Here is a 72,089-nt window from a genome sequence, read left to right as displayed (position 1 = left end):
GGAAGTAGAGATACATATATCTCGTATGGTCATCAATAAAAGATATGAAATATCTTTGACCATTGAGGCAAGGAGTAGAAAAAGGTCCACAGATGTCTGTGTGTATGATTTCTAGAATCTCAGAACTCCTTCTGGCACCTTTAGTGGTCTTGTTGGTTTGCTTTCCCTTTATGCAATCCACACAAGTACCAAAATTAGTAAAATCAAGAGTTTGTAAAACTCCATCGCTTACTAATCTTTTGATTCTCTCTATGGAGATATGTCCCAATCTCCTGTGCCATAGCCAAGCGGAGTTCTCATCTACAAGGTTTCTCTTTATGCCAATATCAGTATGCAACGATAAATAATTGTTCTCAAAGTTGGGATCTAAAGAAAGTTTGTATAGACCATCAATTTTTATTCCACCACCAACAAAATTATTATTTCTAAAAATACTGAAAATTGAGTTAATAAACCAAAAACCGTATCCAAATACATCAAGTTTTGAAATGGAAATTAAATTTCTAGAAAATGATGGAATATAAAAAACATTCTCAAGGTCTAGTACATATCCAGTTTTCAAAATAAGTCTGTAAGTCCCAACTGCTACGACCGGTGAGAACAATTTATTTCCTGAGTAAACACGTTGCTCACTTCTTATCGGCTTCCTTGTTTTGAGAAATCCCTGCAATGTATTCACAATGTGGATTGTAGAACCAGAATCAATCCACCATGTATTGCAAGGAGCCTCAACAAAAAAAGATTCATGGCATACAAAAGAGATGAGATTACCTTTCTTTTCCAGCCATTTAATGTATTTCTGGCATTCTTTCTTCATGTGCCCCTCCTTCTTGCAAAAGTAACAAGCATCCTTATTGCCTTTGACTGACAACTTGTTTCCTTTCTTAGAGTGGTGGGCAGCCTTGCCTTTCTTAGTCCTTGCCTTAGCACGAGCAACCAAGTGAACACTTTCCGGTTTCTCGTGTTTCAATCTCTCTTCCTCTTGAACACACATGGTCAAGAGTTCATTAATTGACCAGTTATCCTTATGTGTGTTGTATGAAATCTTAAAGGGACCATACTGAGGAGGAAGAGAGTTGAGAACCAAATGGACCAAGAAGGATTCGGAAATCTCAACCTCAAGGGACTTTAATTGAGCTGCTATATCCCTCATTTCCATGATGTGCTCACGCACACCTTTGGAACTGTCGAAGGCTTGACTTGATAGTCTCTTCATTAGAGTGCTGGCCATGGCTTTAGTTGAACTCACAAACTGTGCTTCAACGGCTTTCAAAAATTCCTTAGCCTTAGAACATTCGGGGATAGAACCCCGAATGCCTTTGGCAATGTGAGATTTCATAAACATTAAGCTGAGGCGATTGGATCGCTCCCACCTTTCATGTTTAGCCATCTCTAGTGTAGTACTAGTATCCGTTAAAGCGGGTGGTTCATCCGTCCGGAGTGCCATGTCTAATTCCAAACACCCTAATGTAAAGAGTAAGTTCTCTTTCCATTCAGCAAAATTATTGCCATTGAGTTTCGGAACATGAAAAGTACCGTCAAATAATCCAGCAGGTATAGCTGCAAGAACCAAGGAAAAAACAAAACTACTTAAGTGCTATGAAGTTACTTTAATTTAAATCAGCCAATGCTAATTTAAATAGTAAATTTCAACCTACCTTTGGGCAAAGGTTGCATCACGCATGAAATTTACTCCTTATTAATAAGACCAATAAATTTAAAATATTAATAAATAAAAATTCCCCGTACCTTTGGGCAACCGAGATAATTTTTATTTTTAATACTAAATTTATTATCTTATTCTAATTAAGTCATAAAAATAAAAACCATCCCTTTGGGGATAGGTAATTAAATTTATGAGTTAATTACAATACGATGTTAATTTTTCCATATGAAGTTCATATAATTAAACTTGATGCAATTATTATTCAAAATTGAGATGCTTTGGCTCTCTCAAATTATCATAATAATTGCGACTTCATTAACATCTAATAACTTTATAGATGCCCACAAATGACCCTAGGAACAAAACAAACCAACATGTAAATGAGGTAAACAACATTCTCCAAGGTGCAAGCAGATGAGCTCCCAGGAAAGTGAGGGGGGTCACACCGGACACACTTAAATCCCAAGACTTTCCTTGCCAGAACTTTCCCCGACACTGCATTCTCAGATAGCGTCATAAACCCACACTAACATATTAGGTTTTGTTAATTATCCATTAGGTCTAGGCATCAAACAATTTATAAATATACAATTATGTATTAAACAAATTATTTCAATACATAATAATTTAAACCTCAACCCTAATAAAAGATATTAAGATAACACACTAAGCTTATAGCCTAGCCTAATGGTTTAGAATGTGGCTTTAGGCCCTTTTACACTAAGTGAACCCAAGTTCTAAACCCCACAAAGCCCCTTTTTTTTTCTTTTTTTTTGAACAGGCCCAATTCTGGATTGGGCTGACCCACGGGTCAGCCCACTTAATGTCAGTTTGGGTTTCTGGATTGGGCTGACCCGTATGAGTCAGCCCACTTGATGTGGGATTGGGTTTAAAACCCTACCCAAAAAATAACCCGACCCGACCCGACCCATCATTTTCTTTTTGGGTTGAAACCCTAGAAACCCTAGCCACCACCCTTGCCGCCGCCAAGCCTACCGCCGCCACCCTTTACTCTTGATGCGGCGGCCAAGATAGGCCGCCGCTGTGACGAATCCGGCGACCCATATGGGTCGCCGTTTGCTGGAGAAGCAGCGGCCATAAGGCCGCTGCCTGGAGCACCGTCGGCGACCCATGGGTCGCCGACTTCTGGAGAAGCAGCGGCCTAAAGGCCGCTGCTTGCAGCGCTGTCGGCGACCCAAGGGTCGCCGATTGCTGGAGAAGCAGCGGCCGAAGGGCCGCTGCTTTAGCGCTGTCGGCGACCCTGATGGGTCGCCGATTGCTGGAGTAGCGGCGGCCTTTCGGCCGCTGCTTGCAGTGCTCTCGGCGACCCAAAGGTCGCCGATTACTGGAGGTGCAGCGGCCTTTCGGCCGCTGCTCGCGGCGTTGTCGGCGACCCTTGGGTCGCCGACTACTGGAGGTGCACGTTGACAGGGGAAGTTTTCGGGGTTTTTCCAACAAGGGCAAAGAGCAATTTTTTTTTAATGAACATCAAATATATAGCATAAACGATGCGTTTCATTTATCACAGTATACACAATATTCTGAATTGCAATATTGTGTGAACAAAAAAATTGATGAACAATGACAAATAAAAATAAACCTCATTCAATATTGACAACAAAAAAAAATATTGGATTCAATATTGATAACGCATAGAAAAAATTGTATGCTAAGCAAAATAGCACAGAGGTTGGCTCTGATACCACATGTTAGAAATAATTTAGACATGAAAATTATTTTAACCTAACATGCGCAGCGGAAAAATACATAGAAGAGTTTCGGCATACCTCCGGCCATTGTTGCTCAAGCACTTTCTTCAGAACTTCTAGGAACAAGTATGAGAGATCTTCTAACCTATGCCTATTGCTTGATGGCTGTACTGATGGTGTACACAGGCACTCTATTTATAGGCTAGGTCAGGGACCCTCAAAATGGTAAACACCTTAATTGTCTCCTTCCATCAAGGAAACAATATCGTTAATTGATTTTAAAATCAATTAACCGATTCCATATTTACGGTAATCTAAATAAATAGAATTAACCATAATACCGATTCTATATTTACGGTAATCTTAATTAATAGAAATATCTTTAATACCGTATATGTTTATTATTAAAATAATAAACATAATAGACACCGTAAATGTGATATAAAGGCCACAACCAAAAAGGAATAATAATATATACTACATAAATATAATATATATTACACCTTAGAGTTAATGCGCTGCTATTAATTTGTTGTTGCTTTTATACCATTTTGTTGTGAAGATGCTTTGAAGGTTGGAAATGGCAGTGAATTTAAAGTGCATGTCTTCTCATCATCATCTGAGGTGAGGACTCTGGAAATGACCAATATCTGATCGATTTGAAATGTATCTCTAACTTTTTATATGCTAAGTTTCAACCTAATCCATCTTGTTTTGCATGTCACAAATTAATATGCTTTTCCATTGATATTATTGCATCAATCAGTTGATTGAAAAGCTGCACGAGAAGTGGAGTTCAGTGAAAAAGCAACCATATCCGGCAATGTATTCCAGCATATTTGGTGGGATTATTCTTGATCCAGCCATGATGGTAATTCCAATAGATGATCACATGGTTCATCGGGGCCATGGTGTATTTGACACAGCTGTTATAGTAGACGGGTAAGCATGATATAGTCCTCTTCTACATTTACATCGACTTCTAATGCCCTTCTTTTAACGACTCACTCTCAACGACACAATATTGTTCGCTTTTGGTTTCTCCAAACCAAAAACTCTCGTCACTCGCATTAACTATGGAGTTCTGATAAGTTCATGGCCATCACGACTTTAAAACGTGTTCTGTCAAGAAAAGCGCAAATATATATATGTTAATAAAGTTTCCAATATGGCGTGAACATCGCACCTTCCTTAGGCCCCTCAATATCTCTGCAAAAGAACAAATACTAAGAGACCCTTCTGGAGGTCTTGTTCCGATGTTTAAGTTAGCTTCTGCTAGAAAAAGTCTGCTTTATTCTCAAAAGTTCAGTCGTTGTTTTATACTTGGGGTACGACCTATTTATAGGCTGCTTTATGAGCATTGGGAGCGTAGCTAGAGTTTGACTCAAACTCGGGCTCCTCTCTCAATCCCTTAATCTCGGGATTCCTACCTCATTATCCTCCAAGTGAGATCCTCTCCTGAAAATCCGGGCTTTATCTCAATCCTGAATTTTCAGGGACTAGGCACTATCTCTGAACTGTAATCTCTATCCTTAGATCGTGGCTTCTCATCCGGATTCCCTGGAATGCAGTTAATGTCTGAGTTCTCAGGACAGGCTTGTCCCGATCCTTTGCTAGTTAATTGACTAAACCTCTTGTCAACTATCCTTGGGAATAGCTCCCTAGTATCTACCTCCCGGGATTGGGCTATTTCGAGAGTCCTGCTATCTTGGCTGCTTAACATCTACCTCCCGGGATGAAACTTTTCTGGGAGTTCTGCTGTCTCTTCTTCTTGGGCTGATGTTAACTCGAAAGCCTATGATTCTTTGGGCCGGTCTGAATGGAATTATTTTCAACAAAATATAAGCACATTCTTATTCTCATACCCAAGAGGCGATGTGTGACGTCACACTCCTAGCTTAATAAACTTTAGTCATCTCTTTTATTCCCATGTGTGTACAGTTGGGGCTGTAATTGATGATTTATTTGATTCCGGCAGATACCTTTATGAGCTGGATGTTCACTTGGACCGTTTCCTCAGATCAGCTTCAAAAGCAAAGATCTCCTCTCCATTCCCTCGCTCAGCTCTTCGAAGCGTTCTTGTTCAGCTGAGTGCAGCATCTCAGTGCAAGAAAGGATCTCTGAGATACTGGTTAAGTACGGGCCCTGGGGATTTCTTGCTCTCACCTACGGCATGCCCAACATCAGCATTCTATGCTGTAGTCATAGATGACAACTTCTCTCAGTGCAAAGAAGGGGTTAAAGTGATAACATCCACTGTCCCCATGAAGCCGCCTCAATTTGCAACAATGAAGAATGTAAACTACCTTCCAAATGTGCTTGCAAAGATGGAAGCTGAGGAGAAGGGAGCATCTGCTTCCATTTGGGTTGATGAGGAAGGTTATATTGCTGAAGGTCCAAATATGAATGTTGCTTTTATAAACCATGATAAGGAGCTTCTTTTGCCTTTCTTTGATAAGATCCTCACTGGGTGCACTGTGAAAAGGCTCATAGAACTTGTCCCCAAGTTGGTTGATCAAGGGCGTCTAAAAGGCATGAGAACTGCAAATTTAACAGTGGAGGAAGCCAAAGGTGCTGCTGAAATGATGTTTGTTGGAAGCTCACGGCCTATATTGCCAATCATCATGTGGGATGAACAACCCATTGGAGACGGTAAGAAATTATGAAGGATAGCTAATGGGTGTAAGATCAACTATTAAGAATAGAATCAAACAAAAAGAAAATTGAAAAAAAGTTAGCTGTTGTTGTGTTTGATCAACAATGTTACTGATGACTGAGACGTTATCTAAGGAATTCTGATATATTTTTGGTATTTCCTAACAGGGAAGGTGGGGGAATTGACAATGGAGTTCTCGAATCTGCTTTGGGAAGATATGGTAGCAGGCCCTGAAACGCAGAGGATACCTGTTCCCTACGTGTAGATCACAAACCCAAGAAGATCGATCAAATTCGGTGGCTGAAAGAGTGGTTTCATCTTGCTTTAAGATGCTTCATTATTCTTGTTGTTGCTTGTTTGCAAAGGCCTGATCATCATTGTCTTTGCCTGTTTTTTGTTCTGTTTTTTGAACTTGTATGAAGAAGTGAAACAGTACTGAATAAAACGATTTAGAGCTTTCTCAAATGGAACTTATTAAGCAGATGTACATATTGATGCCAAAAGACACATGCAGGAGATTTTGCCTCCTTGGAAATGGCAATGGGAAGCAATTATCATGGGAAAAGAGTAGATTTCATGCGAGACACACCTCAGAATTAAATGTGAAAGTGGAAACAGTTCGAAATTTTTTGAGCGATTAAATAAAACAGTACACACACACAAATATATATATATATATATGCAAATTCTAAATGTGAAAATCCTTAATAAGAAAGTTTTCGATGTTGCTTTGTTGCTACTAAAATGGCTAGGAATCCTTAAAAGCATACTAAATCATGTACCATATAAGAATATGTATGCTTTTGGATAGAGTAGTAGACTGCTATACAACTTGGATGACGTGGCAGTAAAAATCAACATCTAATATATATATATATATATATATATATATATATATATTACATTTGCTAATCCAATGATTAATTTTTACTATTCACAACAAGTTATATGACAATCGTATGACAATGTATTAATATAGCATTACTCTTTCTTTTCTTTTCTTTTTTATAAGTTCTTCGCACTTTATACTTTCCCCCCCAAAAAAAGTTGTACATTTCACCCACTGCATTTCTATTTTATGATACTGTCCCAAATGAATGATAAAAATGCTTCCCTGCTTTCCCTCGACAAGATCATCTAGTTCAGTGAGTTTGTGCTTGTAACGTATATAAAGCTGAGATTTAAGCTCTCAATTTTCAAATTTCGTTTATTCCATGGCACATCTGCAAAACAAATACACACTTAAAAGAAAAAACCCGTCTTTAGTTTTTTTGTTTTTTTTTTTTTTTTGTGTCGTTTGTAAAAATGACGATAGATGGCGTTGTTTATTATTCAAACGACACTAATTTTTTTAAAAATAGATATTACAAAGATGAAGATTCATATACAAACTCCCTCATGACTCATTTATAAAAATGGACTCATCCTTTCTTTTTCTTCACACCTCTCTTCTTGCAAATGGACAAAGCACACAGCCCGAGAAATGATATTGAGGGGATACTTGACTATCCCATCTCTCCCTCTTTTCATTAAAAAAATGAATTTTAATGAAAAGAGGGGAAGATAAGACAGTCAAGTATCCTATTTGTATCATTTCTTCACAGCCCCAGTTCCCCTAAATTTCTGAAACGAAAAGGAAAGGGGATCATTGAGCAAAGGTGTTAAAATTTGAGAAAAGTACATATAACCCCCTCAAATTACTACATCATTGTCAATGTACCCCTCAAACTACCAATTGTGTCAATCCCCCCTTAAACTACCAGAAAATGTCAATGTCCCCCTAATAACAAAAATGCCCTTCATAAAATTATTAAAATAAAATAAAAACTAAAAAAAATTATTAAAAACATATAAAATAACAAAAATTTATTCCAAAAAAAAATAAATTAAAACTGTTTTTTACGTTTTTTTTTTTCAAAAAAAAAAATAATAATAATTTTCAGCTTTTTTTTTCGTTTTTTTTTCTTTTAAAAAAAATTGTTCTTTTTCGTTTTTTTAATTTAATAAAAACAGGTTTTTTTTTTAAATAAATAAATTTCAGTTATTTTTTGTTTTTTCGTTTTTTTTTCTTTAAAAAATTTTCGTTTTTTAATTTAATAAAAACTGGTTTTTCTTTTTATTTTTTTTTTTAAAATAAATAAATTTCAGTTATTTTTTGTTTTTTCGTTTTTTTTCTTTAAAAAAAAAATTCTTCTTTTTTGTTTTTTAATTTAATAAAAACTGGTTTTTCTTTTTTCTTTTTTTTTTTCATTTGTTTTTTTTAAAAAAAAAAATTAAAATAAATTTCAGTTATTTTTTGTTTGCTTTTTTTAATTTGTTCTTTTTTTAAAAAAAAAAAAATCGTTTTTTATTTAATTTTTTTAAAATATTTCTTTTTTAGTTTTTTTATTTCTTTTTTATTATTTTTTAAGTTTTTTGTTTTAGTTTTAATTTTTTTAATTTACGAGGATATTTTTGTCTTATTCAAAAAAAAAATTAGGGTCATTTTTGTCTTTTTGTTGGTCTTAGAGGGAACATTGACATTTTTTGGTAGTTTAGGGGGGATCTTGACACAATTGGTAGTTTATGGAGTACATTAATAATTGAGTGGTAGTTTGAGAGGGTTATGTGTACTTTTCCCTAAAAATTTATACCCCTTAATTTCTTTCTTTACTATAAATCCTTCAATTACTTATTTATTTCCCTTTATTTTTCTTTTTCTATTTATTTATTTTTTCTTTTCCGTTTACATTTCTCCCTAGCTTCTTCGATCTCTCTCTCTCTCTCTCTCTCTCTCTCTCTCCCCCCTCCTCCTTTTTTTTATTTTTAATTTTTAATTTTCTTCTTCTTTCTTTTTTCTCTCTCTTCTTCTTCGTCTCCACACCTCATTTCTGCTCCTGCAACCTCACCCTTCTCTCAACCTCACTCTCCTACTCAGCTCATTTCTCTCTCTCTAAACCCATTTTCTCACTCTAAGATTTCTATCGACTAATCACTATCAAATTACCCAATTACACTCATCACAACTCAACCGGTCAATCACCCAAACAAAAACAAACCAACCCAAAATCAAAACTTAAATGGGATTTAGTATATTTAATTTAATTAAGGAGTTAGGTTTTAGAATTTTTTTTTTATTTTTTTTTATTTTTTTTAAATTATAGTATAGTGTCTCAAACAAAATTTTAGTGTCGTTTGAATAGAAAACGACACTAATAGAATGTTTAGGTGTTGAATCCGAATATTATTCGAATTTACTGCGCGAATTACAAGGTTTGACTTTGTGAGATAAAATTTGAAAAAATTTAAAAAAATTTGAAAAAGTTGAATAAAATATAATTTATTTTTGAAAAAAGTAGAATATTATTCTGAATATCATTCCAACCAAACATTAGAGACGTTCAAACGTCACTAACTAAACGTCATAAAACGGTTGGTGACTCTTTTTTTTTTTAAGCTTTAAACGCCACTAAAAGACTTTTTTTTTTTTTTTTTCTTTTTAAATTGTGACATTAAAACATGCATCAGATCAAAAACATAACTCCTTGGCTAAGTGATGCGGGATGAGACAAGAAGTGATTGGGTCATGTAGTTTTATTATTAATTGAATTATTAGTGTTTTGTTTTATATATGATTTGTTTAAATTCAAGAGCCAAGGCCGACTCATCAAGGGTCTTGTTTTTGTAATTCACTAAATGATTTTGTACTCCATTGGAGACAAAGAGATTTCAATGAATGAACACATTGTTTATGGTGTGCCTCATTTAATTTTCTTTAAGTGTTGAGACTCTACCATACTCTATTCTTAGCCGGTGAGACTCTAGTTTTACTTGGAGTCCCATCATTATCCGGCCAATAAGACTCTGGTTTAACGTGGGTTTTCTTTGTGGTAAAACCTTCATAGTCATTAATTTTCTTTACTGTTTTTTGTTCTTTGTTGATATCCAGCCTGCATGATCACGAAGGTTGTGAAGTTGGGGTTAGATTAAATTAAAGAATGAATTTACTGATTGATCTCCACATAATACAGGCAAAATTGTGCTATATATACAAAATCATTTGGTGTCCTGGTCCTACAGAGAGATGATCAATGTGGCATAGATAACTCTTTCATTAATAGATCATGATTTATGAAGTTTTTCTTGTGAAATCCAAAATCATTTGGTGTCTTGGTCCTACAGAAAGAAATATAATTAACACAATATATATATATATATATATATATAAACAGCATATATATGCGGCAAAAAAAAAAAAATCACAGCAAAGGAACTGATCTAGTGGATAGATAAATAAATAAAATAGAAGATTAATTCATCTGATAGATTATCGTACGCCAACACACTTTTCAAATGCAATCAATCTCCCTGGAGGGCTTATTCTACATTCTTTGTCTCATTTACAGAGAAAAAGACAAAGAAAGACTTGCGTAAAAGCCTACAGCGTTAAGATTATTAACTTATATAGTCTTATATCTATGTCATAGATAATTAGCGAGAAACAAGAGAAGAGAGGTCGTCGTTGCAGAACAACTTCCAGCTCTCTTCTCTATCGTAGAGAACAGAGAACAGTTTTCCCAACACCGCCCATTCCAAAGGTTGCGCATCTCGTGATGTTATATGCCTCATTTTGAGGTGGTTGCCGGACATCCATCACTGTCGTTTCTTCCTCCCAACTGGTACGATATTAATTTGCAGTTTCATGCACAAAGTAGAAAAACTCGTATGGAGAGAATTAAACAGAGGGAGAATTGGAAGCTCCTGAATGGGACTTCATTTCTTATAGTACTATATATGATGGTGCCGTCCAGATGAAACTTTGCTTTTCTTTAACATGAGCAAAATACACACCGGCCATTCGAAAAGCATCTTTCGCTTTCCTTTATCCTTTGCATGGTTTAGTCAGCATCTTGGCATATATGGCTTTTTGCAGTAGCCGGAGCACAAGCCGTTGATGCCATTTGCCTTGCCGGCCATCTTTTGTGCTTTTTAGCCACGTGGATGCCCACAAAGAAAAGTTCGTACTTTCTTTTTTCTTTTTCTTTTTTAAACTTTACTTAATCTCTCTTTATCTTTTGCAATCACACTTATAAAATTCAAATTCAATTTACAAAATTTTAAAAAGTTTACAATGTTACCTATTTCGTTAGAGCTTGTTGTTAAATTAAACAACAAATAAATAAAATGACCTTTTATAGTTTATACGCCTGTGAAATTTATGAAGTTACAAAATTACTTTAAAAAAAAAAATCTTCCACAATATGTGGGTTTGGTGACCCACCGTGGGGTCTAATGGTGACCCATGAGCCATAGGACCGACTCTTCTTCAGTTGAAAATCAATTGGAGAGGATCTGATGCGATTTAAGGTGGGTCACCAGACCCAACACTGGCAATTTTTTTATTTTTTTTTTATTAAAAAAAATGAGTATTTAGAAAATTTCAAGTCTCCGTTAGTATTTAATAGAAAATTCCAACGAATGTGTGACATTATAAACTTTTTAAAGTTGGATACGCTAAATTGAGAGTTTTTGAACTTAAAGAGAGTAATTGTAAAAGCGATGAAAGTTTAGGAGAGTTATGTAAAGTTTTTCTTACTTCTTTTAAAAAATTACGTGTTTATTGATAGGAATGATGACATACTTTTTTTCTTTTTCCTCCAACGGGTTAATTGTATTAAAAAAAATGCATCATACGCTAATTGCTATTAAAAAAAGCACACGATTCTCACATGTTAAATGACAAATAATAATAATAATAATAATAATAATAATAATAATAATAATAAACTTTGTTCCAAGCGTATAACATGTTGCATGTATCTCATTTATTTTAATGGGCTATTAATTGTAGCAGCAAGTGTTGGCCATATGGTATTTGACAACCATATTTATTAGGTTTTTTTTGTATTAGAGTATTAGCAGCAGCTTCTCTTTAAACTTTTTCTCAATTTAGGAAATTAAATCATTTTTTTCTTCCATATTTAAATGCACTCCATAATAACTTCCTTTATCTTTTTCCTATATTATTTAAATATCCTTTAAATTAAATGCTAGAAGAAAGAGAGACGAAATATAAATCATTTAAATATTGTTTCAAATAAATGTTAGAAGAATGAGAGAGGAAAGAAAAAGTTTTTTATATTAAAATAATGTTAAGGAAACTACTTTTACTTCCCTAGATCTAGGGTACAACTTTTAGTTCCGTTGTTGTTCTATAATCCTTAGTGTTTCCTTAATTTAGGGAACAATAATGAAATCTGATTTAAGAGTTTTTTTTTTCATAAGTTTTCCATAGATTTAGATAAATGAATGAAATTAAAAGAAACTGATGCCACTTCTCTAATAAGAAGACAGTTCATCCAAACAACTCTAAAGCCCATTCCATATTAGGATGCACATGCCCATATTGGTTCAAGAGGAAACAACAAAGAAGCATGAAACCAAAAGGAATCCAAAGATTAGGGTATGACTTACATTACAATCACACGTCCAATTGTGATTTTAAAAGTCATCTCATTATTTGATGGACCCTTGATGAACATTTATATGACATGGAGAATTACTCATAAATAGATGTTGGGCGCTATTATTAGAGATTATTAGGGCTTGATTTGGTGGCAGAGTTAGAATTTTATTTTTGGGGCAGACTTATAATAATATTGATCAAAACAAAGTTCAAATATATATAAAATAAAAGGTCGTAACTAAGATTTGTTCTGTATTAAAATTTCATTTGAATAAAATAGGAGCATACGAAAGTATATCTTGTCAATTTGGACATGAATATATATATATATATATATATATATATATATATATATAGAAAAAATTCACAAATTTCATATAACGATAGAACTAGCGATTAATCAGAATTGAAATTTGAAAGCATTTTTACTTGATCTCCCATTATCTTTTCCATCTGAATCAAGAGTGAGAAAGATCTCTTGTAATCATTTTTTTCCCATTTAATTAGAAAGAAAGAAAAAAATCACATTTGAAACAATCCTTTCAATAAGCACTTGTTTCAAAGAAAAAGTTGTGAATTTGATCCTCATGTCTTGAATTCATATACTAGTCACATGTTCAAATTCTCTTGAATATTTTTTTTAGGAGAAATGTTATTTTGCATTCTCCTAGCATACTCAACCTAAATGACATGTTCAATTTACCTTTTAGATCAATCTTAATTAAAAATAAGAAGAAAAATAATTCAATGATAAATTGAACATGACATGTCAGTTTTTTTTTTTTTTTGAATTACATGACATGTCAGTTGAGTATGCATGAAGAATGCAAAATACCATTTCTCTTTATTCAATAGAATCTATCACTTTAAATACTCTTCCCGAAAAGTTTTCTAGGCTTTCCACGTGGGACAACCAACAACTTATCTAAGACACAAACCCATTTTGATATCACAATCTAAAAAAAAAAATAAAAAAATTTAACACTCCACATGGCATGTGAGTAGCTTTTTAGCCTTTAACAGCGTACTTTAAAAGAAGTAAGATCTTTTCCATTCCAAATGAAATAAAGAATATTCATCTTATAATTAAGATTTTAAATTGGTATATCCAACGATGTGTATGAAGTGAATGTTATCACGTTTTTTAAAAAATTTAAATAATATGAAAATATATATACAGTTAAATATACTAACTTTAAATCTTGATTATAAAATAAATAATCCAAAAGAGAGAAGATCCTTGTCCGTACACTAAAAACCAGATATAAAGTCTCCAGCATATCACACGTGCTATAGCTTTGCTTTTCAGATCTTTATACAATAACACATAACCGACAACAAAAGTAGTTTGTAGACAACAACGTTGTGGAAAAAGTAACCTATATATATATATAATGAAAAAAAATTCGGTCGTTAGCTCTTAATAATTGTTTAATTAAAACTTTTAATAATAACAAAACAAAACCATCGATCGAACGTATTTTTGTATGAATACCAAAAGAATAGAATGGGAATCGAAGAGGTAAGATAGAGGCCAGTGAGTAGGCGCAGCAGGAATAATGGAATATATACTCCACTCCAGTAAATGCGTGCATTGCGCGCAAGAAGCGTCAGCTAGGAGCTTAATTAAGTAGTATAATAAAGTTTAAACCCCATGGGAAAAAGAGAGGAGCCAAAGCAAACGCACGCGCCCACACACAAAATTCTCCTTTTCAATTTGCTCATTTCCTGTGAATTAGGGTTAGGGTTTGCGAGATCATCGAGCGCATGGCCAGCACGATCCCGGAACCGTCGCAGCCACCGTTGGAGCAGAGCGATGCGAAGCCGGCGCTGAGGAAGCCCGAGTTCAAGAAGGTGGAGCAGTTGAAGCCCAGCACAACCGGCCACACGCTCACTGTCAATGTCATTAGCTCCAACACCGTCTTGGCCAAGGGCCGATCCGTCTCCCACCATCTTCGCCAGACCCGGATCGCCGAGTGCGTCGTCGGGGACGACACCGGCACCATCGTCTTCACCGCCCGCAACGAGCAAGGTTTGAATTTTTCGTCTTCGTTTCTCTGGTTTCTGTTTGGGTTCTGAGAAATCCGAGGCGCACAGAGGATGACATTGCGCGTTGTGTGTTTTACTCTTGGGATTCTAGATTTGGATGTTTATATTATAAGTGATTCTGTTGTTTGGAACAGTGTGCCAAAGAGTTCTCTATTGGGGGAGTGATGAAGATATTGTGCGTTTTGCGCTGGTTGGACCCCACTAGCTGTTAATTTTTGTTTTTGCTCTGTTTAGTTGTATGGGTTCTGTGGTTGATATTTGTTGGTTTCTTTAGTGTCTGTTTGGTTGCCAGAGAATTGTGGAAGAGGAATGGAAATATTCGGTTTTATGTCTTGTTGTTTGGATTACATGTGTTCTTTTACAAGTTCTTATTATTATTTCTTTTTCTTTTTCTTTTTATTGAATCATGAAAAAGTGCAATATTAATGGGCCAGAGAATTTCATTAGGGAATTGATGAAGGTATAATAGGATTAAATTATGTTGATCATCTTGTGTAATTTGAAGTTGGGTCGTTGTTAATTTTCAGTTTTTGCTCTGTCTGTTTGCTGGGAATTTTAGGGGAAATGAATAGAAGGAAAAAGGGAATATTGGGGTTAATTTGTTCTGCCTTTTCGGTTGTCAAGAAATTGAACATTGATGGAACTGTTTTATGAGGCTTGGCCTATTTGTCTTCACTTCATGTTTTGATGGAGTTAAAATAATCTCTCTCTAATTGATTGTTGCATTGCGTCTGATTTTTTTGAAATTCTGGCAGTTGGTGGTATGGTTTTATTCTGTCTTCACTACATGTAATGATGGAGGTAAACTCTGTTTGATTTATTTGCAATGCAATGTACTAGATAAACTATATCACTTCTGGATGTAAATGTTCAATTAAATTCTGCTCTTATTTCTTTTTTCACTGTGATGATTTGATGAACTCTATTTAAAATATTTTTCCATCATTTGCCAATGGTGATCGGACAATGGCATCTCCTCCACCCATAAGGAGTGGACGGTGAGGACCAGGGTTTCAATCCTGTGAAGATGCATGAATCGTATTTTCATTTTAAAGAAAAGAAAAGGCAAATATTTTATTTAATGCGTGTTGTTAAATTATTTTAAAGATACTTTTTCTTTAAGTTACTTTTTTTATAGTTTTTAAATAATGTAAAATATGATAGTGGTAGATGGAAATTATATCTGTTTCTCGATCTGTGGAGGCCCAGTTGCTTAGATTTTCCTTTGTTTATTTATTTATTTTTTACATTTCTAACTAATATTTTGTTTTTCCAAAACCATCTGTGTTTTATAGAGTATGAATCCTAATTGTCAGCTTTGGGGTGCTCTTTTTTAAGGCTTTATATTTTTTTCTATGAGTTTGATAATTAAATAATTATTTCTGAGTTCTATTTTTTGCATTATACGGTGTCTTACTTTTTGTTGTATATTTTTTAATTATCTTAATATATCTTCTGAATGTGCTCAACTTTCTATCTTCTAATGTGCTTTTCTGGAAAAGGAAAAAAAAAAAAAAAAAAATTGGCTGTTAATTTCTCTTAATTTTCAAGTGTTCAAGATGTTTGGTTTCGCAAAGTACAAGTCAGCTAAGAATAGGGCTTATTTTTAGCAGCAAGATGAACCTAGGTTGATACCTCGGCAAAGTGCGCTCAGAAGACCCCCAAAAAAAAAAAAGTTTTTGAGATTTTTCTCAAGTTAAGATATGATTTTTTTTTTCCCCTGTAACTGTTGCTTTTCTTTTGTATTTCAGGTTTGGTTTATATTATGGGTTTGCATTTCAGTTGTATTTTGGGTTTGTTTTGTATTTGGGTTGTTTTTCTGCTGTTTTTTGGTTTTGTGGGAGGGCTGTTCGGTTTCCTCGTGGGTTTTGAGGGTTTGTTCGGTTGGGGTGCTTTTGGGCAGCTTTGGATGTTCCTTGTGGGCAAAGTTGGGTGTTCCTTGTGGGTTATAGGGTTGGGTGGATTGTGGGTGCTTCTTGTGGGTTTTAGGATTGGTCTTTGTATCTTGAGTTTTATTGTATTATGGGGGTTTACTTTGTATCTTGAGTTTTATTGTATTATGGGGGGTTCTATTGTATCTTGGGTGTTTTATGGGGGGTTTCTATTGAATCTTGGGTTTTATTGTATTATGGGTAGTTGCTTTGTATCTTGGGTGTTTGATGGGGGGTTACTATTGTATCTTGGGTTTTATTGTATTATGAGGGTTACTTTGTATCTTGGGTGTTTGATGAGGAGTTTATATTGTATCTTAGGTGTTTGTTGGGGGCTTCTTTTGTATTTTGGGTTTCGTGTGGGTTTTGGATGTTGTGGGTATGTAGTTTCTTGTGGGCTTTCTTATGGGCTAGCTGAGCTGCTCCTGTGTATACTTCCTGTGTACTTATGGGCGTTTTACGTTTTTTTAATGAAATTTTTGTACTTATCAAAAAAAAAAGAAAAGATTGGAAATATTCTGGGTAGCAGGTTATAGATTGTTGGAGGGTAAGAGGCCTTCTTTTTGGAAGCATAGCAAGGTTTGTTGTTTAGATAGTTGCTAAGGTCACTTCTGGTGTTGGTTGCCCTAGGTCTCAATTGGTGGTTGTGCAACGATGATGTGACTCAAAGATGTCTTAATAAACACACCTATGATAAAGATGCTTAGTGTTTGTACTAGTTGCAAATCTGTTTTTTGGTTAAATGGGTACTTAAGCATTCTAGTAGGACATACGTAGCCAATTAAATTGGCAGTGACATTTGGTCGTTCTTTAGTGGCTACTGTTTTGTGCCTACTGTCAAATGATAATCCTTTTTGGTCAAATGTTTTCGTGCTCTAAAACTGTTCAAGTTAAATCTTCAAAAAGTCTACCTTTTTGGTTTGGAAATTTCTGTTAGGATTTCTGCTCCCCCCCCAACTGGTGATATCATAAGCTGCAAAGTAGGGGTAGACTTCCTTATCCCTTAATCCCCCAATCCTGGACATTGTATCTAAAAGTTTGTATTTTATTTTATTTTTTATAAAATTCTGTGTCAAGTTTCATAACTAACTTATCAAAAAAAAAAGTTTCATAACTACTTTACCTTTTCCAAGAACAGCCTTTTGCAATCTGAAATCATTGACGAGTTTTTATATTCTACTGAAATTCCTTAGAAAATCTCAACCCATTTTTAAATTGTGTTACTATGGTCAGAATGGAATCTTGTTTTTGTCTCTTTCTGGAGTTTCCGGCTTTTCTAACACTTCCGGTTCCAATCTTGAACTTACTAACTTAATGGGCTAGAAGAAATCTTTTCTCTGATTTCCTGTCCCCCTTTGTTAAGTAGTGTTTTTGTGCTTGTTAGCCTTCTTTTTGATGTGGGGGTGTAAATATTCTTGATGTAGGGAGGGAGATGTGCTGGGGGGGGAAGGAAAAATGCGAAGCTTTTATTTATTTATTTTTTTGATAAGTAATTTTTGTTCCCAAGGGGAAGGGGAATGAGAGATTCGAATTAGTGACCTCCGCTACATAAGACGAGGTCCCCAACCGATTAAACTAGTCATTGGGAAGCTTAACAACAAATTTCTTTGGGTCCTATGCACTGAATTATGATTTTTTTTTTTTTTTTGTATTCGTACTTCAGGAAGAAATAAGGTTGGTACTGATTCCAATATTGGATTTCTATGACACAACTACCATTTCGGTCAGCCCCAAATGGTCTGGTTTAGTTTCCTTGGGGGATGTATGACAAAGACCTGATTTGGTAGGCTAGCATTTCCACAATCATCTTGTGAAATTTTCCTGATGATTAAAACTTGTAATCAAGACCCTTTTTGCAATCTTCACTTAGAATTTTCAGGATATGAAAATATAATATATTTATTGAATCCTATGCAATGGCCAATGAGCTCTAGCTCAAATGGAATCTCCTTTTCTTGTATGAGGTGGAGGGCACCCCGGATACCCTGAAAGTATGAGGTGGAGGGTGAGGTAATGAGTTTAATACCTCAATTTTTATTTTTATTTTTTTAAAAAAATGGAAATAATATGTATTGGACTGTATCTTTCTTTGCATATGCTACAAGGTTTATTGGTTGACTCGTGTATATTGTAATGTTAATGAGGCTTTATTGTTTCCCCAGTGGATCTGATGCAGCCTGGTGCGACAGTTATTCTCCGCAATGCAAAGATTGACATGTTTAAGGGATCTATGAGGCTAGCAGTAGACAAATGGGGTCGTGTTGAGGTGACTGAGCCTGCAGAATTTGTTGTCAAGGAGGATAACAATCTTTCTCTAGTTGAATATGAGCTGGTGAGTGTTGATGAGTGACAGAGATCTTTTGGCAGCTGATATTTTGATATAAAGAGTAGCTTCAGAATTTTTAAGGTTGTGATGATTTGTCCTAATTCCTAGTAAATGTGGTTGTCTTATCAATTGGAATCTGTAATTTGGTGTTGGCATGCAGATGTCTTCTGGAACTAGTTTTCTTTTCTTTTAATATGACTACCATGACAAGTAGGGCTTTGTTAGGTATTGGCAGGTACAGTTGGACCCTGCTTAAGCTGGAAATTTGAACAAGTGTTTAATGATTAAAGATCTTTCCTTCTTTCTTTCTTTCTATTTTTGGTGAAGATTACTGGATCTGCACAGGATACATAAACTAGATGTTTGTTAATTTGTAAGACTAATGTTGTCGTGTTCTTGTTTCTAGATGTATAAATGTAATGGAAGGTATATTCCTTAAATAGGCATTTGCACTTTTAATAGTCATGGTAGAAGAGGGGAAAGGGGGAGGGTGGTTTCGCAGGGGGGGGGGGGGGGGGGGGGGGGAAAGTGTTGGGATTCGCAGCAATTTGAATGGGTGATGGGGCAGTAAGTCTTAGGGTTTTGGGTCTCATTCTCATACGTGAAGTCAACCTAAATTGGACATTTCTGGACCAATTGAGCTTGCTGACCTAATTATTGGAGTATTACTCGGATGAAAAAAACCAAGCTGTCTTTATTTTTTCAGTAATTTTTTTTTTTTTTTTTTTATTGATATCATAACAGCACCGCTATAAAATATAATTCACATTAAACACATTTCTGAAAAATTGGAAACCTTCCCAGTTTTATCGTGCAAGTCAAATGTTTTTAATGAAATTTAAAAACTCACGGATTCGGCTTGTGTGTTGTAGTTAAAACAATAGTACACATGATGTCAAAGTATTTAACGGCCCAGATGCTGTAAAAGTATTTAACGGACAAGATATAGCAAAAGAAAATTTATTTTTTCAACCTTTTTCTCTCTCTTTGATCGTGTTCTTGCGTTTCCAGGTCGAAACCAAACATCTGTTTCGCGACCAAAAGCAAAAATTGCCTTTGATTAATGGCAATTTCTTCAATTTCTTAGTCTCCCTCAACATCTTCAATTTCTTTGTCCTCTGGTACCCCACGAAGATACATTACATTGTTACATCCGCAGATCATGGAAGGACAAGCAAGTCAAAAGCTCGTAGAAAATAAATAGGATTCTAGTATTAATATTACTTTGTTAAACATACCTGCTCAATATAGCTGAAGGGCAAGGAAGGCCTCGATGATTCAGAGAGCCAAATACATAAATCAATGCGGTACTTAGCTTCAATAGCTAGGGATGTGGATTTTGTTAAGGAATTGCTAGAGAGAAACTCTCGTCTACAGCATTGCATCTTCTATTTGTTGATTCAAACTAAGTAGAATTGAAAGACAACACACGATCAGAGAAAGATAGGGTTGAAAAAACAAGTTTTCTTTTGTTACATCTAGGCCGTTAAATAATTTTACAACATCTAGGCCGTTAAATATTTTTACAGCATGTGTGCTGTAGTTTTAACTACAATGCACAATCCAGGTCCAAAATTTTAATCCTGAGCGTTAGAGTTTCTTAGGAATCCCAAGGGTCTTGATCCTTGCCATGCATGAATCATATGATCAATGATGCATACTTATACATTACAAAAAAAATAATAATAATAATAATAATAATAATAATAATTGAGACAAGGGATCGAGAATCTATTTAGTATATATTACCAACTTAATCTCCACTACAATTCTCAACTATTTCTTACTAGCCTAGAAAAAGATAATTATTCCTAAAATTAAAATAAGGAGAAAAAAACGATAAACTCGTCGTATTTGAAAAATCCTACAATGCATGTCAAATGCTGCTCAACATTCCGTGAGAATCTTGGAATCTTGGTTCACAGCTTCAGTCCTAGCCAAGCTCCGGATTTATCACGAACTAGTGTAAGCACCAATTCACCAAAGGCTGAATTTAGTCACCAACAATAGCATTGGCACCGTCGTAGTCCCGCGCCTCAGCACCACTTAACACACCCTGAAAATCATTCCTTGCCACAAGGCTTCGCCACGCGCAACCGTTGAGGACTTTCCTCAACGGAGTGCCGTCGTCGGAAGCATTCTCGTAAAGTTTGAATACGCCTTCATGCATTAGTGTTGCGTCATATTCCTGACAACGAAAAGCTATGAGTGCCAGTGCATGCATGGCCATCGGCATCGGCAGCCTTCCTACCAGGGTCCGATTTCAGGTAGTCTGTGATAGGAACTCTCAGTAACTGGAATGGAAATGGAAGATAGTTTATAGATAAAGACTCCAATTAGGGAATGGAGACAACCACAAATGACATAAGTCAGTACAATAATCAATGACTTCCCTCTACGTCTAGACTTTATCTTATACTAGAGCTACTAACACACGACTGTTAAGGAATGATAACTACCCACTAAGTTAATGCTGATAACTACCCTTCACTACTTGAACGTGCAATCCCCACTAAGAGACTGCCTGCTGATAGCTAACACACGATTGCAGAGTGATGGTCACTCTGCAATGCTAACCCATGTTCCCACGATCCCCATGACTTCCTTGTTGCTCCACGTCTACTGCCATATAACATGGGTTGGGTTGAGGTGGCCAAGAGGTCCTTCGTGGATTGCTATCATTCGCCCGCCCTTGAAGAGCAGCCTTGTCCGCAAGGTGGATGGACAAAAACTGCTGTTCAAGTTGATCAGGGTCTTCCCAAGTGGCATCTTCGAGAGCCAAGTGTTTCCATTGGACCAATGCTTCAGTGGCAAACTTGGTTCCTTTCTTGACCCAGCGGTAGTCAAGGATCTGGAGGGGTTCAATGAGGGGGCCGGTGTCTTCCGAGAAAGGAGGTAGCGTGGAAGATATAGAAGTGTCATCCCCATACCTTTTCTTTAGGAGCGAGACATGGAACACATTATGGACTTTAGACTCCACAGGTAGCGCCAGGCGGTATGCAACCGGGCCAATTTCTGCAGTAACCTGAAATGGCCTGAAATATTTGTTTGCGAGCTTTTGGTGGGCTCGACGGAAGACACTTTGCTGACAGTATGGTTGCAGCTTTAAGTATACCCAATCACCCACTTGAAATTTCACCTCCCTACGCTTGGCATCAACGTACTACTTCATGCGGTTGTTGGAGTGGATCAGATGGGTCTTCAATTCTCGAAGCAATTCATCCCGAGCTTGTAAGGTGTGATCAACCTCGCTGACTGGTGATGCGCCAACCAAGTAGTTAACCAGACGTGGTGGGGTTTGGCCATAGAGTGCCTGGAAAGGTGTTGTATTGATAAACTTGTGGAAGCTGGTGTTATACCAGTATTCTACCCATGCCAGAAAGGATTCCCAACACCTAGGATGCTGGCTAGTGAAGCAACATAAGTACTTTCGAGGCAGCGATTGACAGCCTCGGTCTAACCATCTGTCTGGGGATGATATGCCGAACTCATTTTTAACTCGGTGCCTTGAAGCTTGAAGAATTCTTTCCAAAAGGAACTGAGGAAGATTGGATCGCGGTCACTTATGATGGAGCGTGGAACACCATGTAATTTCATGACGCCGGATACAAAGACCGCAGCTATCGCCTAAGCTGAATATGGGTGGCCCAGAGCAAAGAAATGTCCATATTTGGTCAGTCGATCCACAACCACAAGAATGGAATTTTTCCCTGCAGACATGGGTAGGCCATCGATAAAATCCAGGCTAATATCTTCCCATACTTGTGTTGGAATTGGCAGTGGCTGGAGAAGTCCTGTAGGAGATCGGGCTTCATTTTTATTTCTTTGGCAGACATCGTAGGCTGAGATAAAGGCTTGGACGTCAGCCTTCATGGCAATCCAATAGAAGTTTTGGGCTAGCCTCTTGAGAGTCTGCAGGATTCCAGAGTGGCCTGCAAATTTGGAAGAGTGGAATTCCTGGAGGATTTCATTTTTTAGTGTGGATGTGGGAGAGATGACAATGCGCCCTTTGAAAAATAGTATACCATCTTGCATTTTGTAGTGAGGCATACTTGCTGGAGTTTGCTGCAATTTCTGGTGAAGTGCCAGCAGGTACGGGTCAGTGTCATTGAGCTGTTTTAAATCCTCCCATAAGCTGAATTGAGGGCCCGAGATTCCATTCATTGTGGAACTTGTGATGGATAACAGCAAGGGGCTGTGGGGCATTCTGGACATGGCATCGGCAACTAAATTTGTGCGTCCCGGGCGATAAATAATTTCGTAGTCATAGCCGACCAACTTGGAGACCCACTTCTGCTGCTCGGGAGTGACTATGCGCTGCTCCAACAGGAACTTGAGGCTCGTTTGGTCAGTTTGGATTTGGAACTTCCGACCTAGGAGATACGGTCGCCAAGTTTTTATGGCTTCCATGACAACCAACATCTCCTTTGAGTAGATTGCCCATGCCCGTTTAGAAGGTCCAAGTGCCTTGCTCAAGAATGCAATGGGACGCCCTTGCTGGCTCAAGATCGCTCCAATCCCGAAATCAGACGCATCTGTTTCAACAACAAATAAAGTAGTAAAATCAGGTAAAGCCAAGACCGGGGTGGTGACCATGGCATTTTTCAGTTTGTCAAATGCTGTTGCAGCTGCCAAGGTCCAGCCGAAATTTCCTTTCTTGAGGAGTTCTGTCAAGGGTGCTGCTATTGGACCATAATTCCGCACAAACTTGTGGTAATAACCGGTAAGGCCGAGAAAACCTCACAGCTGGGTGATCGTTTTGGGTGGGGGCCAAGACTGCATAGCTCTGATTTTTCGGTTATCAACTCGAACCCCTTCTTGAGAAATGATGTGCCTGAGATAGTCCACCTCGCGAGCGCCAAATACGCACTCGGAAGGCTTGACATAGAACTTCTGAGCACTCAATATTTCAAAAACTTTTCGGAGATTTTCCACATGTTCGTCCCACTGTTTGCTGTACACAAGTATGTCGTCAAAGAATACTAAAAAGAATTTCCGCAAGTAAGGTCGAAATACCTCATTCATGGTTGCTTGGAATGTGGGAGGAGCATTGCAAAGACCAAACGGCATCACAACATATTCATAGTGCCCGCTATGAGTTCTAAATGCCGTCTTATGTATATCGTCGGGGTGGACTCGGATTTGATGATAGCCCGCCCTCAAATCCAATTTAGTGAAATGGACAGCCCCATGCAATTCATCTAGCATGTCATCCACCGTAGGAATTGGAAACCGATCCTTAATGGTGACTGCATTAAGGGCCCGGTAGTCGGTACAAAAGCGCCATGATCCATCTTTCTTCTTCACTAGGAGTATTGGTGAAGAGAATGGGCTGGTGCTAGGCCGAATGAGCCCAGTGTTTAACATCTCGGTCACTTATCGCTCTATCTCATGTTTTTGACAATGAGCATAGCGGTAAGGTCGAACATTGACTGATGCATGTCCTTCTTTCAAGGGAATTCTGTGATCAAAGATACGTGAGGGAGGGATGCCCTCTGGTTCGTCGAGTAGGTGCTGGAATTCCCTGAGCAGGCTGTGAATTTCGAGTGCTAATGGAGCTGCATCTGTATTTGCTTTTGCCACGGGTACCACAGCAAACAGCTCCCCACCACCTTGTACTTCTCGGTCCATTGCTTGGATCATTATCTCTCGTGTAGGCTGCACTGTTTGGGCTGCTAGTGTGATGGACTGATTTTCCCATTGAAAACTCATGGTCATTTTTTTCTAGTCGCATAGCACGGGTCCAAGATTTTCCAACCATTGGATTCCTAGTACTATGTCTATCCCATATAATGGCAAGGAATACAGAGTTGTAGAAAACTGGAAACCTTGTATGGAAATTACAACATTCGCATACCTTTCGGTGCACTGAAGCTTTTCCCCGTTAGCCACTTTGACCGTGAATTCCTCCGTTGGTGTTACTACGAGTTGAAGTACATGTGCTATCTTGTGGTCCACAAAATTGTGGGTAGATCCATTGTCGATAAGGATCACCAAGATCCTCCTTCTGATAGCAGCCTTGACCCTCATGGTTTTAGGCCCATTGCAGCAAGCAATGGCATGGAGAGAGATGAACGGCTCTTCTTCCTCATCACAATTGCCCCCTTCGGATGCCCCCGTGAAGTCTACAAGCTCATCATCTTCTTCAGTGGTGTACGCTTCAATTAAGAAGGTTTGTGGTTTTTGGCATCGATGCCCGGGTGTGAATTTCTCATTACACCCAAAACACAATCCTTTCTCTCTGCGCTTCCGCATCTCCTCCCAAGACAACTTCTTGGCAGCCCCAGAAGAGTAAGTTCTGGAGGTCGGTACAGAGGACGTCGTGGCTGTCTGCCCCATGGTTGCTGCTGCATGCCCAGTAGATCTTTGCATGAAGCTAGTGTACGGCAGTCATGGACCCGCACCCCTTGGGTTCTTCCGAGTTTTGGAGAGGTTTTTGTCCCTCACGCGTACCAATTCAATAGCGTCACGAAGAGTCTTGGGTTTGAACATACGCACTGCTGAGACAATGTCTGATTTCAGCCCTCCAAGGAATGCTCCTACTAGTGCCTTTTGGTGCCAGCCATCCACCCGATTTGCCAGACGCTCGAACTCCTGCTAGTACTCCCGTAATGTTCCGGTTTGTTGTATCTTGGTGAGAGCTTCATCGTAATCCTCCATTTCGGTAGGACCAAACTGAATCAGCAACTCGTGTTCAAAGGCTTCCCATGTGATGGAGGCCTGTTCTTCCTTGTACAGCTTCTGCACCCATTGCCACCAATGGTTGGCTTCACTTTCAAGATGAAAGGCTGCCAGTGACACCTTTTGTTCCTCCGGTATTTGCTTGTAGTCAAGGTATTGAACGACCCGATTTAGCCATACGTTGGGGTCATCCCCCGAGTATCGTGGAAATTCCAGCTTAGTGTAATTGTTCAATCCCTTAGGACCATTTGAGTGCCCGGAATTATGATTTCTGTAGCTCTGAAATGATCCCTTCTCCTTGTCTGTTGATGACTCGCCCTTCTCAAAACCCTTGAAGAAGAGTTCCTTAAGCTCCGCGAAGCTGGATTGCGAATCCATATTCATCTTCTACACGCCTTCCTTCAGCTCTTGCATTTCTAATTCTAACTTCTCGATACGATCCTTATTTGTTCCCATGATCGAAACACGGCTCTGATACCAAATTGATAGGAACTCTCGGTAATTGGAATGGAAATGGAAGATAGTTTATAGATAAAGACTCCAATTAGGGAATGGAGACAACCACAAATGACATAAGTCAATACAATAATCAATGACTTCCCTCTACGTCTAGACTTTATCTTATACTAGAGCTACTAACACACGACTGTTAAGGAGTGATAACTACCCACTAAGTTAAAGCTGATAACTACCCTTCACTACTTGAATGTTCAATCCCCACTAAGAGACTGCCTGCTGATAGCTAACGCACAATTGCAGAGTGATGGTCACTCTGCAATGCTAACCCATGTTCTCACGATCCCCATGACTTCCTTGTTGCTCCACGTCTACTGCCATATAACGTGGGTTGGGTTGAGGTGGCCGAGAGGTCCTTCGTGGATTGCTATCAGTCTGAGCAAATTATGGTTCTTCCGTCTTGCTGCATAGGCTTTTGACCAAGTTGTCGTCGCATTTTACGAGATGAAAGGGCCGGTAAGAAAATATGAAGATGTAAAGAACCGAAGAAGAACACTAGAGGAAGCCTTCTTTTTCTCATGAACTTTTTATATGTCATGTTAGAATATATATATGGGGATTTTTCATATTAGCTTTGATTTGTTTTCCATATTAAAATATATAACATTTAGGTTTGAATGTAATAAAATCATGTTGATTTGAATAATTTTGTATTCTTTATTCATCATAGTTTTTTTTTTTTTTTTTTTTTTTTTAAAAAAAAAGGCTATTTGTATTATAAAAATTATTAAAAAAATAAGAACATAATTTAGTCTTAAGGCATTTTTTTAGTAGTAAAAGTTAAGTGTACGTGCGTTTAACATTTCGATTTCGTATAAGAAAAAAAAAAGTGTGATTTTAAACCAAATCGTAAAAAATAAATTGTTTGGAATTGTGTTTTTAAAAAATTGTGATTTAAAAACAAAGAAAATCTACTTTTTCAAAGCGCAGGCAATTGAACGTTTTTTTCTTTTTGAAAACACACAATTTTAAAGGCTAAAATGCAATTTTAAATGCCAAATTACGATTTTTTATTTTTTTTTTCAATTGTTTAACTACGTTTTTAAAAATCACGTTTTCAAATACATATTTTTAAACCGCATTTTTAAAATTACAAACCCAAATAGACCCTAACACTGAACGATCCCAAAATTTTCTTGTCTCCCTTTTCCTATTACTTCCTTATTTCTGTATTTATATTTTAGACACTCACAGTGGCTAATAATATTATTTGTTATTAATCAGGAAATCAATAAATAAAATAAGGCAGAGGCAGAAAATCTTTTTGGGCATTGCGTACGACTTCGGTCTATTTCACCATATTAATCTTACTTGAATTGCCACATATATTTCTTTCTGATTCTTTTCTGACTGAGTGATAATTGCCACCTACTTAAATACCTGTAATGGGTTTACCCACGTCGAAATTCCTCTGGCCATGATTGGTCCACCTGTTTTGGGATTGTCTTATTGTTTGAAAAGGATTTTGGTGATTAGTGTCCGTTAAGACAGTGATTAAGGTGTATTTAATACACCGAAGGTGCAGTCTAGTGGCATTTCAGATTGTTTCGGCGGGGTATAAGTTTGAAGGTCGAATTCCACAATTAGAAGCGCTTGGGACTATTGACGTTTCTATTGGCTTGGGTGCTGCTAGATTTTTTAGTATGACTAGTTTTAAATTATGGTTCGATCGGTTTTGATAGAATGTCTGTGGTTCCTCACTTTTTACCGTCTAGACCTCTCTTAAGTGATGTCCAACCGCCAAGAACTATCATAATCACGCTCAACTAAAATTGCCACTCCGGTTGCCCCATATGCCATTTTGATTAAGGGAAAAAAAGAAAAATTTGGTAGTTCATTAAAAACATAATCGACATGTTATAGGAATAAATGCTTTCATACATATTTTAGTTTTTACCCCAAGATACTCTTAACCTATTATTTGAATCTTTATCTATAAACAAATGGACAGGCTATGCTCTGGTGTAATGCATACGATGATATAAAGAATTAGAGTAACGTTAGAAGTCTTTTTTGTGTCATTTAAAAAATGATGTGACTTTTAAAATTACCATTAGGCTTGTGATTGATCACTATTAAATTTTGATCAAATAGTAATTAAAAGTTACCTCAGTTTAGAAGAATACAAGAGTGACGCACGAAGGATTTCTATAATTACTTAAAAGAATTGTTTACATCTTTTGGAATTAGAGGTTGGAGACTCCATGTAATGCATTTTTCTTTGATTTCTTTGGTTTGAGGCCGATCCACATATATTGTACACATGGCCTACTTGGGCCAGCTTGGCTGGGACTTTAGCCCGCCAGAGTGTTTATAGGGAAGAGAAATGATAGAAATCATGAGCTGTAGAATCAAGATTTCTTTTTATGAGTGGTTCGAACTTACGTAAATAAATAAATAAGTAGGAGTAATACTATATATATTTTTAACAATGACTAATTCAATAGTTGGTTGAGACTGTTACGTTAGAATCAATAACGGTAGCATCAAGATTTCTTTTTATGAGTGATTCGAACTTACATAAATAAATAAGTAAAGAGTAATGTTATATATATATATATATATATATATATATATTAACAATGACTAATTTAATAAAAATATGATTACTCTATACAATTAAGGATATATACATAGAGTCCTCCAGGTGTGTAGGAGAAAATTTATGTAAAATAAAAGCGTGTAAAGATGAGTTTTGTGCCGTGTTAAAACAGTAGAAGTTTTGCTGCAAGCTTGACAGTAAAAAGCAAAACGCACATAGGTTTTGCGGTAAGCGTGCAAATCAATACATTTGAGGGGGGCATATATATATATATATATATATATAGTTTTTATTGGACTTTTATTCAATCTTGGGGTTGCTAGGGACCCCAAAACCCCAAAACATCGTGCGAGTTCATTGGTAGAAATTACATTTTTATCTTATAATTATTTAACATAAAAATTGTACTTGAACTAATCCTTTTTTTCTTTCTTTTTTCTTTTAAAAAAAAAAAAAAAATTGGGACAAATCTTGTTGTACTAAGTAAACATGCTTCATTTTGTAGACAAAGTTTTAATCTGCTCGTTATTGAAAGAAAACAAAAGGCTATAGAAAATAAAGACAAACAACAAAGTAATAAAATAGACACAAAAATTTTACATGGTTGATGGATCGGTTTATGATTTACGTCTACATGATAAAGTTCAAATAGCTATATTTTGATTTTATTCTTTGATAAATTTACAATATAAAATGCTCTATTTATAGAGCTTACATATGAAATATAATTTTAATTAAATCTCTTAATTTAAGGTAATTCAATCTCATCAAATCTCTAAATCAAATCATCATGAAATTCCTAATTTTAAGATAATTTTTCTACGGCACCTAAGCCTAATCCAAATTTCATATATTTTAGTTCTTTGTTAATCCATACTTTTGCCTGTTGTTAATTGGGCTTTGAAATGACCAAAAGAGAAGAGAACATGGGTCATTATAACGGATTAGGCTTAGATGCCGTAAAAAAAAACTATAATATGTGTTGAACCCAACAGCCTTTCGGCCACAGACATCCACTCATAGGTTTGCACATGTTCCTCTGGTGTCATGGGGGTGGCTACCACAACCCCCCTTTTCTTTTTTTTCTTTTTTTTATTTTTATTTTTTTTTTAAAAAATAATATTTTAAGATGACGTGATACTAACCGGATTTGCAAAATTGAATGGAAAAGTAATGAAATGACCTATTTCAAGTTTGTGAAAAAGTTAAGGAGTTAATTTTGATTTTCAAAAAGTGAAGGGCCAATTTTAAATCGGACTCCAACTCCAGGAGTTATGATACACTTGCCCAATTTGTAACACAAGTGAAAAACACATTTTGAAAATAAGGTTAAGTCTTTTATGCAAAGTTGTTAAGGCTGGCTTGTCCTTCGACACTTCCTCTAGGTGGCTGTTGTAGTTTCAAAGCAGATTAGCTTTTTGGCATGCTTCAAATGCTGTTTTTTTTTTTTTTTTTTTGAAACGTTCAAATGCTGTTTTTGCGGTGCCTTTTATTGGTCATTAGATCAAGAATCAGATGAACTGGTTATTTTTTGGCCTATTTTTTATTTATTGTTTTAACTTTTGGTATTGTATTTTCATTTTGGATTTGTTGTTGGGAGATTACCCGATTACCCCTTGTTCGGTTTTTTGATTCATTGTAACCCTTTTTTCCAATATTGCTCAGAAAAGAATAAAAAAGAAAAGTATACATATCCTCCTCAAATTATCATTCAATTGTCAATGTATCTCCCAAACTATCAATTGTGTCAATGTCCCCCCTCAAACTACCGAAAAATGTCAACGTTTCCCCTAATACCAACAAAAAGACAAAAATGACCCTAATTTTTTTTATTAAGACAAAAATGTCCATATAAATTCAAAAAAAAAAAAAAAAACTAAAACTAAAACTAAAAAATTTAAAAGAAAATAAAAATAAAAAACTAAAAAAAATATTTTTTTAGAAAACAAATTAAAAAAAGAAAGAAGAAAAAGAATGATTTTTCTTTCTTCTTCTTTTTTTTTTTTAAAAAAAAAAAAAACAAACGAAAAAATAAATAAAAATTATTTTTTTAAAGAAAAATAAACAAACGAAAAAAGAAAAGAAAAAACAGTTTTTACTTTTTTTGGTATAAATTTTTGTTATTTTATATTTTTTTTCATATTTTTTTTAGTTTTATTTTATTTTAAATATTTTATGAATGATATTTTTGTCATTAAGGAGATATTGACATTTTTTGATAGTTTAGGGAGGGGACATTGACACAATTAGTAGTTTGGAGGGGTACATTGACAATGATGTGATAATTTGAGGGGATTTTATGTACTTTTCCCCCCAAAAGAAAAGAAAAGAAAAGAAAAAGTGGAGATCTATTTTCATCACATAGTTGAGGCTTAACCACCTGTGGGGTAGGCAGATCTTCCCTCACCACCTCCCCCATTGATAAACAAAGGGGTGGCTCACCTTTGATATTTTTTTATTTTTTTTTAAATATTGTTATTTTATGGATTATGTAAAAAAAAATTTGATGAAATCTATAAGAAATTGAATGGAAGGATTGATTCAAAATAATGAGAACAAACTCAAAATTTAAAATATATATATTTTTTTAAAAAAAAAAATTAAAAACTCATAAAACAATTTAAGATTCAATAATTTTATTTTTTTTATTTCTTTATCTTTCAAAAAATTGTTTTCGATATTACGTTGAAACCTTTTTAATATTTCTATACATGTAATTTTGCCACGAAAATGTATTCCGCGTAAATTTGTTTGCGAGCCGCCAAACTAGGAGCTTTTTTGTGTTATATATTGAAAAGGAAAAATAAATAGAAAGATTTTTTTTATTTTCCGAAAAGGTCTCTGGGATTTATTAAAAAAGAAAAAGAAAAAAATCTGCAGAAAAGACAAAGATAAGGTAGGAATATTATGGGAGATTGCGAATGCAAGCCATTGGGTTTTTTGATAGGGTTGCCTTTTGCTTTTGTTTCTTTGCTCTTAGCTCTTGTCGGAGTTATTGTTTGGATTATTGGGTAAGTTTCCTTTTCCATTTTCTCTCTATGTTTATTCTAAATTTTTCATTACTTGATCTCTTTCTCTCAATGTTTGGTTTAAGTGACATTATCAATTCATCTTTAAATCAATCTTAATTAAAAAAAAATTAATAATAGATTAACAATAACACGTTAACGGAGAACAATGAAAAAAAAAACAAAAAAATACGAAATAGCATTTCTTTTTCTATTATATCTTATCTCTAATTAGAGGGAGAATCTGTATATAAAGAGGATACAAAATATTTTTTATGTTTTTTGTTTTTTTTTTTTTTTTTTTTTTTTGGGGACCTTTCTATGAAAGTTCTTGTTTGACGTAGTTTTGTCCCTGTTTTATAATTAAAGTTTAAAGGCAAATTTATTTGAGAATTGCTATTTGTCATTCTCATGTCTTTCTCCTATATAATTTTTAAAAAAATTTGTCATTAAATCTGTAAAACCCCCACGGGTGAAGGACGTTTAGACTTTCTCAATTTTTGTTTACTTGTTTTACTCTTTTTAGAATTTTTATTTCTCATGTTATTAAAATAATAATTTTTAAAAACGCAGTTAAACATTTGACAAAATTGCAGTTTAGCCTTTAAAATCGTAGGTTAACCTTTAAAATTTTGCATTTTAAAAAAAAAATTCAATTGAATGCGATTTGAAGATCTGCATCTTCTGCGTTTTCAAATCGTTTTTTTTTTTAAAAAAAAAAAAAAAACGTAATTTTCAAACAATTCATTTTCTACGATTTAGTTTAAAATCGCACTTTTTATCTACGAAATCGCAATTTCAAAAACACCCTGAAGCCTTTGCCCGGCCGTTGCCATTCTTATTTTCACAAAAATTAATTACAGTTGAAATTGTTCTGCATGTTAATTTTCAAGAGGTCAGGTGGGTTTTTGTAAGAAAGATACACATTTTATTATAAGTAGGTATGTAGATGATATAATTTCATTTACGAACATTGCAAATATTTAGTTTTAGTCTTAATTAACATAAAGCTATATATAAATGTATATTAATGGCATGCAGGTCGGCGTTGAGTTGTTTGTGTCCCTGTTGCATATGTTGCGCCGGACTTGCAAATTTGGCGGTGAGCCTTGTGAAGCTTCCGATACAAATACTTCGGTGGTTTATTGATTTGATTCCTTGCTGATCACAATTTTTATGATTTTGTGTTTTATTTTAACACAAATACAATTATTTGTGGAAGAATATCAGAATATTAATTAGGATCGTCATCTTTAGGCAATCTCTCTCTCTGTTTTCAATTTATATCCGGATTGAAAAACAATTTTGAGAGGGATATATGAAGTTTTCTTTCAAAGTTAGGTTAGAGTAATTTTATTATTTGTTAAATAGATTACTTCTTTCTTCTTCTTCTTCTTCTTCTTCTTTTTTTTTTTTTTTTTTTTTTTTTTTTTTTTTTTTTTAATTCAGTCTATTAAACTGACATGTATTCAAAATGTATGTGAGAATCACATGCTTTATTAAAAATGAAATGTTGTATGTACTTCCAAGACTCAAAGTGTTTACTTCCTAATGTGGCAACGAAAATTACCACAGGATCTTGGACAGGTTAGTCGATCTGTATATTCAAATAAACTCTACAATAGATTCTATTATAATTTCTATATACCATTTAAGTATTCTTTCAAATAAAAAAATGCTAAAAATCTTCCCCTCATCCTCGAGACACGCTATAAAAATAGACCCGTTTATGAAACTTCTTATCTAGATGGGAATCAAGAAAATTTGAAGTTAGAAATATTTAAAGATAAAAAGGATAAAGAGATATTCTGGTTTGAAAAACCTCTTGTTACTATTCTTTTCAACTATAAAAAATGGAATCGCCCATTCCGATATGGAAAATGTTAAATTTACAACACCAACACAACAACCCCTCACATGAGGATGGACCCCACACACTGGGACTCACCCTCATGTGAGAGGTTGTTGTGATGGTGCTGTGTATGAATCAAATCCCTTCCGATATATAAAAAATAATCGATTTAAAAATGATGTAAAAAATGAAATGTCACAATATCTTTTTCATACATGTCAAAATACATAATATATAATATATACATATCATATATCAAACAAAATATTTCTTTTTATTTTTTTTATAATATAACTTAATAACTTAACTTATAAATTTATAATTAAAAAATAAAATTAATAAAAAAATTAATACATAAGATAAATATAATAAGAGATAAGAAGAAATTCGGCCACCCCCTATATATTTTATACTCTCTCTTCCCCTTTGTCCACCTCTTTTACTTAAAAAAATTGATTTTAAGCAAAAAGGTGTCAGAGACACCTTTTTGCTTAAAATTAATTTTTTTATTGTAAATGGAGGATGAAGAGTGGATGAGGGGTGCATGTGTTGCACCCCTCCTTTCAAATAAATTGATAAGGGGAAGATAGATGAAAGAGAGTCATTTAAATATTCTTTCAAATAAATGTTAAAGGAAAGAGAAAACATTTTTCTTTATTAAAATAATGGTAAGGAAAGCAAAAGTAATGCTACTTTAGATTTATGGTAGCACTTTTGGCTACCTTTGGTTTAAAGAGTACTAATGGAGTCTATTGCAAGATGTTTTTTAGGAGTTTTCTCTTCGTTTAATTTAGAGAATGAAATAGGATTTAGAGAATTCGTTGCTACGGCTCTAGTAGCCTACTGATTGAGTTGGTTCTAATTTATGGTCCGAGGTTATTACGAAAAAATTCATTAACAAAAAATAGTACAAAATGAAAAAATAAAATAAATAGGTCAAAACCAATAGCCAATACACTCTATCTCACTCTTCACACAAGACAGAATTTTCATCGAGAAAAGAAAGAGAAATTTGCAAATAATGTTGCTACCTGGCCACTCAAGCTCTTTCTTTCTTTTTTATTATTTTTATGGATATAGTTTTTCTCCAAACTAGCATTTTGCATGTGAGAAGCACTTGATTTTTTTAATTGTAATGGCAAAGTTGGAAAAGCAAATGCATTTTTAATAAAATTTCTTTCAACTTTGTCAATGCAATTAAAAAAAGAAAAAATAATAATATAAATACATCTCATTTTCAAATCTACCAATAAATTTATGGGATTCACATTAGGTCTCAGTCCTACAAATTAAATGGTAGATTTAAAACTTGGTTGTATGAAAATGTGTATTATTTGATCAAAATTCAATAATGATCAATAACATTATTCTTAGAGGGATATAAGAAGGACTTCTAATATTACTCTTTCAACTCCAACACCTACCAGAAAAAGAACAAAAATCTTTGGGACAACACTCTTGAAAAGAGGGTCTCTTCCGTGGCAAAAATAAAACCATGACAATCTTACAAAAACAATATAATTTTAATCTACTCAAAGTTATGGAATGCAAATCCTAAACCAAAAAACAACCATCATTGTATATAAAAACGAATAAGCAATTTACTCAATCTAAGTAAAAATGTTAAGCAAACAATTCAATTGATTGATTATATCATGATTAATTTAATTAACTGAGAAAAGAATTGAAAATAAAATTAGGGCACTCTTGAATTAATTACTATGGTGTCTTTTGTAATCAGATAATTAACTTTACACTTAATTCCAGTGTGTAATCAGATAATTAACCTTTTTTAAATAATTTTGAATTAACATACGGTTTGGGGTTTGTTAATTAGTTAATGTGGTTTTTTTTTTTTTTTTTGGTGTTAATTTTTGTTTAAAAAAGTATTTTAATGTGACATAAAGATAAACACATGCCTGCCTCACAATTCACACCAACAGATTAATTGCATTAATTACCATATAATATTTTGAAAACTTATATACGTTTAATTAGTTTTATTTCTCTTTGAAAGGCATTGATTTGAAATATTCATACAAATCCTAGATGAAAAGAACATGAGAATTAATCAAAAGGTGCATGAACGGAGGACGTTCCAATAATTAAGTTCCAACCACCAGAGTATATATTACGTAAGCGTGGGGAAGAGTGTGCCTCTCCAAACGACACAACATCGATATCATTAAATCATTGATGTAAAGTCGATCAATATTATTGGTTCTGGGATCTTCGATCCGAAGAGCTTCTACTAGTTCAAGTCTTCAAGATATATATATATCTTGAATATAATTAGTATATAGTATCTGAATGAATGAATATCTAATCTCGTTTCCCTTTTGTTGATCAAATCCTTTATTTCATTTCAAAGACTTTCAATGTACGTGCCTTAAAAGTGCAAGTGATAACAAATATTGTTTGTACAGTACCTGAGCTTGACATATATATATTGTAGGACATTTATCTTATCTTAATAGCTCTAGTTTTTTACATGCACTAATTTTCTGCAACAAAAAGTAACTAACATTAATTACTTAATTTCGATCTTAATAAAGTATCAGTAGTTTATCTTAATTAATAGTTCATTTAAGACACTTATTATTATTGTTAATGTAGTTTTTATTACGCTTTGACCGGCAATGGGTTACTTCCACAATAATAGAAACATCAAAGGATCCATTAGTCACGGACCAGTGAGGTTCTCCGTATATATGATCATATTAATTGTTGTATGGATGTAGCGTTTCCATGGGGAAATTAAAGGATTCGGATTTATTTTCTTCTAACAAATTGATTATCTTCCATGTAGATGTGATTGAGTGAACCCGCGATAGATCGATAAGATTTACTCCCAACTATTATTATTATAATTAATTATTAACTAACTTTAGTTAATATCAATTAATGGCCTTACAAAATTCTCTCCTAAAATACAGGATCCTCTCCAATATTTCTCCATTTCAATGGAGATGATTCAGACGAACCATTTCATCTCTAGGTATACTAAATTTGATATGTGATACACCATTGGTAGATAATTAATTCCAGCTTTTAGGACCAAGTGTACGTGCTTGAAAACAGCATGATTTTAAAATTAAAAAAAAAAAAAAAAAAAAAATCTTTAATTATCATTATTCACATTAATTAAGTTACAGAAGAAATATAAATTTAATTAAAGGATGATCAACACAAAGTCATAACAGATAATGTTTAATACTTACACGAGTAGGGCCGCCCCCAAATGATATCCACGTGCATGCATGAATATGACGAAAAGCCACCTTCCCATCAATTAGACTTGATAAGTGGTTGCCAGTCCAAATTTTTATTTGGTCAAGTAAATTTTATAAGTGGTATTTTATAATTGCATGTTTGAATTTTTTCAAATTCGGACGGATCAGAATCATCTACACTTATTTGCCCGAATTAAGAGAATTCATGCAGGTGATTGTGAGATACTATTTATGGGACTCACTTGACTGGATAAGTGATTAGACAGCCTAATTATTATTTGTTCAGGTGGATCTTATAAGTGGTCTTTCACAATCGACGATCCGAAATCTCTCAAATTCAAACAAATAATTGTAGAGGCTAGGATCTTAATCCAATTCGGAGAGACGGTTATAAGAGATCGACCACTTATGGGATCCACTTAATCGGATAAGTGGTTGGACAATCCAACTTTTATTTAATCAGTTAGATCCTATAAGTGGTATCTCACAATCACATCACATGCACGAATTCTATTAAATTCGGACAAAAAAAGTTGAAAATATCTTAATCGAATTGAGAGAGACCCTCTTCAATTTTCTTGGTAGGGCCTCCGCCTTAATTCTAAACCCTTTAAAAAAGAATGAAAACCCACTCAATATTTCATCACAATTAATCACGATCCTCCATCGATCTCCAAAATCTCCCTACTAATTCCATTAATGGATTTCTTCTTTCACACCCACCAAAACCAAAAACATGTACGCCCACCCAAACACAACAAAAAGAGGCTGAACCCCGACCAAGTGAGGCTCCTAGAGAGAAGCTTCACCTCCAATAACAAACTAGACGCTGGGCTCAAGCTTGAGCTTGCAAAACAACTCCGTATTCCCCAAAGACAGGTTGCTGTTTGGTTCCAAAACAGGCGAGCCCGGGGTAAGAACCAGAGCCTTGAGCTTCACTACAACGCGCTTCAGCAACAGCTGCAAAATGCATTGGTTGAAAAGAGGAGGCTCGAGAAAGATTTGGAGCGCCTTAAAGGAGAGCTGGAGAAAGCTCGAGAAATGGCTCTTGCTTTGAAACAAACAGGCCCTCGAGTTTCTTGTAAATATTCTATCTCTTTTGATGAGTCAGGGAGCTCTTTAGAGAATGGCGGGTTTTTGCCAATTGATGATCAGGAACTGTTCGCTTGTTTGATTAATGGTGAAGATGGGTCAAGCTGGGAATAGCAAGAAATTAATGTGGTTGAAACTTGAATATAAAAACAAATTAGTATGGTTATTTCTACGTAGATTTGTTTTATTTTATTCTATGATGAATTATTATTTTAGATTATTATTTTTTTTTTTTTACTGGTAGATATCAAAACTTAAAACAATAAAAAATAATTAAATAATATTAATATTAATAAAAATAAATAAAAATAAAAAATAAAAAGAGAAAAAGAAGAAGAAAAGGAAAAACTCCAATTACCACATGTCCCTAATCTTTCACCACTTTTACAATTATACACATAAACTTTAAAAAGTAACAATTTAGTGTATTCATCTTTTAATCTTTTTCAATTTCACTCATTTGTTTGAATTGCCCGTTAACTCTTAATGGATGGATGTTAAAATTATTAAAATACCTTTTATTTCTTTTAGAAAAAAAAATGCAAGGATTTAAGAATTAGTCAGGTTTTAACAAAATTTACAAAAATATGCATATAAAACGGGTATTTTGAAAATTTTGACATGATTTAACGGAAAATCTTAATAAATGAATAAAATTGAAAGAAAAAAAAAATTAAAAGATGGATACAATAAATTGACACTTTTAAGATATGATATGGGGTCGATATGGGACTCAAAAACATTTATGGTGTGATAATTGCACTAAAAAAAAGGCAAAAAAAAAAACTTCGTTCTTGCCAGTAATAAAAGTGTAAAATTTTCTGATGAAAAAAGCATATAAGTAATTTGTTATTCTCCTAACAGAGTAATTCTACACACATTAAGTCATTAATGCTCCGTTTGTTTCGTTATAAAATGGTTTCCGTCGTAAAATATTTTCAGGGAAGTCATTTTTCAAAAAAGTATTTTCCGTCGAAATCATTTTTCCGTGTTTGGCGTATACAGAAAATACAAATATTTTTTATATTTTTGTTGAATCATATTAATTTATAAAAATCAAATTTTATCCCCAATGTAAAAAATATTAATGTAAAATAATATATATATATATATATATATAGTTGGCACATACGGATTCCGGTGATTTGCCGGAATCCGGAACAAATGGCCAAATTCTGGCAAGCTGGTTGGGATCCTGCTATTCTGGGAGGATCCCGGCCATAACAGCCAGATTCGGCAAGATCCCGGCAAGACTGGCCTGGGATCCGATCGTTCTAGCATAGTACCACCCGTATCTGGCGACGGTAGTCGGACGTCGCCGGATTCCGACATAATTTTTTAGATTTAAGCACTGGTCGGTGCCGAAATCTGGCTTGTCGGAATTTGGCAATAGTTGATTGCTTGAACGTAAAGGTCGACTGTGTCGTTTAAAAGAGGGTCGACTGCGTCTGCGATCTACGGAAAATGATTTACGCTTTTAGACATTTTTCGAAATTTACGAAACATTTTTTGTCAAACGGAAATCATTTTCTAGTTGACCATTATTTTTTTTCCTACCAAACACCGACAAATACCGAAATTATTTTTCAAAAACCATTTTATGCCGAAACAAAAAGAGCATAATAAAAAAATAAAATAACTTCTAAAATCTCAATATAATCATATGATCATTGGGCAACCATGTATAATTACTCCTCCTAACAACCCTGTTACAAAGTAACAACAGAATCCTTGCATAACAACGCTGCAGCACTAATTTGGGCTCAAATATAACACAAAAAGTTTGACTGATATGTGGAGTTCCTCTTGACAGGGAACTCCTTCAAAAATTGGCGTATGCCGCTGTTTGCGGCGCGCACACGGTATTCTTTAGTAAAAGGCGAAAGAATAGTTCGCTTTGTGCTCACAGCGCGGCTGCGTGGTTGGGGAGAGCCGCTTATTTCCCTTATTATGCATGTTCTTTGTAATGACTTTCTTGCTCCTTTCCGGTGTGGGACTTACAATAAGAAACGCACTTAGCTAGTGCGCGCGTGTAGACGGAACACATATTGGCCTCCCAGTGCCTCCTACTTCCCACGCCTTAATAATTAAAGAGAAAAAAATGTAAAATAAATCATTGCGACAGATTTACAAATAGTTTCTGTGGTATCAAAATAGATTCAATTTTTTTTTCGAGATATGTAAAAAAAATAAAAAAAATTAATCCATAAAATAATATTTTCTCAATAAAAAATGTTAGAAGTACTAAATCTTTTATCAAGAGATAGGTATTAAAATGATGTGAAGCTTATTCATTGAAAACTGTAGTACTTTTTTTTATTAGTTATTTTGATCTTCTTTAATAAATAAACTTCACATCATCTTAGTATTAATCTTTTGGTAAAAGATTTGATATTCTTAGCATTTCTCAATTTTCAATGTAACCACTCTGTTAGCCATTTTTGTCTTCAATGTAAATAGCTCTCGTGCGCCGCACGTGCATTTTTCAGTACAAAATTTTCAAAATTGTCTCATATACACGTGTTGAATTTCCAAACTGACCGCATTTTTTTTAAAAAAAAAATAAAAAATAAAAAAGGGTGGCCTTAGTCACCCCCCCCCCCCCCCCCCCCCCCCCTTCATTTAGTCCATTGGGCCTGGCCGAACCACCCCTATGGGCCGTGAGGGTGGCTACGACAATCCCTTTTTTTTTTTTTTTTAAGAAAGCAGGTATTCAGGTCTTTTCAATAATCTTCGTTAAAGAAGACAAAAATATTTAATGGAGTAGTTACATTGAACATTTTGTTGGGTACATTGCCAATTTTTAAATATTAGAGGTAATAGTGAAAAAGTTATTAAATTTTGAGGGGAAAAAATGTGTTTTTTCTTATAAAAAAAACTGCATTAATTGGTAATAAAAATACCGTAAAAGCATATGTAATAATGTTCGGTAAGCTCCAATATGCTATGCGAGGATTACATATTGTTTTAATATATATATTAAAATCGTAACGTAACGTAACATGTGAACCACAGATTTTTAATTGCATCATTATTGTATAAGGCCGGGGCGTCATATTAATAGAATTGTGGAGGCGTGCCTTTTGAATAGTGTGTATGTATACATTTTTTTTTAAAATACATATAATTCTATAATGCTATACTTATATACAGCACGTACTATTTATATAAGGATAGCATTATAAAATTATATATTTTATACACTATAAGCATACTTTTGTATGGATCATTATATGTAATTATACTTACATATATATTGAGTATTGTTACTTAATAAATAATATACTATATAAGCTATTTTTATTAATATATACTAATATATTTGGACATATTAATAAAATATATACGAGCGAACTTAACAAGTGAGTTAAACCTAATATATACGAGTTTGTTCATGAATATTAACCTACTCGAGTCGAATTTTATATGAGTATGAAATGAGGGATGAGTGCGATGACGTTGGGTCATTTGGTAGGTCTCATTTGGAGCTTTGGTGGTAGAACCGCGAAGAGGCAGCATTGGAGATGATATAGTCGATGAATCCAAAAGATGAATGGCATTTCCGTAATATTCTACCCTAAACCACTCATACATGTGTTTTTCTCAAGAAGGACAATCTAGTAATTTCAATATTAAAATTAAGGGCATTTGCGAATTTTCCTGTCCTTCAGAGTCACGTGTCGTGCGTATGTAGTGTTTTCCATCCACTTAGACAGTATAAACTGACGAAGGGGGTCAAAAAACAAGCAATTGGTAGTTTGGGGGGGGGCTAGACTGCAAGCACTGGTAGTTCGGGGAGCCATTCAGAAAATGGGTGGTAGTTTGAGGGACTTTTTTGTATTTAACCCAAAAAATATAACTAACACAATAAATAAATAATGCAATAAAATTTAATTATCACTAAAACAGATAAATGTAACATACTATATATTTTGTCTCATCAAGTATTAATTTATTAGGGAAAAGTACATATAACCCCCTCAAACTACCACCTCATTGTCAATGTACCCCTCAAACTACCAATTGTGTCAATGTCCCCCCTTAAACTACCAAAAAATGTCAATGTCCCCTAATGACAAAAATGTCCTTCATAAAATTATTAAAATAAAATAAAAACAAAAAAAAAATTATTAAAAAAAAAATAAAAAAATAACAAAATTTTATTCCAAAAAAATAATAAAAAATTAAAACTGTTTTTTATTTATTTTATTTTTTAAAAAAAAAATTAATTTTCAGTTTTTTTTTTTCGTTTTTTTTCTTTTTTTTAAAAAAAAAATTGTTTTTTGTTTTCTCGTTTTTTTTTTCTTTAAAAAAAAATTGTTCTTTTTTGTTTTTTAATTTAATAAAAACTGGTTTTTCTTTTTTTTTCATTTTTTTTATTTTTTTTAAAAAAAATAAATAAATTTCTGTTATTTTTTGTTTGCTTTTTTTTAAAGAATAAAAAATTTGTTCTTTTTTTATTATTATTTTATTTTTCGTTTTTTATTTAAATTTTTAAAATTTTTTTTTTTAGTTTTTTATTATTTTTTTTGTAAGTTTTTTAGTTTTAGTTTTAATTTTTTGAATTTATGAGGACATTTTTTGTCTTATTCAAAAAAAATTAGTGTCATTTTTGTCTTTTTGTTGGTCTTAGGAAGGACATTGACATTTTTTGGTAGTTTAGGGAATGACATTAACACAATTGGTAGTTTAGGGGGTACATTAACAATTGAATGGTAGTTTGAGGGGGTTATGTGTACTTGTATGGTTTAATTTTAATGTTTAATATAGCTACGGTTTGATTGTGTCGACTTGTTTAACAATGCAATCAAAAGGTTATTTATAATAATAATAATAATAATAATGCATAGAGTAATACTATATGCATGGACAGCTGTCAAAGCTTCGACTATAAGAGCCTATGTTAAAAGGATTTTTGTAGGACGATGTGTTTTTTTGATATCATCTTAGAAGAAGATGCTTTACAAATTGTCAATGTGATAAATGCGCAGGGACAAAATTGGAGCAAAATTGATGATGTCATAGATGGAATCAAAGAAGATCTGAGCAAGCTCAGATATTGGAGTATTGAACTGAAGTGAGATGCAAATTATGCAACCCATTTTCTTGTCTGAGAGGCAATTTCTTGTGTCATATATAGGGCTTGGATTGAATAAATTCTAACTTGTATTTATGGTATTGTAACTAAGGAGCAATGACTCCTGATTTGATTGAGTTTCTCAATAAAGTTAGTTTAAAGAAAGAGGAGTTTTCTAAAAGAGTCTGTTGTTTGTGGGGAGGCGGCCTCCCTCCTCATGGTTTTTTTGGTTGCCAAGCTAGTCTTTTTGAGATTGGTTCTTTTGTTTCTCCATGGTCTGATCCATTGGAGTTTTTTGGTCCTCCCGGCCTTGATCTGGTGGAGGTTGTTTATGTTTGTTTTTCTTTCCTTGTTTTTCTTCTGGCAGGAAGGCATTATGAGAAGTCCTTGGGGAGTCTTTTTCCGGTCGTGTCTCCTGTGATCTTTGGCCGTTCTTCTCTCCATTCTAATGCGCCATTGAAGCCAGATCTAAGATTTTTCGCCGATCTTCTCTCAACACGCACCCCGTCGTCCTCTTTGCCGTCATTTTCCGGTCCGACCGCTACTCTCCACGGCCTCGTCGGAGTTCAAGTTCACGACGCGTGACCAGTACGTGTCAGGGAGTTTTGTCTCCCTGGTCGGCGCGTGAGGGTCACGCACCATCTTATAGGTCTTGGTGGCTGGTGTTCGATGGTCCATGGTGGTCGTCTGTGGCGGGGAGATCTTCGGAGCCGGCGCGTGTCACCCACGCTCTGTCGCTGGTGGCTCAAAAACTCCCTGTTTTGGCCGGATCTGTATTGGTTTTTCTGACATGGTTATTCTTTCTTGTATTTCTTAGGTTTATTCAAAGTCTGCTTATGATTGTTGCAGATATTATGGGTCTGTTTGAAGGGTTTGTTAACTCGGATCAGTCCTCTCTTTTTAATAGTGGAGCGTTATTGTGAGAGAGTGGCTCAAATGCCAGTTCTTATAATATTTGTATAGTTGTAGGCAACACCCATGTCAAATTTTCTGACTTAATGTGTAAGATGTTTGTATTTCTACTCACTGTGACAGGCCTTCGGGCCTGAACTATAATTAATACAAAGAGCTCCATTTCTCCATTCAAAAAAAAAAGGGATAGTTTAAATTCGTTAAAAAGAAAAAACCATATGCAGCCAATTTATCCCATTATTTATAAACTATATAGATGTACAATATAAAGAATATAAATTCTATGATAATGATTGGATTCTAGCGTAGTTCATTGGGTAGGTTAATTAGGCAGCCGCTTAAGATTCCAATGAAATGAGCCCTAGTTATCAATAGCATAATTAGGCAAAAAAAATGTTTTAAGGCTTAACTTATGATAAAGTGGTTACGCTATTGGTACCCTAAAACAATAAGAAATTTTGTCTCAAGGCAAAACTAACAAATTAATTAAGTTCGTTCATTAAAATAATAAATAATATTTAGAATAAATTAAACTTCATTTTGTGCAAATTAAATGTTACATAAAATAAAATAAAAAATAATAATAATAAAAAAAATTATGTAGCTCAACACAAATATGTCATTCATTGAAATGTCTGGGAGGAGCATAGATAAATTATACATGTTGTTTTGAAAAAATTAAGAGCAATAAGCAACAAAAATGATTTTTAAATAAAAATATAAACTAAAAATTAAAATGAATGTTACATAATTAATATATATATATATATATATATATATATATATATATATATATATATATAAAATAAAATAAAAGCATTTTATTTAAATTTAGGGAAAAGTACACATAACCCCCTCAAACTACCACTTCTTTGTCAATGTATCCCTCAAACTACCAATTTTGTCAATGTCCCCCCTTAAACTACCAAAAAATGTCAATGTCCCCCTAATGACAAAAATGTCCTTCATAAAATTATTAAAATAAAATAAAAACAAAAAAAAAATTATTAAAAAAATAAAAAATAACAAAATTTTATTCCAAAAAAATAATAAAAAATTAAAACTGTTATTTATTTATTTTATTTTTTTTAAAAAAATAATTTTCAGTTTTTTTTTTCGTTTTTTTCTTTTAAAAAAAAATTGTTCTTTTTCGTTTTTTTAATTTAATAAAAACTGGTTTTTTTTTCATTGTTTTAAAAAAAAATTTAGTTATTTTTTGTTTTTTCGTTTTTTTTTTCTTTAAAAAAAATTGTTCTTTTTTGTTTTTTAATTTAATAAAAACTGGTTTTTCTTTTTTTCATTTTTTTTATTTTTTTTAAAAAAAATAAATAAATTTCTGTTATTTTTTGTTTGCTTTTTTTTAAAGAATAAAAAATTTGTTCTTTTTTTTTATTATTATTTTATTTTTCGTTTTTTATTTAAATTTTTAAAATTTTTTTTTTTAGTTTTTTATTATTTTTTTTGTAAGTTTTTTAGTTTTAGTTTTAATTTTTTGAATTTATGAGGACATTTTTTTGTCTTATTCAAAAAAAATTAGGGTCATTTTTGTCTTTTTGTTGGTCTTAGGAGGGACATTGACATTTTTTGGTAGTTTCGGGAATTGACATTAACACAATTAGTAGTTTAGGGGGTACATTGACAATTGAATGGTAGTTTGAGAGAGTTATGTGTACTTTTCTCAATTTATTAAGTTATACTCAATGAGTCTTCGTACATTAAAATTATTGCATGATTTATTCTTTACTGATAGTTTTAAGTATATATCCAAATATGTCTTCTTCTTTTTAATGTCTCTGACTTTTTTTTTTCTTTTTTCTTTTTTCTTTTCTTTTTTCTTTTTCTTTTAAAGTTCGTTGTTCCTTAAAAAACACGGAGTAAAAGCCTCTTTCAATTTCATTAAACTGGGCGTTTTTGCTAAATATTGAAATAAATAAATAATAATACTAAATGGTAAGTGGACGTAAGGCAAAGTTGGCTGGTTACTAAATAAAAATTCTCTATTAACAGCTCGTTAAAGTGGGTGTTAATTAAATGTCAATGGGCCTCTCACGACTTGCAATCTCGTCACTTTAACTTTTTCAATTACCTCTTGAAGTTTAAAATCTTTCAATTTAATGTAATGAACTTTAAAAAATTCAAATTTCACTAATTTGTTATTTTTTGTTAAATCCTAACGGATGTTATTGAAATTCTTAAAATACTTTTTTTAAGGAAGGGGATGATTTAAGGATAATTTTGTAATTTTATAAAGTTTATAAGGGTATAATAGTCATTTTATCATTTGACTGCTTGATTTAACCCCAAACCCTCACTAAAAGGGTGAGATTGCAAAAAATAAAAAATTCAATATACTAAATTGAGAATTTTTAAAACTTTTAGGAGTAAGAGGGTTAAATAATTTTATTTTTTTTTTAAAAAAAAAAAACAAAAAAGGTCTAAAACGGTGCCTCTCCAAACGACACAACATCGATATCATTGAATCATTGATGTAAAGTCGATCAATATTATTGGTTCTGGGATCTTCGATCCAAAGAGCTTCTACTAGTTCAAGTCTTCAAGATATATATATATGGATAATTAGTATACAGTATCTGAATGAATGAATATCTCATCTCGTTTCCCTTTTGTTGATCAAATCCTTTATTCAATGTACGTGCCTTGAAAGTGCAAGTGATAAGAAATATTGTTTGTACGTACACCTGAGCTTGACATATATATTAATTGTAGGGCATTTATCTTATCTTAATAGCTCTAGTTTTTTAGACTATTTTTCTGCAACAAAAATTAACTGACATTACTTACTTAATTTTGATCTTAATAATTTATCTTAATAAATTATCAGTAATTTATCTTTAATAGTTCATTTAAGACACTTATTATTATTATTGTTGATGCAGTTTTTTGTATGCTCTGACTGGCATTAGAGCGATGGGTTACTTTCAAGACTGAGGATACTTTTATACTTAAGTTAGCATTCTTGTTTGGAGTGAAAATAAAGTAATGAGTTAGGATTTTTAATTAGAGGAATCCAATTCTCTTTACCTCATGCATTGTGTCCGTTTTACAGGGTTTTTGGTAGTTGAGTACTCGTAGAACTCTGCATTCTAGATGAGATCAAGTATCAGTAAAATATCGGAGTCCCTAATCTCTTTGGAATATTTGTATGTATTCCTAGTTAAAGAGGATTATGCAGTTATTATTTCAGTATTTATTTTCTTCTAACAAATTGATTATCTTCCATATATGTAGATGTGATTGAGTGAACCCGCGATAAGATTTACTCCCAACTACTATTATTATTATAATTAATTATTAACTAACGCTAGTTAATATCAATGGCCTTACAAAATTCTCCCCTAATACATAGGATCCTTTCCATTAATATTTGTCCATTTCAATGGAGATGATTCAGATGAACCATTTCATCTCTAGGTATACGAAATTTGATATGTGATCGAAGCACCATTGGTAGATTAATTTCAGCTTATAGGACCAAGTGTACGTGCTTGAAAATAGCATGATTAAAATAAATAAATAAATAAAATCTATTATCATTATTCACATTAATTAAGTTATAGAAGAAATATAAATTTAATTAAAGGATGATCATCACAAAGTCATAACAGATAATGTTTAATACTTTCACGAGTAGGGCCGCCCCCACATGATATCCACGTGCATGCATGAATATGATGAAAAGCCACCTTCCCATCAATTAGACCATATAACTTAGTAATTGGCGGCTCAAATTTTTATTTTATCAGGTAAATTTTATAAGTGGTCTCTTATAATCGTATATTCAAATTTTTTTAAATTCAAACGAATCAGATTCCTCTACAATTATTTGTCAGAATTTGAGAGAATTCAGGCAGATGATTGTGAGAGACTATTTATGGGACTATTTGATCGGATAAGTGGTTAGACAGCCTAATTGTTATTTGTTCAGGTGGGTCTCATAAGTGGTCTTTCACAATCACCTACCCGAAATCTCTCAAATTCAAATAGATAATTGTCAAAACTAGGATCCTAATCCAATTTAGATAGACGATTATAAGAGATCGACCATTATGGGATCTATCTAACTGGATAAGTGGTTGGACAACCCAATTTTTATTTAGTGAGTTAAACCTTATAAGTGGTATCTCACAATCACATGCACGAATTCTATTAAATTCGGACAAAAAATTTAAAAATATCTTAATCGAATTGAGAGAGACCCTCTTCAATTTTCTTGATAGGGCCTCCGCCTTAATTCTAAACCCTTAAGGGTCCGTTTGGGTTTGCGATTTCAAAAAGTGCGATTTAAAAATAACGATTTTAAAATGTGCGATTTAAAAAATTGATTTTTAAAAACGCAATTAAGCGTTTGGCAAAATCGCTGTTTGGCTTTAAAATCGCAGTTTAGCCTTTTAAAATACTGCGTTTTCAAAAAAGCACATCATTACCTGCGATTTGAATAAGCACTTTTCTGCGTTTTCAAATCGCAATTTTTTAAAAACGCAGTTTGCAAACGGTTTACTTTCTGCGATTTGGTTTAAAATCGCACTTTTTATCTACAAAATCGCAATCTCAAACGCACCCTAAAAAGAATGAAAACCCACTCAATATTTCATCACAATTAATCACGATCCTCCATCGATCTCCAAAATCTCCCTACTTCCATCAATGGATTTCTTCTTTCACACCCACCAAAACCAAAAACATGTACGCCCACCCAAACACAACAAAAAGAGGCTGAACCCCGACCAAGTGAGGCTCCTAGAGAGAAGCTTCACCTCCAATAACAAACTAGACGCTGGGCTCAAGCTTGAGCTTGCAAAACAACTCCGTATTCCCCAAAGACAGGTTGCTGTTTGGTTCCAAAACAGGCGAGCCCGGGGTAAGAACCAGAGCCTTGAGCTTGACTACAACGCGCTTCAGCAACAGCTGGAAAATGCATTGGTTGAAAAGAGGAGGCTCGAGAAAGATTTGGAGCGCCTTAAAGGAGAGCTGGAGAAAGCTCGAGAAATGGCTCTTGCTTTGAAACAAACAGGCCCTCGATTTTCTTGTAAATATTCTATCTCTTTTGATGAGTCAGCGAGCTCCTTAGAGAATGGCGGGTTTTTGCCAATTGATGATCAGGAACTGTTTGCTGCTTTGATTAATGGTGAAGATAGGTCAAGCTGGGAATAGCAAGAAATTAATGTGGTTGAAACTTGAATATAAAAACAAATTAGTATGGTTATTTCTACGTAGATTTGTTTTGTTTTATTCTATGACGAATTATTATTTTAGATTTTTTGTTTTTTACTGGTAGATATCAAAACTTAAAGGAAATAAAAAAGGAAAAACTTCACTCCTAATCTTTCATCACTTTTATAATTATACCTATAAACTTTAAAAAGTATTAATTTAGTGTATTTATCTTTCATTTTTTTTTTTTCAATTTCACCCATATGTTAATTTGAATTATTTGTTAACTCCTAACGGATGAGTGTCAAAATTCCTAAAATACTTTTTCTTTCTTTTAAAAAAAAATATACAAAAATTTAAGAGTTTGGTCAGAATTTAACGAAATTTGCAAAAATATTCATGTCTGAATATATATATATATAAAACAGGTGTTTTGAAAATTTTGACATGATTTAACGAAAAATCCTAACAAATGAAAAAAAGAAAAAGAAAAAGAAAAAAAAGAAGCTTTCAGTGTATTATGTTTAATATTATGGTATGTTTCGCAATAGCAGGGAGTTTGAGATGTTCAAAATTGTAGATAAGTGATTGAGGTAAGTAAATGCTTACAGAATTGATTCTACTTAATATGCGATAAGTCATAAGATTGAGCATGCTTTAATTTTTGAAAATGATATATCCTGAGTCTACTACTTTTATAATATGTTTAGACTATTTCAAATGGATAAATAATTACTTCTGATTTTCTTAAAGTAAATGAACAATATTTGTATTGTATGAAATGGTATATCTATACATGCATTATAATGGTCATGGGTAGGGGCGGAGCTGGCCCCCCCAAGGCCAGGGGTTTCTTCCAAAATATATATATATATAATTTTACCTCTAAATTTTGTTATTTTTATGGTTTTGGCCCCCTAAATTTTTTTTCTTTTAATTTGGCCCTTCCAAATCTTAAATTCTAGCTTTGCCCCTAGTCATGGGCTTAACATTATACGGGTTTGACTCTATAGTCACAGATATTTATGTTTATGTTTGGCCTTACATCCGATAGTTGTTTTCGTGACGGACGCATCATGTACAGAAGAGGTAATCAAAAAATTGAAAGATGGATATATTAAATTGACATTTTTTAAAGTTTTAAGTGTATGATTACAAAAATAATAAAAATTCATAGATAGTAAATGAAATTTTTAATTAATATTGGAGAAAGATAGTGCAAATGAGACAAGATGCTAAGCAGTTCCTGAGATTCAAGGTAGGGGGCCGATATGGTTCTCAAAAGCATTTATGGTGTGATAATTGCAGTACAAAGAAACCCTTCGTTCCTGCCAGTAATGAAAGTGTTGATAAATTTTCTGATGAAAAATACATACACGTAATCTGTTAATTCTCCTAACAACCCTGTTATAACGTAACAACAGAATCCTTGCATAGTAAAGTTGCAGCACTAATTTTGGCTCAAATATAACACAAAAAATTGAACTGATATGTGGAGTTCCTCTTGACAGGGAACTCCTTAAAAAAATGGCGTATGCCGCTGTTTGCGGCGAGCACACGGTATTCTTTAGTAAAAGGCGAAAGAATAGTTCGCTTTGTGCTCACCGCGCGGCTGCGTGGTTTGTGAGAATCGCTTATTTCCCTTATTATACAATTTTCTTTGTAATGACTTTCTTGCTCCTTTCCGGTGTGGGACTAACAATGAGAAACGCACTTAGCTAGTGCGCGCGTGTAGACGGAACACATATGGGCCTCACAGTGCCTCCTACTTCCCACGCCTTAATAATTAAAGAGAAAAAAATGTAAAATAAATCATTGCGACAGATTTACAAATAGTTTATAGTGGTATCAAAAACTGGATTCAATTTTTTTCGAGATATGTCAATATATATATATATATATATATATATATATATATATCCATAAATTTATATTTTTTCAATAAAAAATGTTAGAAGTACTAAATCTTTTATCAAGAGATAAGTATCGAAATGATGTGATTCATTAAAAACTATAGCATTTCTTTTTATTAATTATTTTGATATTCTCTAGTGAAATAAGCTCTACATCATCTTGATATTAATCTCTTGATAAAAGATTTGATACTCTTAGCATTTCTCAATTTTCAATGTAACCATTCTGTTAACCATTTCCGTCTTCTTTGACAAAAAAAATAGCTTTCGTGTGCCGCACGTGCATAACTGAAAAAATACGCCACCCCCCCCCCCCCCCCCCCCACCCCCCATCCCACCACCATTTAGTCCATTGGGCCTAACCGAACCATCCCCATGGGTTATGAGGGTGGCTATAGCAATACCTTTGTTTTTTTTGTTCTTTATTTCTTTTCTTATTTCTTGTGTTTTTTTTTAGAAAGTACTGGTATTTAGGTCTTTTCAATAATTTCCGTTACAGAAGACAAAAATAATTAATGGAGTGGTTACATTGAACACTTTGTTGGGTACATTGTCACTTTTTTAAATATTAGAGATAGAAGTGATTAAATTTTGAGGGGGTAAAATATATTTTTTCCTTCAAAGAAATTGCATTAATTGGTAATAAAAATACCGTAAAAGCATATGTAATAATGTTCAGTATATATATATATATATATATATATATAATCCTCACATAGCATATTAGAGCGTACTGAACATTATTACATATATATATTTCCACTGTGAAATTGGTTATCTCTAATGTGTAATGTCCGAACCACAGACCTTTAATTGCATCATTATTGTATAAGGCCGGGGTGTCACATTGATAGAATTGTGGAGGCATGCCTTTTTTTTTTTTTTTTTAGAACAAAATAACATGAGCTATCATTAATACTGCAAACAACCCATAGGCTTACAATTTGAAAGTAAGAGATATGACCCTCCAACTTTCTAAGTTATAAGGATCTGGCTTAGTAAAACAGCTGCCTAAGTAGAAATACAAATTTTATAAGAAGAACCTTTGAGCCTCTCTTACAATAATGCTCATTCTCTAAAGAAAGATGGCTAATCTAGCAATTTACCAACAAATATTCCCATTAAATTTGATCCAAACACAAGCAGGCTGAGACCGGAGATAACAAGATAAAAAACACAAAACATAAAAAGCAGAAAGCCCAAATAACAAGCTGCCGGCAGTGGGAGAGGGGGCTGAAAAACGCCGGACGGCGGCGCGTGTCCTACACGCGCCGTCACCTGACCCACCCAGGCGAAGATCCGTTGCCGGAGAACCTGATGCCACCGAGCACGACTTGAAAAAAGGTGGAGCGTGACCACACGCGCACCAAGGAGCAGAGAGCTCCTAGGCGCATGGACACCACGCGCAGATCATCGACAATCGATACGACCGGTGCTTGCGGCGGAAGGGGCGGAAACCGCCGGGGAACTCGGCTGGGGGGCGCGTGTCAATCAGAAGTTGGCGGAGATGTGTAAATCTGGCTTCCAAAATCAAAGCAAAAAGTAAAAAAATCCGGCCAAAAAATCTCGTCGACGACATGTTGGCTCGGCCACTTCCCCATAGAAGACATCTTGAGATGAAACAATCATGCCAAAACGAAAGAAAAACAAAGAAAAACAAATAAACAAAGCCATCATAGCCCAAAAAGGCTAGGGGATGGTCAGCCTCAACCGGATCTAGCCGGGAGGAAACAAAAGCTCTGCAACCCTAGAGGTTGGGAGAAAACTAACCCCACTGGACCAACTCAGGGGAACAAAAAAACACCCTGACTCACGAGGAGCCAGAGAGAAATCAGCATCGGGAGGGGGAGGCGTGAAACCACCCCCTCCCGGTTAAAACCATGCTCACCGTGGAGGCGTGCCTTTTGAATAGTGTGCATGTATACATTTTTATTAAATACATATAATTCTATAATGTTATACTTATATACAGCACGTACTATTCATATAAGTATAGCATTATAAAATTATATATTTTATACATTATAAGCATACGTTAGTGTGTATCATTATATGTAATCATTATATGTAATTATACTTATATATATATTGAGTATTGTTACTTCATAAGTAATATACTGCTATTTTTATTAATATATACTAATATATTTGGACATATTAATAAAATATATACGAGTCGAACTTAACAAGTGAGTTAAACCTAATATATACGAGCTTGTTCACGAATATTAACCTATTCGAGCCGAATTTTATACGAGTATGAATTGTTTAATAATCGAACATAGTTTCGTGTTCAATAAACAATCATTTAATAATCAGTTTGAGCTCAAGTCGAGTCCACAAAAATGGTTTCTCACAATAAGTAAAAGCAGTGGTGGAGCCAAGATTTTGGTTCAGAGAAGTAAATAATATATATATATTTTTTTATAAATGAAAGAAAAAAATCTTAAGTTCGTAAAAAGTTAATTAAAAATATTAAAAAAAATATAACTAATGCAATAAATAAATAATGCAATAGAATTTAATTCTCGCTAAAACATGTAAATGTAACATACAATATATTTTGTTGCACCTAGTATTAATTTATTAAGTTGTGCTCAACGAGTTTACATACATTGAAATCATAGCATGATTTATTTATTGCTAATAGTCTTAAATATATATCCAAATATGTCTTTTCTTTTCTTTTCTTTTTTCTTTTTTTTTTCTTTTTTTTTTTTTTAGGTCTCTTACTCTTTTTCTAAAGTTGGTTGTTCCTTAAAAAAACTAAGTAAAGGCCTCTTTCAATTTCATTAAAGTGGGCGTTTTTGCTGAATATTTAAATAAATAAATAATAATAATAAATGGTGAGTGGGCGTAAGGCAAAGTTGGCTTGTTGCTCAATAAAAATTCTCTATTAACAGCTCATTAAAGTGGGTGTCAAATGTCAATTGGCCTCTCACGACTTACGCTCTCGTCACTTTAACCTTTATTTTGAATAATGATTCACTGCCACCCAAAGATACAACTTTTCACCACTTTACCTATGTGGTAAGGTGGTCCCCCACTATTTTTTGAATTTTTTTTTTTTAAAAAATAAATTAAGGTGAAGAACTACCTTACCACATAGGCAAGATGGTGAAAAGTTGTATATTTATGTGGTAGTAAATCATTACTCTTATTTTATTAAGATAAACCAACGTCCAGGCATCCAGCAAATAAGTGAAACAATGTGTTTGCAAACTCTTTAACAAAGCTTAAACGATGCGTTTTGCAAAAAAATAAAAACTTCGTCTTCAACCTTCATTTCATCTAAACAGATTGAATAGCTTTGTGCTGCCTCTAACCTCCTAATTTACCAAAACGCCTTAAAAGACTGAAAAGTGACATAGCATTGTCTTGAGTTGTGAATCTTGTTACTACATAAAATAATTTGTCCCCTAATGAGTGGTTGAGGGTGGAGCAACAAGAATATTCGAAAAAATTCTACAGGAAGTAAGGGAAAGTTTTGGGAGGTGAAGGGGGCATTTGCCCCTCTCGACCCCCTCTCTCCGCCTCTGTAAAAGTTGAGACCACTGCAATGAGTGGTTTCACAAAAATGCAAAGGGAAAACTTTTAGATAAAAAGAGTTCCAAAGCATTACTCATTAAAAAAATAAGTGTTTTTCACCGAAAAATGTCATTTTCATAGATTGGCTTGTACAAAGTTGGTTCATTCCAGTTTGGAGGAAATCTTTATTCTTCTCAATAACTGGCCGAAAAAGTAATAAAAAAAATGGAAAACTTCACTTAACTCCCATTAACTTCCATCACCTTTTCAATTATCTCCCAAAGTTCAACATCTCTTAATTTAGTGTATTGAACTTTAAAAAATTTCAATCTCACCCATCAATTATTTTTTATTAAATCCTAACAGATGTTGAAATTCCTTAAATACCTTTTTTCAGGGAAGGGGATAATTTAAGTTTAAGGGTAATTTTGTAATTTTATAAAGTTTACATGAGAATAAGGATTATTTTATTATTTGACCGTTTGATTTAACCCTAAACCCTCATAGGAGGGTAAGATTGCATAAAATAAAAAATTCAATATATCAAATTGAGAGTTTTTAAACTTTTAGGAGTAATTGTAAAAGTGGTGGAAGTTTAAGAAAGGTTAAATAATTTATTTTTTATTTTTTTATTTTTTTATAAGAAAAACAAAAAAGCTCTAAAACGGTGCGTTGTTGGTGGGAAAACTTTTCCCTCTCGTCTCACTTTCCCCCAACCCCAAATGATCACAAACCAAACATGGTTTCTCCGACTCCAAATCCCTAGCGACTACCCATGGCCTCCACTTCGGCTTCGCGGTCCACCGGCGTCACCAGAAGAATCCGAGCTGCAGCTTCGACACTGTAGTCACACAATCAGTCCCTCATCGCTGTAAATTTCTCCCCTGTTTTTTTACCATTTTGGAAGTAATTTTTGCTGATTTTGGGAATCAAACTTGTTTCCATTTTTGGTTTTGGAAAGCAATTCAAGTGCTTTGACAATGCTGGTCAAGCAGTGCCTGGTACCCCCAAAGGCGCTTTTTGTTCAGCATTTTGGAAGCGGTTATGCCATAATTGCTTTATGTAGTGAAATTTAAACCGTAAGGTAGTCTATACTATGATTTTGAAAGAAGTTTGCGTTGTTTTCTGAGAGTAAACACGATGGGAAGCTTTTGCTTTTAAAGCAAGATAAGTGCTTTCTAAGAGTTGGTAAATGCTAAAACTCAGTGCTGACTGATCCTAATTTATTGTCGAAAGTTACTGTTTGATTGGCCCTATTGGAACTACTTTTTTTTCGTAGCAGAATACAATATGATTTTTCGCTGTCAAAATTAAGATAAGTGCTTCGAATTCCTACCCAAATGACATTACATGCCCTATTCATAGTGTTACCCAAAGTTAAGATAAGCGCTTCGACTAGGCAGCACAGTCGGTCGGATTTGGGGAGAGTTGATTTTTTGGTACCCATCACCTGACAAATGCTGAGAACCCTATATCGTGGAGCTTTCTATGGATCCTGCGTTGACCAAGATTTCCTAGATTTGAGTTGTTGAGGCTAAAAGAATTTGTGTTTGAAAGAAAAGGATTAATTTAAATGTTATTGACATATAAATGGCCTCAACCTCAAAAACCTATATTAACGCCACTAAAATTGAAGCCATTATATTATCTCTTGTTTTCTTGTATAATAGCTGCTTTTTCTTGATGCCTTTGTTGATTTGTTCTCTGCCTTTTGGTTGGATTATAGGAGTTATCACATTATTAGTTTAGGGTTTATCTTCGTGACGGTAGGTGTTCTACTTAAAAATGATTGAAAACTCCACTTTTTGTAAATTGCATTTTGAAGATGATGGGAAACTCTAGGTACTTGGCAATAAAGATCAATTAGTAATTGGATGTTACTGCAGGTGAAAGAGCTTGAAAATGCAGCTGTTGAGTTGTTGGCTACGTATGAAGACTGTACACATTTTTCATCAGCAATTCATTCTGTTGGAGATGGGTGCCAGCCTGGAGGAGAGGTGCTTGAACTCTATATAATGCAAAGTTTTTCCGCTTCGAATGATTTTGTCTTTATATAAATAATTTTTTTTCTTCATTTTCTCTGATTTGTTAATTTAATGCTTGAAATGCAGTTCACCAATTTTAAGAAGTTCAGGATGAGATTGCGAAGCTCAAGGCTAGTTCATCTTCAGTTCCACAAAACCATCCTATAATATGCCAATTTATAGAAGCTATCTAGGTATGTTTTCTCTCTATTATTTTCTGTGGAGTTTCTTGAGTGTTGGACTATTAAAAGGATAGGCAAGAATTACAAATTTTCACTACTAGATTTTTTACATTTTTTCTTAGTTTTTCTATTTTAAAATTTTGTGTTTAAGTGTTTTCTACTTCTTATTTTTTATCTAATACAATTTTTTTTTTTTGGATGAATTAAAACTTTATAAAGCAAAACTCAAACAATACAATCTCAACACTCCAGTGAAAGAGAGAAGAAGCTAGAAAGAGGGAGAAGAGGGAGGAAGCGAAAGAGAGAATCAATTTCTTATAATGTTATTCCATCAAAGTCTGTCTTCATTGAGACACAAGAGGCACTTAAATAGACTTAAGAGACTAAACCCTAGGGCAATACCCATTTACTGACTTACCTAACATAATCTAGGGCAACACCCATTTATTAAATTTCCTAAAATCCTTTAGGACAATCACCTACTTATTGAATTACCAAAGACAATCCCATTGACTCTTGAAATTAAATAAAACATAAAATGAAATTCTTATAACCCTTACAAACCAATATTTCGCATTTTTCCTTTTGCATCATTCTCCCTTGGTTGGAAAAAACTTGACCTCAAGTTTTGAAATACTGAGTTGAAAGCATAAGCTCGGAAAAATTTGTGGGTCCAAGCCCAACCTCTAAAAAAGGTGTTAGGTTTTTAATTGGCATATTTGGTGCTCAAAACAAATGTGTATGTAATTTGTGGTCGGGTAGATTTGCACTTAGGATTTGGGTTGAAAAATGTTCAAGAAAATCAAGTACATCAAGCTTCGTTCGCAGGCTTGTCCGCTGGTGTCTGGACAAAATACTCAGGCAATGTGCATCGTTTGCTGGTTCGTCTACTGATGTCCGGACAGTTGCACAGATAGAATGTTTCTTTTGTTGATCCGTTCGCTCATGTCCAACTTGAAGAAACAAAAGGTTTCGTTTGCTTTGGCCTTTGTACCTGTTCAGACTATTTGAGAGACAGAAGCTTTGGTCTACAGTTGTGTTCGATGGTGTCCAAGCAACTTGCAGTATAAGGCAAGAAACCCTAAGGATGTCTGGATATCTCACTAACATGTTCGGACAACACCACATAAAACTTAAACCGACTTTAGGTTTTCGGTTTGATTTTTCCAAGTTGATGAAAGGACTTAGAAGGCGCTATTTTAAGAAGCTGAGCAGAGATGAGTAAGGCTGATATTGAGAGATTCTATACACTAAAAACTTAGCAATTTCGTTGTGTGATAAGAGAAACATTTGAGATAAGCTGAATAACATTTATTCTCTTGGAGTGATCAAACCACAAGTTGTTCTAAATAAAAAACAATCTTAATTCTACCAGTGGGTCGGCAAGGATATCAAGAAGAAGAATTGCCCAATGAAAAGTTCAGCTGCTACAACAGAATGAAAGTGGGGGTTGCTTGTCTGCGTATAGATGTCTATCTAATTCATTAGAAGGGTTGTTTAGTGTATTTTGCTTGTATTATGAATTCTTCTTTGTGTTGATTTATTGGGTTTGGTCGGCTTTGAGTGGTTTTATCTTTGATGTGTTATTCAAAGGGTTTTCACCCTGTTAATAATTTTTTTTTTTTGATAAGTAAGAGAGATATCATTAAAAAGCGCAATCAAGTACACATGAAGTATAAAAGAAAGGCATCTAAGAAGAAAAAGAAAACAAAACAAGGAAATCATTAAAACTAAACGATAAAGGTGCGAGGAACGTCGCCGCCCAAGAGTACAAAGAATGAAAGAAAAAGGAAATGAGTTCCTCAATAGATCTTTCTTTGTCCTCAAATTGCCTATCATTGTGTTCTCTCCACAAACACCACAAAAGGCAACAAGGGACCATCTTCCACAAAGCTGCACTCTGAGAACAACCACCCGTCCACCAGCAAGCGAATAAATCTACCACTCGAAGAGGCATAACCCAAGACAAATTGAAGCGACTAAAGATGGCATTCCAAAGAGCGCGTGCAACCTCGCAATGGAGAAGAAGGTGATCCACTGACTCCCCATTCATTTTGTACGTGCAACATCTATTAATCACAATGACACGCTTCTTTCTGAGGTTATCCAAGGTGAGGATCTTCCCTTGCGCTGCCGTCCAATCAAAGAAAGCCACTTTCAAGGGAACCTTGGTCCGCCAAATACTTTTCCAGGGAAAATGAATAGCCTCTTTGCAAACAAGAGCCTTATAGAAAGATCTAACATCAAATTTCCCTTTGTGAGAAGGAGACCACCAGAGCTGATCTTCCCCATCACAATTCCCTCTGGTTGAGTACAGCAAAGAGAAAAAAGAAGCCAAAACATCCACCTCCCAGTCGTGGGCCGCTCGGAAGAAGCTAACATCCCATTGATAGGACCCGCTCACCACAACCAAATGGTCTGCAACATGTGCGTCCTTGTCACACGCAATGTCGTACAAAACTGGAAAAACTTCCTTAAGAGGCACCTCACCACACCACATATCATCCCAAAAACGGATCCTAGATCCATTTCCCAGAATAAGTCTAGTATAGCTGCAAAACAACCTCCACCCCTTCCTAATATTCTCCATAACCCCACTCCATGAGACCCAGGGGGGGTCTAAAGAACACCAACCATCCCAAGTAGATCCGAACTTTGCATCCACAACAGATTTCCACCAAGCCTCTCTCTCATGGGCATAGCGCCACAGCCACTTCCCTAACAGAGCCATATTGAAAATCCTCAAAATTTGTTGTGTTGATGTATGATTGGTTTATGATTTCTTAGTGGTTTGATATCTACTTTCTATTCTAATGCATAATTGTTGGTTGTGAGCATTGGGGTGTAAATTCCGCATTTCAATTGGTATCAAAGCGAGGTTCTCTCATTTTGGATTAACTTCCTAAGTGTGATCCTTGACCCCAATTGTCAATGGCTCAGTCACAGTCTCTGTTGGTACCACCTATTTTGATGGGTACAATTATGCTTACTGGAAAGTTCGCCTGAGAGTCTTCCTTAAATCTTTAGACGAGCGTGTCTAGATGACCACTGAGAAAGGTTGGAAACGGCTAGAAACGCCTCTGTATCAGTGGTTCAAAGTTGAGCTTAATGAGTGTAATTGGAATAGGAAAGACCTCAATCTATTTTCATGGTCATGTCTCCTGAGAAATTCAAGCAAATTTCTCTTTGTGAGATTGCTAAGGAGGTAAGGAAATCATAGAGATTACACATGAAGGTACCAAATTGTGAAGAATTTCAAACTTCAGATGTTAACATATAAGTTTGAAGAAATTAATGAAGGATGATGAGACGTTCGATGAGTTCTATGCTAGTTGAATGATATTGTCAATTCTAGTTTCAACCGTGGGAAAAAGATTCTTGATAATAAGATTGTCAAGAAAGTCTGGAGTTCTCTACTTGTAATGGCTCACGGAAAAGTACTATCTACATCTACGCTATCAATCCAAAATGACTAGTCAATTTAGAGATTTCCTAGAATCCATTATAAATCTTCGAAAGCGGCACATCATTGTGGCTGATTGGTGTTGTTTATGTAAACGGAATGGGGAATTTGTTTTTCAAGACATTATGTATTTGGACAGCTGCTTTTGTTTCTCCTTTGATGATTAATTATAATGATTTTTTTGTTCTTTTTGCTCATTCTAATTAGATGGCTTTTCTTGTACGTAGGAGTGCCTTACGCTTTTAATGATAAAAAAGAAAAAGAATAAAAGTAGAATTGGTGGGTATATCCCTGAGTCCTATTTAGATGCCAATAAGTGAAAAAAATAAACAAAAGAAGAAACAATAAGATTATGGTCTATATGCAACACATGTTTTTTTTGGGTGATTCCTTGATCTCTTGGAAATGAAAGAAACAACACATGGTTTCCATATCATCTGTTGAAGCAGAGTATAGGTCTATGGCCTTTGTCATTTGCGAGCTTCTTTGGCATTTTGCTCTGCTTAAGGACTTGCAGCTTCTTCATACTCAGCTTGGATTGATTTGTTGTGAAAGTCAAGCTGCCCTACATATCGCAGCTATGCTAACTCTATATTTCATGAGCGCACCAAGCATATAGAACTTGATTGGCACATTGCCACATTGTATGTGACGATTACTTAGGATTGATACGCACTTTGCATGATCAATTAGAGTGGTTAGAGTGGTTAATCAATTAGAGTGGTTGATTGGTTAAGCTACACTAACACGTGATGTAATGAAGATAGTTAATAATTAGTTAGTTTACTCTCTTTTTATACTTGTATAAAGATAGGATTCTTCGTATCATTTACACAGAATATTGAAATCATTCATTCTCCACATGCATTTCGTCTTCCCTCTTTCTCTCTACATTCTTATTCTTGATTCTTGCACATTGTATTGTCGCTATCATTGAATTTGAGGGTCATTCTTTTGTTATCATTCTTTACGGGGATAACATGGCATTGAATCTGAGAAAGGTATCCACAAGACCCAATCCTATCTGTCACTAGGTGTGTGTGTGTGTGTTCGCTTGAGGACCCAAGCATAGGCCTTGATATTAAGTTGAAATCCAAATAAGCTTACTCGGCTCAAATTTCAGCTGCCTATCACTTGGACTCATAAATATATAGTTCACCCAATAAAGCACAGGCAAGGGTCTTATGTTCCACCTACTCATATACCAATAGAGTAAAGCATTACATTTTTATCTTATAATTATTCTATAATGCTGTAGTCACAGTCTCAACTATCTTTTGATTTTTTTTTTTTTTAATTATATGATGTTATTGATAGCAAAATCTCGCAGCAAGAACTTGAGTAATGCAATTAACTTGCTTGGTGTTGTCTTATTAGTGACTTTTGGGAGCACCATAGAATTGATAGCTTCGTGGTTTCAAACTTTTAGGAGTGGCGGAATTAGGTAAGACTTTAAGGGACTAATGTCCCCTAAAAAGTTTTAAAATTACTTTTAAATTTTATGCTTTTTATGTAGTATCCCCTCCAAAAGTACCAATGTCTCTTCAAAATTTTTAAATTATCTCTCCCACACTTTAATGTCTATTTCCGCCCCTGGTTTTAGTGATTAAAGTAAGTCAATGATGATTATAAATGTATTTAGTCGAAGAGGTCATGTTTACATTGTGGAATCAATTATGCTCATGGAAATAAATGTATCAAGGATTACTCACAAGTTTGAAAGAAGAAATTGCCTGAAATTTTGTGATCATGATTGACAGACTTTTTCTTTTTTGATGGTGGGATCTTCTTTATATATATATATATGTAATCTCACTTGAACTCGCACTAATCCCCTTTACCTCGACCATCATACAGTCATCATGGAGAAAACTTGTTTCCTATTTCCCCTTTGTGTGTCACCTTTGATCATGTTGCAATTTTACATGGCAAGCTTAGTTATTGCAACTGTTCCCTACTTTACCATTGATCAATATGCTATTTTTGCCTTAAAGGCTCAAATTTCTTATGACCCGCACAATGTTTTGACAAACAATTGGTCCACCAACTTCTCTATTTGCAACTGGGTCGGTATCACTTGTGGTTCCAGCCATAATCGAGTCATTACATTCAATCTTTCTTACATGGGATCTTATAGGCACCATTCCTCCACACATGGGAAACTTTTCATTTCTTTTTAGTCTAAACATTGAAAACAAAAGTTTTCATGGTTCTATTCCCAATGAGTTGTCTCATCTTTATCGGATGCAATACTTATCCTTCGGATTCAATAACTTCAGAGGAAAAATCCCTTTGTGTATTGGGCTATTGTCCAAACTTCAAAATTTGTTTCTATTTGGTAACAGATTCTCGAGGACTATTCCACCATCTCTATCTAATATATCTTTGTTGCAAATAATTGATCTTAGTTATAACCAACTTTCGGGCTCCATTCCATTCTCAATCTTCAACATGTACATCTTGCAAGAAATTGATCTTAGAGACAACATGCTTTTTGGTCCGATGCCATCCATTATTTCCAACATGTCATCATTGCAAGTCATTAACCTAGGAGCTAATAAGCTTTATGGTCCTTTACCTATGGATATGTTTGATTATCTTCCCAACTTACAAGAGCTTGGAATATCTAATAATTAGATTTATGGCCAACTCATATTCACTTTGTTCAAGTGCAAACAACTACAATATTTATCACTGGCAAATAATGATTTCATTGGAAGTGTACCTTTGGAAATTGGGGACTTAACCATGCTCACAGAGTTATACGTTGACAACAACATCTTTGGAGGTATGTTTAGTATTCTTTTAGTTTTTAGTCAGTTGCAAGTTTGAGTATTTGTTTCCAAATGGTAACTGTTTTGTAAGTACTATTCCATCCACTTTGTTCAAGTGCAAACAATTGCAAATATTATCTTCGTCCAATAATAAATTTACAGGAAGAGTACCTCAAGGAATTGGAAACTTAACTATGCTCAAAGTGTTAGGCCTTTCCCTCAACAATTTTGGAGGTATGTTTTGATTGATTATATGGATGACATCATTGACTTTTTCTTGCCTCAAATTGAGGTACTCGTCAATTAAAAATACAAAATAATTTGTCCACAACTTACAAGGAAACAAAAAGATTTACGTTTGGGTGTTTGATTTTTGAAATCAGAATTCAATCCTTATTTGGTGCATGAATTTTGAGGTTTGACTTTGTGAGATAAAATTAGAAAAAGTTGAATAAAATATGATTTGTTTAGAAAAAGTTGAATAAAAGATGATTTGTTTTTGAAAAAGTTAAATAAAATATGATTTGTTTTTGGAAAAAGCAAACAATGTAGCAAAAAGTTGAATAGAATCAAAATTCTACTATTGCATCCAAACAGACCAGGATCTCTTGGAAAAAAAGAAAGAAATAAAATTCTTGCGAATCGCAATCTATTGGTTCTTGCTACTAGGTTCTTAATGACCCTCTTCTTGACTTCCGAGCGACAGATCGGTGATCGATCGGGTATGTTGGTTGAGCTTTTCTTAATGCGTCTGCTTGTAAACACGTACCAAGCAGTGTAGCAAAATCAAGACGATTGCAATAATGAAGCAGAAATAAAAGTCAACAAAGAAAATAAAAATCAACAAAAGACGGTTACGTTTTTTTTTTTTTTTTTTTTTTTTTTTTTTTTTTTTTCAGAAAGCGTTCTGATATGATATGAAGGTAAAAATATTTGCATGATCAATATGAATTGCAAAAATTATATACATTGCCAAAAAAATTGTAAGTCACTCATCATATTGTATTTGATTAGTTTAAGAGAAATTGTGATCTTAAGGCTATATATGTACTTAAGGATTTACACATGAAAAACCTGAGAAAGAAAATACACATTAGGGCTCATTGACTGCACAATATATTAGCAGTTGCCATGCATAGGCCACCCAAAAGCAGGGGGTGGCCTTTGAGCCAGCCCGGCCACCTTTGGGGTGGTTCGCGCACCACCCCGGCCTATGAGGTGATGCGCGGCTAGGCCCATGAGCTAGGTGTGGCTTGCGAGCCACTCCCCCCCCCCCCCCCCCCCCTCCCTTTTTTTTTTAAATAAGTTTTTAATTTTTAGGTTTTATATATCTATATATTTTATATTTTTTTTTATTAAGAGTGACACGTGTTATCATTCTATTGGAACTGACGTAGTATACTAACAGAATCTGTCAAGTATTTCGACGAAATTTGACTGCAGTGACTAAATTGTTATTTTGGTCTGCTCTGAGAACCTTTGAATTATTTTTTATACCGTAAGGAACGATTTATAGTTTAAGCCAACCACATGGACTGCTTTTGCATATATCCATATTTATTAATTAGCTCTTAATTTGAAGTTTTTGTTGGTTTATTACACTTGTTCACTTGTATGCACGATTCATTTAAAGCACTTTTTTTTTTTTTTTTTTTTTAATAATAATGCACTGTTGTTCATATTGTGACAGGTGTAATACCAAGTGAAATTAGTAATCTACAGAGCATTGAGATCTTTGATGTCGGTTTCAACAACTTTATTGGTCCAATTCCATTTGAGATATTTAACATCTCAACAGTATAAGTAATTTCAATGCTTTGCAATAACTTCTCAGGCCATTTTCCATCAAATGTAGGCTTCATCCTTCCAAATCTTCATCAACTTTTTCTTTGGGAAAATCAACTAAGTGGAACAATTCCCAGCTCTATCTCTAATGCTTCACAACTCACTCTCTTAGACTTGAGCAACAACTCATTCTCAGGCTTAATTCCTAAAGCACTTGGTAATTTAAGGTTCCTTGAGTGGCTCAACGTAGCAAACAATAATTTGACCATTGAATCTTCTACTCCGGAGTTCAACTTTTTCTCTTCTTTGTCAGATTTGACATATCTAAAACAGTTAGATTTGTTAGGTATCTATTGAATAACATCCTTTCTGATTCCATTGGAAATCTCCCAACTTCTCTTGAAGAACTTTACATAGATCATTGCAATATTAAGGGCAGCATTCCTAGAGATATAGGAAATTTAAGCAACTTGATGACTTTGTCTCTACAGTTCAATGAATTGGCTGGACCTATTTCAACTACTGTGGGAAGATTGAATAAGCTTCAAGCATTGAGAGTTGGTAATAATAGACTAGAAGGTCTCATCCCATTTGATCTTTGTCATTTAGAGAGCTTGTTTGAGTTGTATTTAAGTCATAATGAGCTTTCTGGACCTATTCCTACATGTGTAAATAATTTGACTTCTCTAAGATATCTTTACTTACACTTCAACGAATTAAATTCTACGATTCCCTTGAGTTTGTAGAGCCTCTCTTATATCTTAATGGTCGACTTGTCATCAAATTCTCTAAATGGCTCTCTCATTAGAGATTGGAAATTTGAAGGTGTTGATAGTATTAGAGTTATCAAGAAATCAATTATCTGGTGATATCCCAACAACAATTGGTGACTTCAAAGATATAGTTAATCTTTCATTGGCAGACAATAGATTAGAAGGCTCAATTCCTAAATCTTTTAGTGAATTGATAAGTTTGGAATTCTTGGATCTTTCTAGTAACAATTTATCTGGAGTGATTCCTAAGTCCTTAGAAGCACTTGCACAACTCAAATATCTAAGTCTTTTTATTATTATTTAAGTACATTGAACAAGAAACAAGCATCTAACAAGCTTAATGCAGAAATAAACAATAAAGCAACTAACAACTTAATAATATTATAGGTGGTGGGTTTTTTTCACTTACGATAGAGATTGAGGGAGGGGGAGGAGGAGCAGTGGGAATGCGTCTAGAAAAAGATCTGGTCGTGGCCCAATGTGCCACTGAGTGGGCACAAAAGTTTGCACTTGTATTGACTTTTCTAGCACTACAGGAAATGGAGGCCGGAAGAGAGTCAATGATATTGTAAATAACAAATGAGATGCGCCAATCAAGAGGATTCCGGGGATGTTGCAGAGATAGAATAACCACTTGAGAGTCACCCTCAATGATAAATTTCTCAAGATTAAGAGAAGTAGCAAGAGAAATGGCTAGACGCGCAGCTAAGGCTTCGTTGTAATTTGGCAAACAATGAGAACTAATCTAGGAGATCATACTAATGATATGACTCTGGTGATTTCGACAAACCGCTGCTTGTGCTGAAAATGTATCCCGGATTGTTGTGTCAAAATTGATTTTGTAGCCAGGACTTGTAGGAGGTAGATAGAGTTCCACTGGAGCTGGGACTTAATGCCAAGCAGTGAAGTGCTCCATAGAAATCTTGTTGATATGCTGAGAGACTTGAACAGCATCAAAGGAGAGAGCATCATGAAAGGCTTTATTTTGGTAATGCCACATAAGATCACATGACACAACTGCAAATATTTGAAACCTCTGGTGATCAGTTATAGGGATCCCTAGAGATGTTGGGGAGATAATCAGCTTGACCCATTCTACCATATTAGAGAAATTAAGAGCCAGAGAATCCAAGGGCCAAAAGGAGTTGCGCCGTACTACGCTGGGCAAATGTGCAGTTGAAGAATAAATGGTGGGATTGTAATTTTTGTGCTCATTATAGATGTATCATTTAATCATTGTATGTAGATATTACTCCAACACCGCATGGGGCAGCTGGAGCACTCATTTTTCCTAGAATAAACTCATGCCAAGCATGTCACCAGTTGCTTCATTCTATAAAAATTCTTTGATTTAGATTAAGGACAAAACTTCGGCGAGAATTTCCTAGGCAATATTAGAGAATATTCCATCACTAGCTATGATCGAAAAAGAAAATGGTTTCATAAGGCAATGGAGAAATGAATCATTCGAGAAAATAGTAAGGATCGACCACAACAAGAAAAGACTCCGTAATAATTTTCTTGCCTTTCCACTCGAAGCCCTTGTCGATGGAGGTCTCTCATGGCCTTAATTAAACCTCATATCTTCAGTGTAGGTGCTTAGTTTTGTGATCATGTCTAGAACAACCATTCGCCCTTCGATCATGCTTTCAACCTTAGACATGGTAGGCCTAAGTGACCGGCAAGGGTCTTATGTTCCACCTATGCCTTCATATACTTATATATAATGAACTATATTTTTATCTTACAATTATCTCATAGTGTTATAATTAAAAAATAAAACTAATTATTGGTATAACATTACCCTATGCCAATAATAGCTTAATTATCCCCTTCAGTAATACAACATGCATGATGGCTGATGCATGTGTTTTTCTATGATGTTATTGATAGCAAAATCTTGCAGCAAGAAGTTGAGCAATGCAACTTGCTTGGTGTCGTCTTATAATTAGTGACTTTAGGGAGCACCATAGAATTGATAGTTCCATGGTTTCAAACTTTTAGGAGTGGTGGAATTAGGAAGCCCTTGTCGATGGAGGTCTCTCATGGCCTTAATTAAACCTCATATCTTCAGTGTAGGTGCGTAGTTCTGTGATCATGTCTGGAACAACCATTCGCCCTTCGATCATGCTTTCAACCTCAGACATGGTAGGCCTAAGTGACCGGCAAGGGTCTTATGTTCCACCTATTCCTTTATATACTTATATGTAATGAACTATATTTTTATCTTACAATTATCTCATAGAGTTATAATTAAAAAATAAAACTAATTATTGGTATAGCATTACCCTATGCCAATAATAGCTTAATTATCCCCTTCAGTAATACAACATGCATGATGGCTGATGCATGTGTGTTTTTTCTATGATGTTATTGATAGCAAAATCTCGCAATGCAACTTGCTTGGTGTTGTCTTATAATTGGTGACTTTAGGGAGCACCATAGAATTGATAGTTCCATGGTTTCAAACTTTAAGGAGTGGTGGAATTAGGTAAAATTCATAGTCTTCATTGCCAATTTTTCCATATACATCGATCCAATTGGTCAAGGCCAGGTAAAGTGGATTAATTAGTGCGATCGAGTTCAAGTGAGATTATATATATATATATATATATAAAGAAGATCCCACCATCAAAAAAGAAAAAGGAAAAAGAAATGACAACCATATTTTCTTCATCTAGCAAGACTTTACGTTGCACAGAGTTGTAGAAAGTAGATCAATAGCCATGATCATGAAGACTTTCCAAGTATTAATCTTTCATGGCCGACATGCAAGAAGTTGAGCAATGCAACTTGCTTGGTGTTGTCTTATAATTAGTGATTTAGGGAGCACCATAGAATTGATAGTTCCATGGTTTCAAACTTTTAGGAGTGGTGGAATTAGGTAAAATTCATAGTCTTCATTGCCAATTTTTCCATATACATCGATCCAAATGGTCAAGGCCAGGTAAAGTGGATTAATTAGTGCGATCGAGTTCAAGTGAGACTATCTATATATATATATATATATATATATATAAAGAAGATCCCACCATCAAAAAGGAAAAAGGAAAAAGATCGAAATGACGTACAACCATATTTTCTTCATCTAGCAAGACTTTACCTTGCACAGAGTTGTGGAAAGTAGGTCAATAGCCATGATCATGAAGACTTTCCAAGTATTAATCTTTCATGGCCGACATGCATTAAGAAAATTGGTGTATAAACGCGAGAATAACGACTTTGACAATCTCTTGATCCTTGATACATTTATTTCCATGAGCATAATTGATTCCACATGGTAAACTTGACCTCTAGCTTGTATATATTGTTCCTTCTCTTCCGACTAAATACATTTCTAATCATCATTGACTTACTTTAATGACTAAAACCAGTGGTGGAAATAGACATTAAAGTGCGGGAGAGATAATTTAAAAAATTTAAAGAGACATTTGTTACTTTTGGAGGGGATATTACATAAAAAGCATAAAATTTAAACGTAATTTTAATTATTTTTTTTTTGGGAACATTTGTCCCTTAAAGTCTTAAAATTTATTAGAGTCATTTTATAGGGCATGTCAGGGTCACGAATCGTTCACAAGTAGATGTTAAGTGAATGATTGTTGTGTAAAATGCCTTATCATTATTTCCTAACCAAAGTATCATCTGTCGAAGCAGAGTATAGGTCTATGGCCTTTGTCACTTGCGAGCTTCTTTGGCATTTTGCTCTGCTTAAGGACTTGTACCTTCCTCATACTCAGCCTGCTTTGATTTTTTGTGAAAGTCAAGCTGCCCTACATATCGCAGCTATGCTAACTCTGTATTTCATGAGCGCACCAAGCATATAGAACTTGATTGGCACATTGTATGTGACGATTACTTAGCATTGATACGCACTTTGCATGTTAAGTCTAAATGCTAAGTTGCCGACATTCTTACTAAGCCTATTTATTGTTCTTCTTTTCAGTACTTGTTGTCCAAGATGAATGTTATAAACCTATATATACCATTCATCTTGATGGATCGATTCAGTTGTAAATAGATGTTGAAGTTAAACTTATTAGTTAAGAAAGTTAGTTACTGACACGTGACACGTGATGTAATGAAGATAGTTAATTAGTTACTTTACTATGTTTTTATACTCATATAAAGATAGGATTCTTCGTATCATTTACATGGAATATTAATTGAAATCATTCGTTCTCCACATGCATTTCATCTTCTCTCTTTCTCTCTACTTTCTGATTATTGATTCTTGATTCTAGCTTGTACATTGCAATTCTGTTAGTCAAGGTCACGCTTGCGTTCAACATTTGTATCGTCCACTATCATTGAATTTGAGGCCCATCCTTTTGTTATCATTCTTTACGGGGATAACACGGCATTGAATCTGAGAAAGGTATCCACAAGACCCAATCCTATCTGTGTCACTCGGTGTTTGTGTGTGTGTGTGTTTACTTGAGGGCCCAAGGATAGGCCTTGATATTAAGTTGAATTCCAAATAAGCTTACTCGGCTCAAATTTGCAACACATGCATCCACAGTGCATGCATCAGTCCCCAAGATTAATGCTTGAACCGTGACGTTTCTGGAAGGACATTACTTCATTGGCAATTTTTCCACATGCATCGAATCAATTAGTTGAGGTCCAAGAATTGCAAGTGCCAAAAGATATTAATGGCATAGCAAGAAGTTGAGCAATGCAACTTGCTTGGTGTTGTCTTATTAGTGACTTTATTTGAGAATTAAATTTTGAAATTTTTTTTTGAAATGTATAGCATTTTCCGTTGATTAATTGTTTCAGTCAAGTCATGACAACCTTGTCAAAGTTGTTATTTTCACTTACACCAATTTTCTTAATGTCGACCATGAACGATTGGACATCAGCATTGACATTGACTTGGAATGTCTTCATCATGACTATGCTACTTTCTACAACTCTGTGCACGGCGTCCTTAAGCCAGGTAAAGTCTTGCTAGATGATGAAAATATATATGGTTGTACATCTTCTTGTTCTTTCTCACAAATTCCAAGTACAACCATGTAAGTTACGGAATGTTGAGCATTTTCCATACTGAATAATTCCGAGTGATCAATACTGAAATTACCCAAGTCATAACTAATTGATGGCTTCTCCAAGTACACTTTGCAGACATGTCATATATGTTTGCTTCACTCTACAAGATTATTGATTGTGGTAATTTCTTGAGCATCCTCCTATTACAGAAAAGGACAAAATCGAAGGATCAATCGAATTTAACACGATTTAAGATTCGTTTGAACGTCCAATTGATCCTCATGCATTAGTTTGATCCATCGTGGTACGATTGAATGATCAATCAAACTTTATGAATTTTGTATTATCTTTGTGCACTAGTCTGATTGATCGTGATACCATTGAAGGGTCTATTGAACTCTTGGATTTTTTATCATCACGGTGCACTAGTCTGATCGATCATGATAAGATCGAAGGATCGACCAAACTCTTTGGATTGAAGAATCATCTCGATGCACCTAGTTCGATCAATCATGATACAAGTTAATGATCGATTGAACTCTTTGGATTACATAATTACCAATTTACCGCTCACACGAAATTTTAAATATTTTTTAAAAAGATATTAAGTATAAAAGACATTAGTACGACATTCAGTAGGTATAGGTGAAAAGATACATCTTATTATTTTGTTTTAAGAAGTTCTTGAAAATGCTTAAACAAAACCCTAAATCTTTTCTTTTATTTTCCGCTGCGTATTAGTTTCGCATATTAAATATGTTTATGCTAACCATTACTTCATTGGCAATTTTTCCACAACGATCCAACTAGTTGAGGTCCAAGAATTGCAAGTGCCAAAAGTTATTAATGGCATAGTCAAGTCCTGTAAATCTCCCCGAAATAATTCCTAGAGAGATCCATCACTATCATCAGGAAGACTTTCCTAGTCCCAATTTATTGCTACCGGGAGGATTCGATGTCAAATTAAGAATTCGACTAAATGTATTTAGCCAGAAGAAAAGGAACAATATATACAAGAGGTCATGTTTACCATGTTTTGCCGTAATCAATTATGCTCATGGAAATAAATGTATCAAGGATCACTCACAAGTTTCAAAGAAGAAATTGTCTGAAATTTTGTCGGCCAGGAAAGACTGGACATCAGCATTGACATGGACTTGGAAAGAAGTTGAGCAATGCAACTTGCTTGGTGTTGTCTTTTTAGTGACTTTAGGGAGCACCATAGAATTGATATATAGTTCCGTGGTTTCAAACTTTTTGGAGGGGCTGAATTAGGTAGGACTTTAAGGGACTAATGTCCCCTCATTATTTTTAAATTATTTTAAAATTTTATGCTTTTTATATAATCTCTCTTCCAAAATTAACAAATGTCTCTTCAAAATTTTAAAATTCTCTCTAAATTTTATACCCTTTTTCAGTTATGTCTCTCCCACACTTTAATGTCTAGTTCCGCCCCTGGTTTTTAGTGGTTAAAGTAATTCAATCATGATTATAAATGTATTTAGTTGGAAGAGAAGGAACAATATATACAAGAGGTGATTTTTTCAGCATTCTCATGGAAATATTTACATGGTATAAACCGGCAACTGTTCGAGCAATTTTTTTCTTGTGAAATGAACTTGAAGCATTAAGCATCGGATGAATGGAATAGAAAAAAGAGGGGGAAAAAAAAAGCATTGCATGAATGACTAAATTAGATTATATGGAAATTACATGGCTCGATTAATCATTGCCGTTAAGTGTTAATTAAGAGAAATGCTAGACTTTTTAAATTTTTTTTTTAAA

General features: G+C 34.4%; 5 protein-coding genes, 1 long non-coding RNA gene and 2 other non-coding genes across 8 annotated transcripts in view; 6 read left to right on the top strand and 2 right to left on the bottom strand.

The window, feature by feature from the left end:
• The window catches only part of LOC133876417 (D-amino-acid transaminase, chloroplastic-like), a 10,067-nt gene extending 3,571 nt beyond the window's left edge, over positions 1-6,496 (top strand). Inside the window, exons 2-5 of the mRNA XM_062314698.1 lie at positions 3,938-3,999; positions 4,142-4,317; positions 5,354-6,027; positions 6,199-6,496. Of these exons, the coding sequence (XP_062170682.1) occupies positions 3,938-3,999; positions 4,142-4,317; positions 5,354-6,027; positions 6,199-6,296 (1,010 nt within the window). The 3' untranslated portion in view covers positions 6,297-6,496. The remainder of the gene's footprint in view (positions 1-3,937; positions 4,000-4,141; positions 4,318-5,353; positions 6,028-6,198) is intronic.
• Positions 6,497-14,087: 7,591 nt separating this feature from the next.
• On the top strand, positions 14,088-19,088 carry LOC133875816 (uncharacterized protein At4g28440-like). Its single transcript, XM_062314052.1, has 2 exons — positions 14,088-14,508; positions 18,619-19,088. Exons 1-2 carry the CDS (start codon positions 14,244-14,246, stop codon positions 18,804-18,806), a joined length of 453 nt encoding a protein of 150 aa, XP_062170036.1. The 5' UTR covers positions 14,088-14,243; the 3' UTR covers positions 18,807-19,088.
• Positions 19,089-31,428: 12,340 nt separating this feature from the next.
• Positions 31,429-32,694, top strand: LOC133874807 (signaling peptide TAXIMIN 2-like). The gene is made up of 2 exons (XM_062312667.1): positions 31,429-31,532; positions 32,571-32,694. The coding sequence occupies exons 1-2, from the start codon at positions 31,429-31,431 to the stop codon at positions 32,692-32,694; spliced, it is 228 nt and encodes a 75-aa protein (XP_062168651.1).
• Positions 32,695-37,274: 4,580 nt separating this feature from the next.
• On the top strand, positions 37,275-37,926 carry LOC133874680 (homeobox-leucine zipper protein ATHB-52-like). Its single transcript, XM_062312555.1, has one exon. It carries the CDS (start codon positions 37,314-37,316, stop codon positions 37,818-37,820), a length of 507 nt encoding a protein of 168 aa, XP_062168539.1. The 5' UTR covers positions 37,275-37,313; the 3' UTR covers positions 37,821-37,926.
• Positions 37,927-39,504: 1,578 nt separating this feature from the next.
• LOC133876572 (U5 spliceosomal RNA) lies at positions 39,505-39,622 on the bottom strand. The gene has a single exon (XR_009901566.1). It is a non-coding gene; the product is annotated as a U5 spliceosomal RNA (small nuclear RNA).
• An 8,700-nt stretch (positions 39,623-48,322) lies between these two features.
• LOC133876232 (homeobox-leucine zipper protein ATHB-52-like) lies at positions 48,323-48,867 on the top strand. Its single transcript, XM_062314517.1, has one exon. It carries the CDS (start codon positions 48,361-48,363, stop codon positions 48,865-48,867), a length of 507 nt encoding a protein of 168 aa, XP_062170501.1. The 5' UTR covers positions 48,323-48,360.
• A 1,496-nt stretch (positions 48,868-50,363) lies between these two features.
• Positions 50,364-50,481, bottom strand: LOC133876571 (U5 spliceosomal RNA). The gene has a single exon (XR_009901565.1). It is a non-coding gene; the product is annotated as a U5 spliceosomal RNA (small nuclear RNA).
• Positions 50,482-54,996: 4,515 nt separating this feature from the next.
• LOC133876036 (uncharacterized) lies at positions 54,997-62,996 on the top strand. The gene is made up of 4 exons (XR_009901518.1): positions 54,997-55,179; positions 56,195-56,305; positions 56,420-56,526; positions 61,355-62,996. It is a non-coding gene; the product is annotated as an uncharacterized LOC133876036 (long non-coding RNA).
• The last annotated feature ends 9,093 nt before the right edge of the window (positions 62,997-72,089 follow it).

Source organism: Alnus glutinosa, chromosome 8 (assembly GCF_958979055.1).
Source record: "Alnus glutinosa chromosome 8, dhAlnGlut1.1, whole genome shotgun sequence".
Taxonomy (NCBI): domain Eukaryota; kingdom Viridiplantae; phylum Streptophyta; class Magnoliopsida; order Fagales; family Betulaceae; genus Alnus; species Alnus glutinosa.
The sequence above is the reverse complement of the archived record's forward strand: the minus strand, read 5'-3'. Positions and strand labels throughout refer to the sequence as shown.

What these genes read in the sequence shown, in the direction of transcription:
- LOC133875816 (XM_062314052.1), top strand. Translation starts at nt 14,244, where the DNA reads ATGGCCAGCACGATCCCGGAACCGTCGCAGCCACCGTTGGAGCAGAGC. An exon ending in CACCGCCCGCAACGAGCAAG is followed by an intron (nt 14,509 to 18,618) that starts GTTTGAATTTTT and finishes TTGTTTCCCCAG; the next exon opens with TGGATCTGATGCAGCCTGGT.
- LOC133874807 (XM_062312667.1), top strand. Translation starts at nt 31,429, where the DNA reads ATGGGAGATTGCGAATGCAAGCCATTGGGTTTTTTGATAGGGTTGCCT. An exon ending in GTTATTGTTTGGATTATTGG is followed by an intron (nt 31,533 to 32,570) that starts GTAAGTTTCCTT and finishes AATGGCATGCAG; the next exon opens with GTCGGCGTTGAGTTGTTTGT.
- LOC133874680 (XM_062312555.1), top strand. Translation starts at nt 37,314, where the DNA reads ATGGATTTCTTCTTTCACACCCACCAAAACCAAAAACATGTACGCCCA.
- LOC133876232 (XM_062314517.1), top strand. Translation starts at nt 48,361, where the DNA reads ATGGATTTCTTCTTTCACACCCACCAAAACCAAAAACATGTACGCCCA.